Source organism: Euprymna scolopes, chromosome 4 (genome assembly GCF_053919585.1).
Source record: "Euprymna scolopes isolate OS-2025 chromosome 4, ASM5391958v1, whole genome shotgun sequence".
Taxonomy (NCBI): Eukaryota; Metazoa; Mollusca; class Cephalopoda; order Sepiida; family Sepiolidae; genus Euprymna; species Euprymna scolopes.
Window position 1 is genome coordinate 185,534 of NC_136485.1, and position 72,089 is coordinate 257,622.

The 72,089-nt window shown below is 38.3% G+C and overlaps 1 protein-coding gene and 2 long non-coding RNA genes across 3 annotated transcripts; 2 read left to right on the top strand and 1 right to left on the bottom strand.

Annotated features, from left to right (window-relative positions):
* The first annotated feature begins 16,703 nt into the window (after positions 1–16,703).
* Positions 16,704–45,090, top strand: LOC145266400 (uncharacterized). The gene is made up of 3 exons (XR_013864715.1): positions 16,704–16,950; positions 25,196–25,297; positions 44,877–45,090. It is a non-coding gene; the product is annotated as an uncharacterized LOC145266400 (long non-coding RNA).
* Positions 32,814–35,273, bottom strand: LOC145266396 (uncharacterized). Its single transcript, XR_013864714.1, has 2 exons — positions 34,748–35,273; positions 32,814–34,701 (listed from the first exon to the last, which is right to left on the bottom strand). It is a non-coding gene; the product is annotated as an uncharacterized LOC145266396 (long non-coding RNA).
* Positions 45,091–54,153: 9,063 nt separating the features above from the next.
* Positions 54,154–54,942, top strand: LOC145273252 (uncharacterized). Its single transcript, XM_080127066.1, has one exon. It carries the CDS (start codon positions 54,154–54,156, stop codon positions 54,940–54,942), a length of 789 nt encoding a protein of 262 aa, XP_079983192.1.
* Positions 54,943–72,089: the final 17,147 nt, after the last annotated feature.

Genomic DNA, 72,089 nt, shown 5'->3' on the forward strand with positions numbered 1-72,089 from the left:
CTTTCTTACCACGAGACACTAAACCTTTGCACTGTCTCTACTATCGGATGCACACTCCTACATACGTAAACACACTGAAGTCTTTGCCCTTTCGTTTTCCTTTAATTGGCTTCCTTTGTTCCGGCGACTACTAGCTATAAACATGTGTGGACTGAGCTATTCTCTCCTCAACAAGCTGGCAATAGATTAATTCTATCTTTTCTCTCTCTTGTACAAAGATAACAAATAAAGTTTGTTTATTAATATAGAATGAAACTCTATTTCGTTGTCCCTTATTCTATAGATGTCTTTATTTGTACATAAAAATGGATCGATGTGGCACTGACATTTCATCTTGGCCAGACTTTGGTGCCATGTTATATCGAAATACTGCCTCTTGGGGCGAAATTTGACTTCTTGCTGTCACAGCTTTGATAGTACAATGGTGCTTTTCTATAATCCCATTGCCACTTGGCCGGTACACACTTTGAAAATATTGCTTAACATTCCACTTTGCATATAGCTCTCTAAAAACTTTTAAGTAAAAGGACATACCATTATCAACTAGCAATTCTTCTACCGGTCCCTTTTCTATAAACACCTCTTCAACAATTTTCTTAACTTCTGCTATTTCCATTCTCATTCTTCACCATATTGCTGACCACCCTGGCCCACAGTCAATCATAATCAGATATGGTTTGTGTCAATAATGAGTGATGTCAATGGTCAGTCGCCTCCAATTTTCTGCCACATGTAATTCCCTTTTATGTGTTTAGTCAGTGCAGGGTCAATGGATTGACATTCGCTACATTGCCCCACCACTTCCCGGACATCTTCTATTGTGATGTACAGATTCATCTTTTTCGCTAAGTATAAAGTGCGTTCTTTTCTAAAGTGATGCATCTTATGCAGGTCATTTAGCTGTTCTACATACAGCACACTGGAGCCACAGCCTTCTTTTTCTTTAGCAAAGCCTTCTTCACTCTCCTCAATCCATCTGCCTTATTCTTCTGTGTTGGAACCAAGATAACAGCTACCTTCAGTCCAAATTCTTGGATTAGGTCTCTAAGTACGCCATGTCGACACTTTATAAGCATCTCTACTGCCCCTTTTGTCTTGATCCGCTTATCCTCAGACACCTCCGATCTAACCCATGATGCTATTGTTGCTGAGTCTGTTGTAACATCCACAACCTGTAGCGCCTATTTTAAAGCCAGATTGATGCCCTTCATCAGAGCATCGAGCTCCGCAACATTGAGATGGACACTATCATTGTTTTTGCATAACCAAGCATCTTCAGCAGTTGCACCTCCTATCTCTAATAGTACCCCTAATGCCACGTTGCTAGCGTCATTCAATATCACCCTTTCACAGCTGTTTACATGCCATTCTCCCCTTTACCGGGTCCATGTTCTTCACTTCTTCAATGACTTCTTGTATCATGACCAGCTCTTCTTGGCCAACCGTATCTTCCCATTGGTCCATACCCGTCTGCCTCTTAATAAAGCTGCTTGCTGCTGGCAACCATCCGACTATGAGGTAATGGCCAACTAACTTTCTGCATATTGAGAAAAGCTCTCTCTTGATCAGGCTCTCCCTAGCTTCAGGAATCTCATTTCCTCACCTAAACATCAACTTCTGCTGTATTCTCAATTCCAAAGTTGTTCCATTTTCCAATGATTTGGATGGTTTAGCCATCAGTCCGTATAGTTTTACATGATTCCTCACCCTTTCTGCAGACACCACGTTCTTGTCTACCAGTACATCATCAATGTAGGAGCAGGTGGCTCTCTTAACAGCATTATTTTTGGCCAGTACAGTCTTAAGAATTGCTGTCATGATCTTTGGTGCAAAATTCAATCCAAATCCTAGTCTGGTCAAACAATAAATTCAAATTTTATACTCGACCAATTGATACCGCCATAGTTTTTCATCCACATGGATTTTTATAGTAGGCTGACTTGATTTTAGTTGATTGTCCCATTCTCCTCCACTCTCTCCTAACTTCTTCACACACGTCAATTCCATCTTTTGTGTGACGAGCCACACATTTGTTTAATTCTCGGAAATCCAAGTCTGGCCTGACTTTTTTCTTGGTAGGGTGAACCACAGCCATGAGTGGCAGAGCTCCTTCAACCTTCCCCGGCCATGATACCAGAATTGTTTTGTTGATCCACCTCTCCACTTCCTATTCAAACTGCAATTCTATTTCCCCTTTCAATGTGCTTTTGTAGCATTTAACTTATTTTGTTAACACAGGTAGGTCTACAGACCATTGCCACTCTACCACTTGTCACTTGTGCACTTGTCACCATTGAAATGGGCTCGAAAATCCTTATCCTCAATCTGACATGGCCTGGGTTTTTAAATAAAGTGCCTGATTGATAACTTCAAACAACAGAAACACGGAAAAGGTGTAATATACAACAAATAAATGTGAGCAAAGGCAAGATAAGTGAAAAGAAGCAATTCAGAGAAGTAAAGTTTAGAATTAAATTTTTTTAATTCAACACTTCAAAGATTTAGAATTTTTTTGTTCAACAGTCAAAGAATTAGAAATTTTTAATTCAACAGTTCGCTTTCGCTTTTCAGTATAAAACAAACAAAAACTGGCTAGCAGCCGCATCATGTTTCAAAGTCAAACATCACGCGACTTAAGGTTCTCGCACTTGTTAATTTTATTTTATAAAAGTTAAATTAAAATGTTTTTCATTCCTCTTCTCTCGTGGCTGAGATGGCTAGGTCCCAGGGTTTTTTTTTCCATTTCATTTCCATCTCCACATGAAAGGTTCGGGGTTCAAGCCTACTTTCCTACTAAAACTTTTTGTTTTTTCTTTACACCTCCAAACACCTGGCCAACTTTTTTTTTAAAAACAGGGTTTCATCCACGCATCTATAACACGATGGGTTAAGTGACAGCATTGTTATCTAAAGATTTCAGGTTCAATCCCAGTTATCAGGCATACTTTTTTTCTCGATTTTTAAACATTTAATATTGAAATGAGGTTATTTATACCATTTTTTTTTCGCTTTTCGCTGTTTTCTTTTGTTTTTTTTGTTTGTTTTTTTTTCCTTTTTTGGGGGGTTTTGTTTATCCGATTGCTTTAAAGAAGTTTTACGTCCATTCGCTGCTTTATTTGTTTTGTTTTTTCCGATTTTTTAAAAAAGTTTAAACAGGGTTATAAATTCACTTATTCTTTGCCCCCCCCCCTATATACACACCTCCAAACACCCAGGCAACGCCGTCCTTTTTTGGGGGGAGGGAGTTTGTTTTTCCGATTATTTTAAAGAAGTTTTACGTTCGTTGTTTTTTTTTGTTTGGGTTTTTCTGATTTTTTAAGAAGTTCTTTACCCCCTCCCCCAGTACTTTCATAAATCAGAGTCCATTTTCTGTAGGCTGTTTTTGAACCCAGTCAACGATGGGTACTTTTGCTAATCCAAAATAAAAAAGCCATAATAAATAAGAAAAACTAGGTGCTCCGTAAGTCAAACTGTGTACAACATTGGCGCCACTGCGTGTTTCATTATCTTTGCATGCAGATTCCCATTAATGAAAACAACCAAACGCTTACACTTGGTTTACTGGCATCTTATTTTATTCTCGCGCCATTATCTGTATAATACTAAAACTCTGTCGTTCTTGGTTGTTCGCTTGCTTGCTTGCACAATATCCTCCTCCTCCTCCTCCTCCTCCTCCTACTACTACTACTACTACTACTACGCCTCCTCTTCTTGCTACTACTATTACTTCTCCTCTTTACAACTACTACTACGCCTCCTCTTCCTTATCCTACTATTACTACTACTGGTTGACATGTATTTTCCCTACTACTACTCTAAACAGAATGACTCATAGAAATCTATTTATATATTTTTTTCATTTTAATATACTTTCATAGAAATGTTTCTGTTATGTCACAAAAAAACTATTTTCTTTACGTCACAAGTGTCATGTTCATACATCAATTCCATAGCTAATATAACATACTGACCCCTTAGGGGATGTTTTGAAACTATTCTATATTACAACTATACTGTCGCAATTTTCTCACAAATAAATCAACTTTGACCTGTTGACAACATATTTTTTTTTTACTGTGTACGTTTTCAGCGGCCTAATTTTTTTTTTTTTTTTTTTTTGCGTTTTAAATAATCCAAATAAACAATTGTTAATACTTTCTGCATTTTTTTACATCGTTCATTTCCGTATTACGTTTAAGTTATTTTAACGCAACTTATAATTCAATGGCTGTAAGTTTTTTTTTTTTTTTTTTTTTCAAAAATAAACAATTATAAACAGAATGACTCATAGAAATCTATCTATATTATATTCTTTTTTCATTTTATTATACTTTCATAGAAAAGTTTCTGTTATGTCACAAAAAAACTATTTTCTTTACGTCACAAGTGTCATGCTCATACATTAATTCCATAGCTAATATAACATACTGACCCTTTAAGGGATGTTTTGCAACTATTCTATATTACAACTATACTGTCGCAATTTTCTCACAAATAAATCAACTTTAACCTGTTGAAAACATTTTTTTTTTTTTTTACTATGTACGTTTTCAGTGGCCTAATTTTTTTTTTTTTTTTTGCGTTTTAAATTATCCAAATAAACAATTGTTAATACTTTCTGCATTTTTTTTTGCATCGTTTATTTCCATATTACGTTTAAGTTATTTTAATGCATTTTTCTTACAAATAAATCTACTATTTTACAATGTATTGTTTTACTGTGTACGTTTTCAGTGACCCAATTTTTTTTTCCACGTTTAAATTAATAGATTTTCAAAATTTGAATTTAACTTTAAGTATTATGGTATCTGTTCAGTACACATTTACCTATAAGTATGGCAAACCACTTATAATTCAATGGCTGTAAGTTCTTTTTTCAAGATTAAACAATTATAAACAGAACGACTCATAGAAATCTATCTATATTCTTTTTTCATTTTAATATACTTTCATAGAAATGTTTCTGTTATGTAACAAAAAACTATTTTCTTTACGTCACAAGTGTTACGCTCATACATGAATTCTATAGCTAATATAACACACTGACCTAACGGGTCATGGGTAGTCTAGTATACAATACAAGTCTGTCACTGCCAAGGGACGTTACTCTAGCGGTGTAACCTGAGATTTGTTCCTCCTGCAACATCTCCCCCCTTTTAAGAACAACAACAAAGAAAAATGATCCACTAACAAAAACACAAAATAACTAAAATACAAAAACAAAACAATACTTTGTCCTTGTGACCTAGGCCTTCACCGGGCTGACTACTCTCCGGCCTAACCAGGATTATTCTGTCTTTTTTACTTGGACTCAATTAGTTTGTATAGTCTTTGAATCTAGCCAGATTCCTTACTAGTCTCCCTGAACGTGTCATCCTCAGTCCTTTAGTATTTTGGTTTGCTGGGGATGGTGTCGCCGGCCTCATTCCTTCTCTTCTATTATTTTCGAGCCGAGGTGTTTGCGAATTACAAACCCCTTCTGTATTTGGCAGTTCAGTTATTGGTGCCTCCTTGCTAGGCCTTTGGTATGACTGAGGGATCAATGATGATGATGAGAGTGCTTCTGCTGTTCTTTTAAAATTCACCCTATTAAGTTGGAGCAACTCCCCATCAACTTTGACATGATATAACCTGTCATCCAGTCTCTGCCACACAACTGCCTTCTTCCACTCTCGCTGACCTTTTATGTGTGATTTAATACGTACCATATCTCCATGTTGCACTGGCTGAAGTGGTTTTACTTTCTGGTTGAAATAATGTTTTTGCTTTCTGTTGTCCAACTTAACTGTTTTGCTTAGATTTTTGTGTAGTTCTGGTCTGAGTAGGTCCTCTCTGGTTGGAAGAAGTGTCTTTGTTCTTCTTGACATTAACTTCTGTGCAGGTGATAAGTGACCCTTGGCTGGTGTATTCCTGTGATCCAGCATCGCTAAGTTTGGATCAGCTTTATCTTCCATTGATTTCCGGAAAAGGTTCTTTGCCATCTTTACAGCAGATTCTACTTTTCCATTTGCCTTGCTATTGTAAGGACTGACAGGTGTATGTACAAAACACCACTTTCTTGCAAAGGTGGAGAATTCTTACTACTAAATTGTGGTCAATTATCAGTGACCACCTGATCCCATGTTGTGCAAAATGGTGCTTAAGCTTAGTGATCACCGTTCTAGCTTGTGTAGTCGGGAGATGATCAATTTTCCAGAAATTATTCATATAATCAATGATGCAGAGATAGTCTCTATCTGCAAAGCTAAAGAGATCTACTTCTACTTTTGCCCAGAGTCTTTCCGGAATTTCATGAACCATTAAAGACTCTGCAGGATTAGCTACCTCATATTTCCTGCACGTTGGGCATTTTGAGACAAAGTCTCTGATGTCACTATTCATATTTGGTCAGTACAAGCATTCTCTTGCTCTTCTGCAGCATCCTTCGATCCCTAGGTGTGTGGAATGCAATTTTTCTTTTAACACTGCTCGCTGTGTTGTTGGTACTACTACTTGGTTTCCTCTGAATATTAATCCATCTTGTACCGTCATTTCATTCTGCATGCTGAAATATGGTCTCACCTTTAAGGTCAAGATGTACTTTGTCTTCTGGCAATCCTTCCACAATTACTTGCTGTAACATCTGCATACATCTGTCTTCTTTTGTGGCTGAGCGCAATTCGAGCAACCTTCCCTCTGTTACTGAAATATATTCTGTTTCCTGGACATTATCATCATCATCATCATCATTATTGTTATAATAAATTACTGTAACTCTTCAGGAAATGAATCATAGTTATTCCCCTTGGCCGGAACTAAGGATTCTGCCATATTGATTTTGCCAAACACATGTATATATTTTAAGCTGATAAAACCTTTACGAAAGGCATTCTTATTCATTCTTCTTTTATCATTTCAATTTTATCAGCTTAAAATAAAAAAAATAAAAAAATGGACAAATTACTGTGGCCAGACAGATTTAACACAGAACCAACTGCTCCGAATTCGGAAAAAATATACAAACATTGGAAGTCAACATTCGAATACTATCTACGCACGTTAAATAACGGCCAAATCGAAAACAGTGCGCAAAATCTTTTCGCTTTGATCAATTCTGTCTCCGCGACAATTTTCGAAATTATAAGCGACACCACGGATTACAACGGCGCCATAGAAACGCTAGACGCTATTTATATGAAACCATCAAACATTGTATTTAACAGACATCAACTCCTGACAAGTAAACAGAAACCGACACAAACCATCAACGAGTTCATGCAACAATTGGAAGTATTCGCTAAATCTTGCGAATTTCAAGCGGTAAGTGCCGAGGAAAACAAAAAACAATATATACGGGACGCGTTCATTAGCGGCATCTTGTCTTCGTCTACCCATCAGCGCCTACTTGAAAAACCTTTCTCGACGCTACAAGAGATATTTACAGTGGCTAGGTCCCTAGAACAAGCGGAGAAGCATACAGCCAGCTTCGATTACCACCCGAGCGTAACAGCTACCGTAGTTCAACCAGAAGAAACTCCCTTAGCCGCTGTAAAAGGAAATACATTACAAAAAGGAATTTGTTTCTTCTGTGGGAACACACGGCATGCATGGGCGATGTGTCCTGCGCATAAGGCCGAGTGTAGAAAATGTAAAAAAAATGGCCATTGGGCTAAGGTAGATCATCCTCCTCTCCTGCTGCTGTGTTGTACGACCCGGACTCCCCCCCCCACCCAATCTCTCCTGACTAGGAACGGGTGCCAAAGACATCACCTACACCAAATGCGAAATAAATGGGCAGGTAGTGAATGCTATGGTAGACTCTGGCAGCGTGGGGACGTTCATTAGCAAAAATACAGCAAGAAAGCTGAAACTTTTTGTTATCCCCAAACTGAAAACCGTAGCATTGGCGGGCCCGAATCATCATGCTAAAATCATTGGCGAAACTGTTGTTGACATCTCTCTAAACGGTAAAAACCACCACGCCATGACGGTGGAAGTAATTAAGGACCTGTTCACGGATATGATTGTCGGAAAAGACCTTCTAAAACAATATAAAACTGTGACGTTGAAATTCGACAGTCCCAGGGAAGAACTTGTTATTGGAGCGATGGGTAAGAGTAACAGTTTTCCATGTATCAAAATTTCTCCTCCTCCCCTCTTCTCTCATCTTTCTACTCGGACGACCCCTATTGCCACCAAATCTCATCGTCACTCATTCACTGACAACATTTTTATTAAAGAGGAAACTGTCAGAATGCTGAGGGAAGGCATAATAGAGCCCTCTATATCTCCTTGGCGAGCCCAAGTTTTAGTGACCTCTAACGAGAATCAAAAAAAAAGAATGGTGGTCGACTACAGCGACACCATAAATAGATTTACAGAACTAGATGCCTATCCCATGCCTAACATTACTAAAATGATTGATGACATAGCTCGATACAACGTTTTTACAACACTTGACCTGAAGTCTGCTTACCATCAAATCCCAATTAGTCACGCCGATCGGAAATACACAGCATTCGAAGTAAATGGAAAACTTTACCAATTTACCCGTATTCCTTTTGGAGTCACTAACGGAGTGAGTGCCTTTCAAAGATGCATCGATGGCATTGTAGAAAGAGAAAAATTAACAGATACTTTTGTGTATGTAGACAATGTCACGATATGTGGAAAGGATCAACAAGAACATGATTACAACCTTCAAAGGTTTTATAATGTAGCAAAAAAATGCAACATCACACTCAACCAAAGTAAGAGCATCATTTCACTACTTCTATCACACTTCTTGGGTACACAATCCAGAACAACCAAATTACTCCTGATTACCTGAGGCTAAAACCACTCCTTGAAATGCCACCGCCTCTAAATTTACAGTCGCAAAAACGAATAATTGGTATGTTCCCTTACTATAGTAAATTCATTTGAAATTTTTCTGATAAGATACTGCCGCTGAACCATAACAGGGAGTTTCCACTACCCCCCGTCTATTCTAAATTCTTTTCAGACATTGAAGACCGACTTAAGTAATGCCACCCTTATAACTGTTGACCCGGACAAAGAATTTGTAGTGGAAACTGATGCCAGTAAATACTGCATTGCTGCTACGCTGAACCAACAGGGTAGACCCGTTGCATTCTTTTCTCGGACACTAAGCCCGAACGAGATTAGACATCACGCGGTCGAAAAAGAAGCTGCTGCGATTGTCAAAGCTCTTCGAAAGTGGCAACATTTCTTACTCGGGAGACATTTCAAAGTTATTACAGATCAAAAGAGCGTCAGTTTTATGTTCGATAATAAGAGAAAATCAAAAATTAAAAATGATAAGATATGTCGTTGGCGGATCGAACTATCACAATTCAAATTCAGCATTACTTACCATCCAGGAACGGAAAATACAGCTGCTGATACGTTTTCTCACATCTCTGCATTAACGCACACTTTGCAAGACCTCCGCGACTTGCATGCTACACTATGCCATCCTGGAGTCACGCGACTCAGCCACTTCATCCGGACAAGAAACCTTCCCTTCTCTTTAGAACAAATTAAAACCATAACAGACTCGTGCCCCTCCTGTCAGTACTTGAAACCTAAATTTGCCAGTTGTAACAAAGGAACACTCATACAGGCTATACTACCTTTCCAGCGACTAAACATCGACTTTAAAGGCCCTTTGCCTACTTCTGTACGTGGTAACAAATACTTACTCACCATAATTGATGAATATACTCGCTTTCCCTTTGCCTTCCCCTGTAAGGATATGACTAGTAAAACTGTGATCCATTGCCTAAACCAACTATTTGCTATTTTTGGCATGCCCGATATGATACACACTGACCGGGCTGCCGACTTCCTTGCAGGAGAAATCAAAGATTACTTACGTGGCAAAGGTATCGCCACCTCTAAAACAAGTAGGTATCACCCTGAGGGTAACGGGCAAGTTGAGAAGCTCAATGGAACTTTATGGAAGGCCATCCAAACGACCTTACACTCTAGCAACATGAAACTGCCTCATTGGGAAGATATACTACCAAATGCTCTCCATTCAATCCGGTCGTTACTATGCACTGCCACCAATACGACTCCTCATGAGAGAATGTTCAAATATAGTCGTAGATCTTCCTCCGGAACTTCTGTTCCCACTTGGGCGAAACCAGGCCCAGTATATGTCAGAAACCATACTAAGTCTAGTAAGCTCGACCCTCCAGTAACCCCTGCTACCTTATTAGACATCAACCCCTACTATGTTCATGTACGACTACCCTCTGGTGCGGAAACTACTGTCAATGTGCGAGACCTGGCCCCTAACTCCTCAAACCAAGAAGACGAACACGATGAAAACAATACTGCAAGCCCTGAAGCCCGTAAAGAACCGCCACCTGACGAAAACAATATTGACGTGGAGGAGAAGAATCTCTTACCTGATCCTGAACATATCCATACTAGCCATGATGTGGATGCTGAGAACAAAAATCCCTGTGAGTCAGTGCGGAGATCGTCCAGAATGCGGCGATTTCCAAGTAAATATAAGGACTTTCTAACCTAGTACTGAACAGACTAAATTTAACTTCTGTAATTCCATACTTAATTATTGTTGAAGGGGAAAATGTTATAATAAATTACTGTAACTCTTCAGGAAATGAATCATAGTTATTCCCCTTGGCCGGAACTAAGGATTCCGCCATATTGATTTTGCCAAACACGTGTATATATTTTAAGCTAATAAAACCTTTACGAAAGGCATTCTTATTCATTCTTCTTTTATCATTTCAATCATCATCATCATCATCATCATCGATACATTCATTGCTCACTCCATGAATGTTTGCCCTTGATAATGTGTCTGCTAGGAACATCATCTTACCAGGATGGTATAGAGCAATCACATTGTAAACTTGCAACTGTATTAACATATTTTGCAGTCGCTTTGGGCATTTCCCCAATTCCTTTTTCATTATTACTACTAATGGTTTATGATCAGTCAGTACTGTAACCTGTTGATCAAATGTGTATTGGTGAAAATGTTCACAGGCATAAACCACTGCCAATAGTTCTTTCCCAATCTGTGCGTATCGGGTTTCTGTGTCTGTAAGTGCTCGGCTAATATATGCTAAGGGTTGACCTTCTTGTAGCAATGCAGCCCCATTCCTTTCTCACTTGCATCACATTGAACGACCAATGGTTTGTTGGGGTCATAGTATCTCAAAACTGGTGCTTCACTCACCAACTTTTTGATTTTCTCAAAAGCTTCTTCATGGATCTGAGACCACGTCCATGGCACATCCGCCTTTGTTAAGTTGTAAATTGAAGCCATCACATCAGAGATGTGGGGCAGAAACTTTGCCAAATAATTCATGAATCTTCCCAATCGTTGCACTCCCTTAATGTCTGTTAGCTGTGGCATATCTTTTATGGCTTTTATTTTCTCAGGATCTGGAAGTAAACCCTCACTGGTTATCATGTGACCTAGGAATGATACAGATGTTTGCCGTAAATTCATTTTCTCAGCATTCAATTGCATCCCACGATCATGACATCTTTGCAACAGCCTTCTGAGTTTTCTATCATGGTTCTCTGTTGCTTCTTCCATCGTTTTACCAATCCCGACCACCAGAAGATCGTCTGCTTTGTTGATGATTCCTTTCAAATCGGCCACATTATTATATAGTTCTCTTTGAAATATTTCCGGGGCTGGAGCAATTCCAAATAGTAAACCCTTCCATCGAAACCGACCATATGGAGTGGCAAAAGTGGTCAAGCAACTGCTGGCTTCATCTAACTTCAGGTGCCAAAAACCATCCCTTAGATCAAGAGCTGAGAAAACTTTGCTATTAGCAAGTTCTGGGAGGAGATTGTCCAGTACCGGTAACTGGAAATGCTCCTGTTTAAGAGCCTTATTTAATGGTCTGGGTCAGGGTCAATACATATCTGTAATTTTCCATTTTTTTGATTAACAGTACAGTGATAAGGCACTTACCCATGGTGTTGGCTCGTTCACTGGTTCAATTACCTTCTTTTTGACCAGTCTTTCTAATTCAGCTTTCACTTTTACCTTGATAGCCACTGGTATTCTTCGAGCCGCTGCAACATGTGGTGTTACATTGGAGTTCACCTCCAGATGAACCTCTCCAGGTAACGTACCAAATTCTTCCTGGAATACATCCTGAAATTCGGATATGATGCTCTCTGGGTGCTGGCTGTTGTCTTTTTGAGATATGTTTGCAACCCTCTTAAATTTGTCATTGTTCACACTAATGAGTGCCATTTGCTGGATGGCATTCGCTCCAAGTAGTGGATGAAAGTCTTCCTTTACAATGACAAACTTTACTGCATACTTAAGTCCGGTTTTTGGGTTTATCATTTTTATTCAACGTTCTCCTAATGGTTTCATTTGTGACCTGTTCCACATGACAAAGGTCTTATTGGACTGCTCAAGTGTTTTCCCGCCACATGTTTCTCGTTCAGGATGTTCACTGAAGCTCCACTATCTAGGTGAAAACCAACCAGCTTTCCTTTGACCATCATTTCTGCCTTTATCACTTCAGGTTTGATGGAATTGATTTCTTCCTTCATGGTCACACTGTCCACGTATCCATAGTCTGAACCATCACTACTGCTATCGCTATCATCTTGTTTTCCAACAAACCGAATATTCTTTTTTCTTGATTTGCATCTTTTTGCAAAGTGATGCTTTCCATTGCATTTGAAACACGTCTTCCCAAAAGCTGGACAAAACTCTTTTCCAGGTTCATGTCGCAATGCACACGCCCTACACCCTCTGTTACTTTCTGTGGTTGTTGGCCTTCCCTTAGGTTTCAAGTCCACTCTGTTAACTGCCTCGGGTCTCAGAATTCTACACTGTAGCGTTGCATTTTCTGATAGTTTGCATATGTCTATGCATCTCTGTAAGCTCAACTGTATCATTTTAAGCAGTTCTGCTTGGGTGTGGGGGTTGTGTACTCCAAGAATTATCTGGTCTCGTAGTATGGAAGAGATACAATTCTCACAGAAATTGCATGTCTTTAACAATGTACAGAGTGCCGTGATAAATGCTTCCACTGTTTCACCTTCTCCCTGTTTTCTTGTGTGGAAGATATATCGTTCGTATGTCTCATTAATTTCTCCAATGGCATACTTATAAAACACTTGGAGAATTTCATTGGGTGTTCTCTCTTCTTCCGGAGTCAGAAATTGAAACCCATAATATACTTTTAACGTTTCGTCTCCAAGTGTATGCAACAGCATCGCCGTTTGGTATGATACTGGCTGTCTCGCTAGATACGTGATGATAGCATAATTATTCCATCTTAATTTAAACAACTTCCAGTTCGCTGACAGATTATTTCCCCTACACAGGAGTTGTGGGGGTCGTATCCCCGCCACTGGTCTATTTATCTCTTCCATGTTAAGTTTGGACACTTTTTTTTTCAATACAATCTTGTGTTTTACGGCCGATTAAATTGGTTTAAACTTCTTTTTTCATATTATTTAAACGCAAATAGATCACGATGACCAGATAAAGCAAAACAAACTTTTGTGTGTGTGTGTGTGTGTGTGTGTGTGTGCGATGTAACACAATAAATCAAACATTACTTATCTTCATTTATTTTTCTTACAATAAATTTTCCATTTTGTATTCTTCCTTGGAACTCTGTTCATCCGACCACTGCCAACATGTTTCATTATCTTTGCATGCGGATTCCCATTAATGAAAACAACACAACGCATACACTTGGTTTATTGGCATCTTATTTTATTCTCGCACCATTATCTACAATACAAGTCTGTCACCGCGAAGGGACATTACTCTAGCGGTGTAACCTAAGATTAGTTCCTCATGCAACAATGCGTATTTCACTAGAGGGGTAGCAGTCATGTCGTGTACATCCGTCCTGCTCTGTTTTGAACGGATAATTATGCAATTTAGATGCATAAATTATTTGACTTGCATAAAACCATAAAAAGTTTGTTATTTTTAATATAAAACAAATTATTAAACATAAAGACTTAAATAAAAACCACAAAAAGCTTCATTTTTATAATTATTTTATAATTTTTATTAGATTCAATTTATAACAGTAAAACGTTACATCCAAGTGCAACCATTTTTTTTCTCTAATTTAAAACTAATTTTGGTACTTGTACAGTTTAATCAAGACATTAAAAAATGAAAATATCGAAAAAAGTTATATTGTACATATCTGTTTTGAACTGAAGATGCTCAAAAAAAAATTAATTTGATCAAGTAGTTTTTTTGGGTTTTTTTACAGTGGAAAAACATGTTTTTATGAGAGCGCGTTGAAGGAGTGCGCATGCCTCTCGCCACCTGCTACTATGCATGGAACAAGAGCCAACAGACAGTATGTACACTTTATACACTTTCTATCTCCATGAACTGGATTGACAAGTTCGCGTCCACAGCTAGTGGCCTGAAGACATTTCCACTTGGACAAGTACCAACATTTGCGCGCAGCTTTACTGATGTCAATCCTCAATCTTTGTCTACATGCTGGACTGCCATTTCTCGTTCCACTACATTACTCACTCCTCTTTCCACGTATGGACATGAACACGAGTTACACCTAAAACATTCATTTTTCAACAGAAAATAAACGACTTGTTTATTTTATCCAGCAATTGAGTTTTGTTTCCTTCTTTCCATTCGTTTCATTATTTTCTTTTGTAGCGAGTTAGGATATTTATATCCTGGTCCGCAACAATGCTAATGGAGTAAGTTGTGCCACTAGCTCAACTTGCCCCATATGTCTTTTTACATGTTTTCAAGAAGCAGATGAATGTGCAACCACATCAGTAGACCTGTTATAGAGTGAATTCAAAATGCATGTTGTGTAAGTTACATGCTCTACTTGTATAAGAATTAGATCTATGGGTTACTTGGTAAATGTTTAAGATTTTATTATTATTATTATTATTATTATTACTACTACTACTATTATTATTACTACTATCATTATTATTATTTTTAACATTATTATTATTATCATTATTATATTTGATAATTAAAATGAGAATTGTCGGATTTATTGTGTAAACTGCATTTTTCTTTTTTGTGTGTTTCACAGAAAAAAAGCCCACCAGACATGCACAACTATATGTGAAAGACAAATCGTGGACAAACTCCTACAGATGTTATGGAATGGGCTGTTGCCACTGTTACTGGAGGGCAGAGTGTGAGGAGTGCTGCAAAGGACTTTAACATTGATCGAATGACACTCACGCGGTACATGGACAAACAAGGCAGTCAACCAGCAAAGACTGCTTACACACCTGTTTCCTTATGGCAATTGGTTTTTAGTCCTGAAATGGAAAGGGATTTGGCTGACTACGTGAAACAATTGTCAGACATGTTTCATGGTTTGTCTTTGAGAAGATGTCACACACTGGCATATGAGTTTGCTAAAAACACTGTCTCAATGTGCCACCAAGTTGGGATCGTGAGAAAAAAGCAGGACATGATTGGTGACTAGGCTTCAAGAAGCGCCAGAACCTGGCAATTAGAGTGACAGAATCAACAGCTTTTGGGCATGCCACAGCCTTCAACCACCCAGTTGATAATTTTTTGAGCAACTTGAGTCAGATAATGGACAAGTACAAGTTCTCATCAAGTGACATTTACAACGCTGATGAGACTGGGTGTACCACCGTTCAAAACCCTGGAGCTGTTGTCACAGAAAAAAGAAAGAAACAAGTTGGTTCAATCACCTCCGCTGAACGTGGGGAATTGGTAACGGTGGTGTACACTGTGAGTGCAGTTGAATCAGTCGTGCCTCCTCTGTTCATCTTTCCCAGAGTCCACTACAGAGATCACTTCATCAGAGGTGGACCAACACAGCGCATAGGGAGGGCAACACGAAGTGGCTGGATGAATGAAGAGGTGTTTGTGGAATATTTAAATCACATCATCAAGCACACAAGATGCTCACCAGAAAAGAAAATCCTCTTAATCCTCGACAACCATGACACACACATTTCTTTGAATGTTGTGAACACAGCAAGATCGCATGGCATTGTCTTACTGACTATTCCACGACACACGACCGGTCAGTGTATGGACCCTTCAAAACAGCATACAACAGAGCCATGGATGGATGGCTACGATCCAATCCAGGGAAAACAGTAACAATATATGAAATCCCAGCTCTAGTGAACCAAGCCCAGATGATTGCCATGACACCATTGAACATTGCTGCTGGATTCCAAGCCTCGGGCATTCATCCATTTAACCGGGACATCTTTAGTGAAATTGACTTTTCCCCTTTTCTTCCAACTGACCGTGAGCAAAATGTGGCTGAAAAAAGCCTTGAGGCAAATTCTACTGTGGAAGATGCAGGACCATCAGGTGAGGTTCCTGAAGCAGTCTTGCCCAAATAAAAGAATTGAAAATAATACAATCATCTTTGCAAAATAATTAGTCGTTTGGGTTCTGAACAGCCAAAATGGAAAATTGGCTCAACTTACCCCGCCTTCCCCTATAATATTTTGTCGATATTTTCATTTTTTAATGTCTTGATTAAACTGTACAAGTACCGAAGATTTTTATGGTTTTATTTACGTCTTTTGGTCTGGTAATGTATTTTATAAAAAATATAACTTTTTATCGTTTTATATACAAATCGTTTCCTTTTACACATAATGAATGAACGGGTTTTTTTTTTTTTTTTTCACACAAAGAACATAATAACGATTTACACCGATTAATGATTACCTCCCCTGTGTATCAATGTCAACATTGTCTTTTAAACATTTCATATTTTAATCGTGGGTTTACTTCTTTTAATTTTCTTTTCAAACTGTTATTGTTTAATGAATTGAAAGAGGGGTTGTGGCGATAAAACAAAAATTCACAACCGACAGACAACTTTTCTTTATTCAAAAAAAAAAAAAAATTGTCCCGTTTTTTTTTTATTTTGCTTTCTTTTTTATTACTTCATATCCAGTTTTCTCGAATGAAAGGTAAGATTTTCGCACTTTTTCTTATGACCTTTTTTTTTTTAATATTTAAAACGCAAATATTTTAATTTTTATTTCGATCCAATATGTTTTAAAATAAAATTTATTTTTTGCTCTGCACCTAAAAAAAAATTAAATAACACCGTTTCACCATGTTAAATGTACATGTAGATCATTAAATTCATCCTTGTTTTGTATTGTTTTTTGCTTTGTTGTGTTTTTACGATTTCTTAACTGTGAACTTTTCTGTACTTTTACGGATTTTTTTTTCTTCAAAATATACATGTATAAGTATAGAAGCAGGAAACTAGACACCCCGCAATAAATAATTAGAAACATCGATTTTATTTTCCTGAAAATAGAATCAATTTGTTAAATATTTATTTTAAAATAATAGGAGGATAGGTTTAACTTTTATTTAAAACTAAAGGTGAGAGAATCTAGCTTAGAAAAAAAGGATTGAATTTGCTTGAAAAAAAAAAAATGATTTTTTTTTTTTTTTTTTTTTTTTTTTTTTTTTTTTTTTTACTTTTGTTGCGGTAGGCGGTCGACGGTCTGGGAGGACAATCGACCCTACCAGCAAACTAAAGGATAGACACGGGCAATGAACAAAACGACACAAAGGCAAAGAAGAAATGACAAACACAAAGGGTTCAGTTTAAAGACGTGAACACGCCTTTTATTAAAAATCAAAAAGATACTGTAAAAAAAAAAATATATAAAGATAAGAATATGTCGGCTGACTGGCGTAGATGACGTACCAGAAGGTGACAGCAAAAGGGAACTGGTGCAGCAGCAGGTCAAAAGCAGACCAGCGAAAGACAGGTACTGGCGACTGGGGTAGGTTGCAAACTGTTAGAATTATTTGTACTCAAACTTTGTAAGGTAATTTGCATAAAGCCACTTATGCAAATTACCCACTATTACTTGGAGTTGCTTGCAACAATAAAAAAGAAAAAAAAGATTAACAGTGAGCACTTCTCAGAAATTACTCTCTTTTTCTGCAACAAACAGAAACTCCTCCAGAACAACTGTTTTGGAAACTTTAACCTTTACTTGTAAATATACGTTATTTTAAATACAAGAATTTTATTGTGTTATTCTTTCTCAAAATTAACCAAGTTGTTCGGATAACAAGGAACCAAGAAAAGAGAGGCGCGTTAGAAATAAAAAATAAATTTCTAACATATTTCCAAAACAGTTAACATCGTGGTATTCGCGTCCATAACATTTAATATGGATAACCAACAAGGAATGAACCTTCTCCAAGTGATGTTACCTCAAGTTACCTCAAGGATGGATACTCCACAAGAGAGAAATTATTATTCTGGATCCAAACTAACGGTATACTATGACATATTCAAAAAACTTTTATGGAACATACTTACTCGAGTTTTATAAAACGTGAATTTGGGATGCTCAAAACGTACAAAAACTCTACCCGCGTGGATATTAAAAACAAAGTTATTTCATTGCACTTGTAAAAAAAAAAGTGTTTTGACGAAACTCTACCCGCGTGGATTAAAAACAAAGTTATTTCATTGCACTTGTAAAAAAAAAAAGGTGTTTTGACAAAACTCTACCCGCATGGATTAAAAACAAAATTATTTTATTGCACTTGTATTCAAATTTCGGTACTTATTCATACCTACTAAAATAAATGGCTATTAAGGAAGACGTCACCATGGAGGGAACTCTTAAAAACCTTCTGGGAGAAGAAAAACCCGAGGATATGAATATTGAAATGATACGAGAAAAATTACTCTTTTAAACAAAACCGGGCTACACATAAAAGAAAAGTAACAATGTACTTTAATAGCCTGGAGACCATGTATGACAATTCTACCCTGAATACTTCCCTGTGTAAAAAACAGTTAAAAGCCATTGATGATGAAGTGTCCAAAATCAATTATTGGAATAAGGTAATTGATACCTTTTCACAAAGGGTTGATTATAGTATTAAAGACGAGGAAGCCTTGAATAATGAATTAGATAGTCAAGCTGAATATAATGTTTCTATCTTAGTGAGTACAGACAAATACGAGGACTATATAACCAGTAAAGATGACAAGACTCCTTCAACGTTGTCTATTGAAGAAACTTTAAGTGAGGGAAAACCTCCTCCTTTGAATTGCAGCACTTTTTCGGGAAATGAAAAGGACAAGTTCGCCTTTCACAATTTTTTACTTCAATTTAACAATGGGATTGATTCTAGAAGGAAATTGTCAGACTCAGCTAAACTGTCTTATTTGGTCGGTTACTTGAAGGATTATGCCTTAAAACAAATAAGACATTTTTCAATAACCGATACGAATTATAAAATTGCTTTAGATTTATTGAAAGAAGAGTTTTTAGATAAAGCATATATTATCGACGAAACATTAAAAAACATATTAAAAGCTAAACCTGGTGAGGAATATAGTCCAGAATATTTGAATGTTAAATATTATATATCAGAAATAAGAGCCTACTTATATGAGCTAAAACAATATGAAATTGATTTTTTAGAAGAGGGTTCTTCTGGAAATATTCTAATTAGTCACATTATTATGACTAAACTTCCCAAAGTAGTTGTTAAAGAATTAATTAATAAAGTTAATAATAATTATCCCAACTTAAAGCAAATATTTGATAACTATAGGGATATTTTAAAAACTCTAACTCGGACTTTAACTGTAAAAAATATTGCTAAGGAAAAAAAAAATTTCAGTAGCTATGACTTTAAACGTAGTTTTAAAATAAACCCAAAAGATAAAGTACCAACGGTACAAAATTTCAAAGTACAAGCTATAAAAAAATCCATGTGTAAGCTATGTTCCTCGGAAGGACACTACTTCGGAAAGGGTGAAACTTATCCTAATTATGAGGCTAAACTAGCAAGAATCTTAGAACTGTCCTTGTACACCAGATGCTGGTTCAGGTCACAATGAATCAGAATGCTATGGAAAAAAGGGGTTCTTAAAGTTTCCGTGTCTCACATGTAAAAAAAAAAGAACATGTAACTTCTTTGTGTCCTACTCAAAAGGCTGTTCAAACAAACTTGTGTTACGCCTTGAAAAATACAGACACTTGTAATATGTTACCTACTATGACCCTAAATTTAAAATGTGGTCATAAGCAAAGACAAGTTAGGTGCTTAATAGATTGTGGCAGCCAAAGATCTTTTATAACAAAAGAAGCTGCTCTAGCATTATCTCCAAATTATAATGAGTTGTTCTTGTCAGAGCATGAGATACATAGTTATTTAGGACGGCAAGTTAAGAAATTTAAACAAATGTCTACTGGTGTAAAATTAAAGAATAGAATGTTTTTTGTTCCGCTATTGGTAGACAAAAGCATGAATATAAATTACACGATTCACGGAATGAAAGATGTAATTAATAAATTAAAATTACAGGGTGTAAATCTGCTTGATGAGTCCTTTTACTTAAATAAAGAACATGACACTATTGAAATAGATATGCTCATGGGGATAGACATAATTCAATATCTTTCCTTTTCCATAAAAAAGATAGGGGGTGGTTATAACTTTATCATAGATGATAGGGTAGCTCCTATTGGAAAAATTTTCAATTTTATCAGTTCAGCCGAGAGAAATGACTTGCTTAACACTCAATTAAAACCAATAAAAAAAAATAATAAAACAGTAATTAACCTAATAATGGATCCCCTTAAATCGTATTTCAATCCCTTAGAGAATATTTTATCCGACAGTGAAGTAGACAACGGCTTAGAAAATCTCTTTAGTCTTGAATCTATGGGAATAAGGCCCAATGATCAAAAATCTATTTCCTTTGACAACAAGCAAATAAGTAAATTTAGGGAAGGAATAAAACAGATCGATGGGCATTATTATATAGAATTGCCCTGGTATCCTGATAGGATCGAAAAAGTTCCATCAAACTATTTCATAGCTCTCAAGGTGTTAGACCGAACAATGAACTTTTTAAATAAAAGAGGATTAACTAAAAAATATGATGCAATCTTCAGCAAACAACTAGAAGATGGAATCATCGAACAAATAGAAGTTAATCCTTCAAATTACTATAAATATACGTGCATTCCCCACAGGCCCGTTTTAAAAACTGCGGAACAAGTGACAACGAAAATAAGGCCCGTCTTTAATTGTTCGTTAAAGACAAACAAGGAATTACCTTCAATTAATGATAGGGGAATATCTTACGATACACAAATAATTGCAAATCTCGCAAATAATTTAATGTGGTACCTATTCCCATGTGTTGCACCTTAGCATGGCAATATTTAAGAAATAGAAAATTATGGTTGGGAGGACCAAGTTGGCTTACCAACGAATTTAAAGATTGGCCTAAATACCCTTTAATGAGTATTTCACCATAAGGGAGCAGTAAATGTTAATTGTAATCAAATAATTAAAACAAAAACTGCCATTTTGGACATTGAAAAATATTCTGATTACAATAAATTATTGAGAATAACAAGTTTATTGTTCAAACCGTTTTGTAAGAAAAAAAATAGTGTTAATCCATTGAAGAAAGCAAAAATGTACTGGATAAGGTTAATACAGAATGAGCATTTCTTCAAGGAGATTGACTTTTTGAAATCACAGGACAAAAGTAATAAAAATGTCCCCACTTTGGTTTCAAATTTAAATTTATTCATAGACTCTGATGGAATTTTGAGATCTCAAGGGAGGATAAGCAAATGCCTATATTTCAACTATGAAGTATATAACCCTAAAAGGAATAAATTTACGTCCTTATTCATTAACTATTGCCATGCTAAGGTGCAACACATGGGAATAGGTACCACATTAAATTATTTGCGAGAGCAAGGTGTGTGGATTCCCCAAGGTTTGACTGTTGTAAAGGCAGAAATAAATAATTGTTCAACCTGCAAAAAGTATAATGCTTTGGCTTATAAATATCCTAAAGTTGTGGATATGCCGAGGCATCATGTCAATTTAGTGAAACCTTTCAATCATGTGGGAATCGACTACACAGGTCATTTGTGGGTAAATAATAAAGTGGGTGGAAGTACAGTAAAAAATGTTTGTTTTAATATTTACTTGCCTTAACGTAAGGGCAGTCCACTTTGAACTGTTACCCGATATGTCCACCCGAAATTTTATGCTGGCCTTTCAGAGATTTTGCAACATGTATTCTGTACCTCAATTTTTATACAGTGATAACGCTAAAACCTTTAAAAAGGCAGGTTGTATTCTTGAAAGTTCTCTACAGTCAAAGACGTTTCAGGAAGAACTAGAGAAATTGGATATCCGACATCAAAATCCCTTTATATTCTGCGTGGGTTGGTTCGGCTTGGGAGAGATTGATAAGAGTTCTTAAGGGTTGTCTATTCAAGGTCATAGGAAGATCTAGACTTAGCTATTTTGAACTTTTAACAACATTGTCAAATATTAAGTTGGCTATAAATTCTAGACCTTTAACTTATAGATTAAGCTCTCCTAATCTTGAAATTATAACTCCTAATTCCTTTTTGAGAATATATGGGAATTCCTCTTTAGTTCTAAAATCTGAAGAGGAAGAGGTTTGGCAGAAAGAACCTGACTCAAACTCATTAAATAAAACTTTAAATTTTCAAGAAGAAATAATATTAAAATTTAAATTATTATGGTATGAAAGCTATTTGCTAAGTTTAAGAGAACATGGCAGGAATATTTACCAAAATAAATGGGAAAATAGAATAAAAGTAGGGGATGTTGTATTGATCAAATCCACGACTAAATCGAGACCCTTCTGGATGCTGGGCAAAGTTTTAGAAAATGTAATAGGGTTTGACAATAAAATACGAGTTGTTAAACTGAAGCAAGGTAATGGGGCAATAGAGTATCACTCCATTTCTAACCTATACCCTATGGAAATATCATGTCCCCAAGGTAATACTCGAATGGAAGAACCTATCAGTAAGCCTTTCCAAAATGATTCTAGTGAAGGACTTAATGATAAAACACTGCAATTAGGGAATAGTAATAGTAATGAAGAGGTGTCCAATCAACTCAGGACTAGACCCAAACGCAAAGCCTCTGCCAAATTCTATCAAATGATGAAAGATAATATTGATTATCTGTAATAATTAAACAAATTCAACTTTCCTATTTAAAAAATAAATAAATAAATAAAAAATTGTTCTTGGCATTGAATGACCTAAAAAGGTTGATACCAAAAAAAAAAAAAAAATCAACCATCCAACAATTTAAAAAAAAATGAAAAACAAAGATATAGAAAAATAAAACGGCAAATTATTTTATAAATTCTTTATATATATTTCAGAGACATCTCTCCTTCTGTTTTTATTGCAATAAACGTATTGCAATCTTCTTGGAGGGAGTGTGTTAGAATTATTTGTACTCAAACTTTGTAAGGTAATTTGCATGAAGCCACTTATGCAAATTACCCACTATTACTTGGAGTTGCTTGCAACAATAAAAAAGAAAAAAAAGATTAACAGCGAGCACTTCTCAGAAATTACTCTCTTTTTCTGCAACAAACAGAAACTCCTCCAGAACAACTGTTTTGGAAACTTTAACCTTTACTTGTAAATATACGTTATTTTAAATACAAGAATTTTATTGTGTTATTCTTTCTCAAAATTAACCAAGTTGTTCGGATAACAAGGAACCAAGAAAAGAGAGGCGCGTTAGAAATAAAAAAAAATTTCTAACAAGACAGGGAGTCCTGGAGACCGCAGAAGGAAACAGTGAACTGTAAGCACTGGAGGCTGCAGTGGGAAAAAGGTTAGGTTCGTGGAAGATTTGAATGTTTGTTGGAAAAACTTAGGTGGCCCTGAAAAGGGCCGTTTGGAAAACACAGTGGTGTGCTGAAAGTCTGGAACCTGGAGACTGCTGAAAGGCCGCAGGAGAAAAGTCAGGAACCTGGAGAAGCTGGAGGCCGCAGGATGAAAGTCAGGAACCTGGAGAAACTGGAGGCCGCAGGCTAAAAAATCAGGAACCTGGAGGAACTGGAGGCCGCAGGATGAAAGTCAGGAACCTGGAGAAAATGGAGGCCGCAGGATGAAAGTCAGGAACCCAGAGAAGGCTGCAGGAACCTCGAGAAGGCCGCAGGATGAAAGTCAGGAACCCAGAGAAACTGGAGGCTGCAGGATGAAAGTCAGGAACCTGGAGAAACTGGAGGCCGCAGGATGAAAGTCAGGAACCCGGAGAAGGCAAAGTTTTTTTTTTGTGTAGTTTGTGAAAAAAACTTAGGTGGCCCCGAAAAGGGCCGTTTGGACGGCTGCCGTTGTTCTTGTTGCTGTTGCTGCTTGCTGTGGCTGCTGCTGCTGCTGCAAGGGGAGGGACCTCTGCCAAAGGTGCTGTCGACTGAGTTGAGGTTCGGGAGTTCCCTGCCCCCAGACGGGTAAAAGAAAACTGGCAAAAATGTGCCGTATACGTGACAACAGAGACGCATGCGCATGACTGTCGCCGGTGCTGTCAAACACAAATGTAACTTAAGAAAAATGTAGCAGGCCTACGATGTGATGAGAGTTCTTTTGGCCGGTGACTGAAACTATTAGTAAGAGTTTCGTATGAGAGGTTTTGTTAATTATTTAAAGTAACTGATAAAAATTTAAGTAGAATGCCATTTCTGTAGGGTTTTGAGAAGCTACGAATTTGCAAGGGTTGTCTGGGCATGCGCAGACGTTAGTTTTCTCGCTGTCCCTTAAGTGAAGGAAAGAAGAAAGGAAAACGACAGGGACGAATTCTCGTCAACAGCAGTGGAGGCGGTGGATTTTTCCACACTGCGACACTTTCATTGCCACTCAACATTCACAGTTAAATTAACGATTTTCTGGTATGCTGAAAACGAACATCATATTTTAATTTGGGACAAAGAAATAGTTTTATTTTTTCGTTATTGAGACCTTTATGTAATACCAATGTAATATCTTATGTTTTCACTGGCAGCCATGTCTTTTCACGACTGAACAAGTACTAATGTTAAGAATTATGACGGCCACTGAAATTCATTAAGTAATACATTGGAAACATGTCTTAATATCCCAAAAACTACTTGTTTACCCCAAATTTGTATGTGATAGGCGTTTACAGCAAATTCGGAAACCTACAAAAGTCGTCATTTTAAAGGTGAGTGTTGAGTTGCAATTAAAGTAAAAATTTACTAATTTTAAAATATGTGAAGGGAAGACTATCTCTTACAAAAATAATATAAAGGAATGGAGCCTAACCATTGGGCCAATTTTGCTATATAAATTTACTGAGCAGCTTTACATTCATTTTTTATTATTCTAGCCTTGAAAATGGACAAAAATGCTCAAAAACTGATGGCCAATCGTACAAAGCGGTTCCTTTTATATGAAACTAATGAATGGATGTTTTCACACACGGAAAAACGTAATGATTTACACCGATTCATGATTATCTCCTCTTTATATTAGTGGCAATTTTATTTTTTAAACACTTTCACATTTAAATGGTGTTTTTACTTCGTTTTTCTTCTCAATCTCCAAAAGGAGAGATATTGTGTTGATTTAAGATAAAGAATCCCATCAAAATTACCAGTTTCCCTTTAAAACAACAAAAACATCATTTTTTTTTTGCTTTATTCTTTACTTCAAATAAAAGGTAAAAAATTTTCATTTTTTTATGATCGTTTTTACAATATTGAAAATACAAATAATTTCCTTTTTATTTCGAATAAAAATGTCAATTTAACTATTCTATCTGATGTGATTTAAAAAAGAAATATTAATTTCTGATTTCAAAAATTTACCCCTAAACAAATATTTTGATTTAAGAAAAACAGTTTATTTATTGAAGTAAAATTTATATGATTTAGGATATAATATTTTCAATCTTCAAATAAATGCAAAATTATTTAAAGTTGGGCTAAGCATTAGATTAACTTACATGTAATAATAGATATTGTGATGATTGATAAAATAAGATGGAAAGAAGGAAACTATGGAAAATCAAATGGACAACAAAATACTTTTGATATTCTTGAAAATTGCAGCATAAATTTAAAAAGAATAGTGAAGCTTGTATTTAAACTTTAGCTCTCACCCATTTAAAAAATATTGATTAAATTTACTTGAGAAAAAGAAAGCAAAGTAGATACTTATGTAAAAATATTAATCTCATATAGGAGTGAGGAGGAGTTATGACCTTCACCTTCACCAAGGTGCACAACTTGACACACAAAAAAAACTTCTTAATCAACTGCTAACACACGCGTCACTGTAATGTCCAATGAAAACAACAACCTTCTCACTCGACCTGCCTTTTATACCACTCTCTCAATCCCTCCTCTTGCGCATGCGCCCGGAGATTCCTGACAACCTCGAGACTTCCGCTTATAAAAACCCAAGTTTTGTTGTCGTGCATGCCTTCACAAGGCACAAACACATGGACGTTTGTTTTGCTGGTAGGTACTACACTCCCCCCTGATCTGATGATCACATAGAGTGCACTCCAGTGGTGGCCTCTTAGTTTGCTGGTTTCTGCGAAGGGTGGTATTTACAATCTCGGATTCAGGTTCTGGTTCTGATCCTGCCTGATCACACGAACTACAACTACCACTCTCTTGCTCGGTGACCTCACTTATCAGCAGCTCATCATCTGATGATTCATCACTCTCTGTAGTTGTGGGATGTACTTCACTAGCTGGGCGAAGATCGCGCACATGGCATGGGGTTCCATCAACAAAGACCGACTGCTGGCTGACCACTCCAGATATTCGTCCTCGCATGAACTTGGTGGTGCACCGGTTTCCAGGGGGTCTTACCCAAACTGGATCCCCTACCTTGTATTTGTCATGACTCTCCTCGTCGATTGGCTGGACAGTGTCAATGCCCTTTATTCTAACACAGTATGTGTGTATGGCATTGGCCGGTGCTGTTGTTAGTGTCTTCCCATCCTTTGGTGTGATGTTATACCAATACGTGGCCTCCGTAATGGTGCATTGCTTTCTGGCAGCAATTCTCTTGATGCTGCGATAGCTCCTCTCAGCAATGCCATTCCCTGATGGCACATGAACACGGCGCAGTCGTAGTCGGACACCCCACTCATTTAACAACTGCCGAACTTGGTGGCTACAAAAAGCAACATCGTTGTCTGTCAATATCTCTTCCGGCACACCTCTCTCAGAAAAGATAGATGACAGTTGGTGGACAACATTCGCTGAGTCCTGCCTCGTCATTTGCCGCCACACCGCAAAACGAGTGGGTCCACAGTCGATAAGGGTTAGAAAGGGCTTACCACTGTAATGGGTAATATCCATCGCTACTCGTTGCCACACATGCTCAACCTCCAATCGCCCCTTCTGCCGTTGCTCCGGTGCAGGATCGATAGACTGGCATGCCTCATAGTGCTTGATGATCTGCCTGACATCTGCCCTTGTCACTGCCAGGTTCACACGCCTCGCAAAATACAGAGTTCTTTTGATACCTGGATGTCCACTCTGCACATGAATTCTTTGTATTTGGCATGAGCTAATCGCGCCAACTGCGCAAGATCGAGCAGCAAACTCCACGCCTGTCTTCACAGCTTCATACCATTTGTGAGGCACACGGGTTAGTTGGTCTGCACGATTACAGTGTGATGCCATGAGCGTTACACTCACCGACAGGTCATACTCCGATACCAGACTCTTCAGGGTGTTTAGCCTCCGCCGGATTAACATCTCACTGGCTGCCTTAGTGCGGACTCTCGTTCGTCCCGAAAGAGTGTCAGACACCCAGTGGTAGACGCAGAGAGAATCTGTGTAAAAGTGCAACTTCTTTGACTGGCATTGCAGTGCCAGATTTAAATCCTTCACAACAGCATCCAGTTCCGCCAGGTTGATGTGTTGAGCATCATTCACGGGTCGCAGCCAGCATGCATCTTCAATTATGTTTCCACGTTGCTCCAATAACACTCCCAATGCCAAAGAACTAGCGTCAACCCACACATTCACAGTGTTCCCATCGACACACCATTCTCCATGGGCAGGGTCCTCCTTGTCAACTCTCTCTAGAGTTTCCGTTGTTATCAGAATTAGAAGAGCATCATCAGATACATCATCCCAACCTGTAGTTACTAAACTTGCCCTGCGTTTGATGACGCCCACAGCTGCTCGGAGCCAACCACACGCTGGTTAGTGACCAATATGTTTCCCACACAAGGAAAAAATAGTCCGCCGCGTAATAACATCAGGGATGTTTGGAATCTCACTGCCACGCCTCCATCGTAAAGTACCATCTTTTCCGCAGACATCCAATCCTAATACCCGTGCTCCATCCCTCAGACATTCGGGATCTTTGCACTCCAACCCAAAGTGAGCTAACTTTTCTCTGACATGCGACGCAGATTGTATATCTTCATTGACGTACACATCGTCAATATAGGTCGATGTTGCGTCCTCAGTAGTCTTTTCCTGGGACAACACTGCATTTACAATGGTCTTCATGATTTGCGGTGCCACATTCAGCCCAAAGCCAAGTCGAGTATGGCAGTATCTCTGACCCCGGAACCACACTGTCTGGAACGGCCACAATGTCTCATCCACTCGCACCTGCAAATAAGCCTTCCGCAAGTCTACTATAGACACATTGGAGCCCTTCTGGTGCCATTCTCTCAGCTTGCTGACGCACACGTCAGCATCAGCAGTGTACATCTCAATGTATCTATTGAGTTCATGATAGTCCAGCACCAGACAAACTTTTGATTTGTTATGCTGGACTACCGCCATTAAGGGAATCAGACCCTTGGGTGGTCCCAGATTGTTGGGGTAGGGGATCAACCATCCATCCTGGATCCATGCCTCAAGCTCCTTCTCGTATTCATTACGGGCCTTGTTGGGTATTGAGTACTATGCAATGCTATTCTTGAGTTCGGTTGGCGCCCTTCCTCTGTCCACTTCTACGATGCAGTCCATGCTTTTTGGTGATGGTCGTAGTCCACCTTAAAATCAGGCTGATCAATGTGAACTGCAGCACACACTGGGGTTTCCAAAAACCGCACAGTCCCATCTCTTCCGATAACAACTCCCCCCAGTGCCTTAATAGCATCATATCCCAACAGTACATCGAATCCCAGCAAATCCCCTTGCATCACCAGCACATTAATGTCTGCGGCCACACCAGAGTCTGCGTGGACTTTGACAGTTCCGGCTCCACAGCAAGCTTGCGTATTGCCACCTATTGTGGTTACTTTGATGTTCTGCTTTGTCCAGTTTCGATACAACTTGGCACTCATGATGGTGTGTGAGCACCCGGAGTCGAGAAGAGCTGAATAAGGCACTTGGTCCACGTACACATTTATTGTCGGTTGCGCCTCAATTAAATCTTGTCCGGGGAACAGGGCGGCACTGACGTCCTGCCCCCTGATGCATTTCCCACACAATTTTTGGATAAATGTCCATAACTACCACATTGGAAACAGCGCCCCCCCCCTGCCCCTTGTTAGTACAATTTCTTGCGAAATGGCCTCGCTGGCCGCAGTAGAAACATCTCCCATTGGTCGTGGGTCTCAAACTGGGACTCATTTCAGCATTAGTCTTGGCTGCCTGCGCCATCATTACAACCGGTTCCCTCAGGTCCTCCTCATCTCTGATAATGGCTCGAGCGCGTTCCAACAAATGTTCCATGGGCGTTACAGATACGCTGGTGGAAGCCCTCAACAGTTGCTTAACATGAGTGGGAAGGCCGGCCACAAATGCATACGCCAGTGTCTGCTCTGACACTCCATTGCTAAATAGAACTTCTTCAGCTCTGCGAAGAAGATGTCCATGGTTTCTCCTGGCATGAGCTTCCTAGAGGCAAATGTTTCATAGGCCATGCAGGGATCCATGGTAAATGCCTTGTATAAAGCATTTTTTATAGAGGTAACATCAGCCTTCTCCACTAAGTTGCTGATACACACTCAGGGTGCCTCCAGCCAATCTCAGGGGAATCATGGTATGCACCCCCTTTACTTCACAGAGGTTGCAGGTCAGCTCAACCCTTTCGACCCAGTCGACAACAGAAGTGGATCCGTTGAATTCGGGTATCAGTTTTAAATCAAACTTTGCCCCAGCCATAGTTGTCCAGGAAAAGAGACAAAAAGAAATCACCGAAATAGCTTATGACCTTCACCTTCACCGAGGTGCACGACGACACAAAAAAAAAACTTCTTAATCAACTGCTAACGCATGCGTCACTGTAACGTCCAATGACAGCAACAACAACCTTCTCACTCGACCTGCCTTTTATACCACTCTCTCAATTCCTCCTCTTGCGCATGCGCCCGGAGATTCCTGACAACCTCGAGACTTCCGCTTATAAAAACCCAAGTTTTGTTGTCGCGCATGCCTTCACAAGGCACAAACACGTGGGCGTTTGTTTTGTTGGTAAGTACTACAGGAGTTCCTATTTTGGCTGGCAGGATTATAAAATATATGAATGTTCAATTTTAAAAAATCTTTTCTCCAAATTCACTTTATTTTTTCCTTCCATTTCCACATTATGTTTGCAATAATTTTGATAAAATAGGAATATCCATCTAACACGTATTGTTGACTATATTTTGACCTTGAAGTAGTATTTTTCTATTTTAGATCCTTGCATCAAGTGGCTTCATGCATTGTATGGAGCGATTTCCATAAAACAAATAAGATTCATTGTTAGAATCAGATTGCATAGACAGAATTCACAACTCTTTAACTGAGAAAAAGAATGAACTGGCAAGGCCCTCCAAAACCAGCAAACTATTGAAAAACTATCAGCACATGCTAAGTATAGCTAGAGCACCTGTTTCAGCTGTTCAAATAGGCTCATGGGAGAAACATCTTCGCACTGTCTCAGCTTGCCTGCCTGAAGTACATTAGATGTTCCACTCTAGGTTTCACATAATCTGATGCAGCAGCCAATACTGGGCTGTTCTTGTCTTCAATCTTGTGATCGAGTTGACACTAATGTGCTCACTCAAAAGCCAAGGCAAAATGATGTGAGAAAGTGGGATGTCCGAGCACCAGAGAACAGTTTGGGCCATGCCAGTCACTGTGTCATCCTTTTATAACTTCGCTGTACAAGATCTTACCGAAAGAAGTTACATAACAAGTGAATAACATAAGGAGTAGTCTGCTTCTCAGTTGAAAAGAGATGAGATAGATCTCGAAAAAGTTGTGGAAAAACTAGACAGTGTTATACTGTTTTCAGCTGATGAATCCTTAAGAAATATCATCACAGGAATTGATGCCAATGAATATGTCAATGTGCAGGCAGGACCTCTTCAAAGTTGGAAGAAACATTGTACAAGAAATGGATGGACAATCAATGTTCTCCTACTCTCACAAATGGAGTTGAAAGGCAAAGATCCAACAAGGATGTGAACATATCTGCAGACTGTAGAGTTGAATGTAATAATCAAAGAGGAAAGCGCCCCCATGTGTGTGTGTGTGTCGTGCGGTCATACAACTTACTTTTGGATGGAATCTGAGAAAAAGAGAAATTAAAGATGGCAGCCATGGATTTATAAGGTGTAGTCTCGTGGAATCTCACAAGATCTTATCTTCCACTGCACATGTATGCAAATGGAATGGGGTCAGTTTTTTGATAAAATGTCTGTTGGCAGAGGCAGTAGGGCGAGACATGCTGGAAGTTGGGAGAGAAAGTTGTCAGTGACGGATTCTAGCTGGAATTTTGCGTATTGTATTTGGTTTATTTTGTTTTGCTGTTTACCAGCCCATTTAACATCACAGACCAAATCATTAGCCCAGTACTCCTATTTCAAAGGTTTCTTGTAGTCTTTCAAACAGGAAATCTTTGGCTAGATTATGTCATGTCTTATGAACTGTCTATACCCAATGTCTTTGTTTGAAAGAAAAGGCCTATTACATCAGGTAGACAAACCACAACAAAATTAAACAGTAGTATGCAGCAAACAGTCTGAAATGGAAGGAGGGGAGCACCTACAATTCGATTGCAAACGAGTATGCCTAATTTACTGTTAAAAACTATGGAAGAGCAACTGTTGTATTCGATGGCTATGAGGTTGAACCAAGTATAAAGGACTGTAAATCAGAGGTAAAGTTGAAAGTTGAATGTAAACAAGATGACCATTACTGAGGCAACTAAATTTTCTAGGAAAAATGACTTCTTGCTGAATGTGACAAACAAGCAGGCACTGATCCAGCTGATCATTGAACAAATGAAACAAAAAGAATGTGGTATTATTCAAGCAGAAAGAGATGCTTTTGTTGAGATTGCAAAGATAGGCATCAGTATGTCTGCTTTCAGACCGACAAGCCTTTAGGAGGAGGACATAGATCTTGGTTTGTAATGATCTATTGTTTTCGCATGCTTTTACAGGATGTGATTGAATGTCCAGAGTGTTCACAATTGAAAAGAAATTGGTTCCAACAAATCATCAAAAAAAAGAAAAGACAATGAAACACCGTTCAAAAGCATTCTCTCATCCAAAGGAAACGCAAGATATTGTGGAAACTAATGCTTCTAAAGCAATGATAGCACTGTTCAGTAGAGATCAGAAAGACTCATTGGCATCAATTAGATACAATATGCTCTGCAAGAAAGTTGCAAGGGCAAAGATGTTCATCATGTCAGAAGGACTTTTTCCAACTGCCTCTGCCTGTAGATTTCATTTTCTGCAGAGGAGAAAGTGTGAACAACTTTGAAAAACCATTATGACTTATGTGAATCAGGGTGGAGATGGGGTAATCATAGCTATGGGAATATGAGTGATTCAATGTCATTGGCAATCATTTTATGTGAAAGATTGACTCTGAAAACATGGGTAAAAATGCAAGATTTATTGATTTATCATGAAAACTGAAAGAGTTAGTGTGTAGGGGACTAGGATATATAAATACCCCAATCCCGTTACAAAATAATAATGAAACGAATGGGAATTGAAGGAAACAAAGACACAATTAATGGATAAGATAAATGTCGTTTATTTGCTGTTAAAAGAAATGAACATTTTAGTTATAACATGTCCGCGCGTGGGAAGAGAAATAAATGTTGTAGGAAAATTGAGAATGGTAGTCCAGCGTGTAGACAAAGGAGAGGATATCAGAGTTGTCATCAGTTAGTAGTCAGCGACGCGAAGGTGTTCTTAGTGGCCAGTAGTAGGTGGAAAGAGAAAGGGTGAGAATGTATACATACAGTCGTTAGCTCGTGCCCCATACATAGTAGGAAGTGGGCATGAGGTGCGCGCGCCGAAACGGCGCGCGGCTTGTTCGCCCAACCTCTCTCGTTGAGAGTTGGTTCTAAAGAGAAAGAAACAGCTTATCACCTTGTTTTTATACTCGTTTCCAGAGTGTATTTTGCGCATGTGTATTTCCTTAGAAAGCGGAAGTGACGTCGTCCATGTGCGTGATCGTGTTCGCGTGTGTGAGTACATGTGTGTACGTAAGTGTGTGTGTGTATATATACGTGAATGTGAGTGTATGTACGCGAACGTGAATAAGTGTACATGTGTGGACGTGGGCGCGTATGTTTGTGTGCGCGTATGTATATGACAGCTTGAAATATGAATGTGTGTTTTGTGTGAGACTTGAAAAAGGCTCGTACAAATACTCCCCTTCCTAGGAAAAAAAAAATACATGCAGTGTATATATTTATGTATATATATATATTTTTTTTTTTGTGAGTAATGTTTTCGGCAGTTGATTTTTTTGTTCTGTTTTTTTTTTTTTTTTTTTTTTTGCTGTTGGTGTGGTTGTTTGAAAAAAACGTCACAAAGGAACGGAATGTCAAAAACGGAGTTTGTTCGTAAAAAAAAAGTATTTACTTACGCGTGGAAAATGCGTTTACTCTTTTTTTTGGCTGACATTTGTTGGTTTGGTTTCTGTTGTGTGCTGACATGTGCAAAGAGTTGCTTGGACAGAGAAGTGAATTGTTCCGTTTGGAAGGAAAATTTTTTTTTTTCGTGTTGACGGTGTCGTATGTGTGTCCAGTTGACGGTAGCTTCGCATGGTTCTGCGGTAATGTGTGCATCGTTTGGACGGGCGCTAGTCGCGCGTTTGTTCTTGTTGAACGGGGTCTGGTTACTGTTGTCTTCGCAAGTGCGTTTGCGGTAATGTGTGTACATTGTCTGTACGGGCGTTTGTTGTGTAGTCGTTCGTGGTTGCCGGTTGTCAACGAAACTTCCAAGTTTTGAGTTTATCCGCGTGCGTCGTGCATCTCAACTCGTATTGTTGATTCAACTTCTTCCTATGTGTTGATAGGGATGTCCTGTTTCTTTATTGCTGCGTCTGCTGTGCGGGAGGGAATTGCATAGGCCTATGTGATTTTGCTCCTCGCGTTTGTTGCAGGGTAATGTCAGGAAACCGTGAAAATGTTTGTCAAGCTCGAATTTGTTTTGAAATTCGATATGAAAGTCGACAGCTCCATGTTCGGTTTTTTTTTTTTTTTGAGTCTGACGAGGGTTCGTCATTGTAGTTGGTAGTAGTTATTCCTGTGGGTAGTGGTTTGCTTGGTTTTCTTTGTTGAGAAGTTCGTTTTTTTCTTTATCAAATAAAACGTGCGTCTCGCTCAAAACAATTAATCTCAAAACGGTAGGGTCGCCATGCTTGTTCGTTCCAAGTCAGTCGGGCGCCAGTTTGTTGTGGACTTGTGGCATAGGAGGAAATGCGTGCTCCTCTCGCGTTCCGAGGGAAAATGAATTGTCTCGAGGAAGAAACGAACGACATGTTAAATTGAATTAAACGAACAGGAATGTCTTTGGTGAAAGAAACAAGTAAAAGAAAGGGTACCACACGTGGTTAGTTTTGCGTGCGTCTTTCGCTGTAAGCTGGTGAGAAAGAAAGTTTATAGCTTGGCGTGCGTCTCTCGTTAAGTGGTGAAGAGGAAAAGTTTATACCTTGGCGTGCGTCTCTCGTTAAGTGGTGAAGAGGGAAAGTTTATCTTTGTAGAGAAAGAGTCTGTGTGTGTATGAGTGCTTCATTCAACCTCATCCATTTCATTTAAATAACGGGGTCACCAAATTTGTAGGGGACTAGGATATATAAATACCCCAATCCCGTTACAAAATAATAATGAAACGAATGGGAATTGAAGGAAACAAAGACACAATTAATGGATAAGATAAATGTCGTTTATTTGCTGTTAAAAGAAATGAACATTTTAGTTATAACATGTCCGCGCGTGGGAAGAGAAATAAATGTTGTAGGAAAATTGAGAATGGTAGTCCAGCGTGTAGACAAAGGAGAGGATATCAGAGTTGTCATCAGTTAGTAGTCAGCGACGCGAAGGTGTTCTTAGTGGCCAGTAGTAGGTGGAAAGAGAAAGGGTGAGAATGTATACATACAGTCGTTAGCTCGTGCCCCATACATAGTAGGAAGTGGGCATGAGGTGCGCGCGCCGAAACGGCACGCGGCTTGTTCGCCCAACCTCTCTCGTTGAGAGTTGGTTCTAAAGAGAAAGAAACAGCTTATCACCTTGTTTTTATACTCGTTTCCAGAGTGTATTTTGCGCATGTGTATTTCCTTAGAAAGCGGAAGTGACGTCGTCCATGTGCGTGATCGTGTTCGCGTGTGTGAGTACATGTGTGTACGTAAGTGTGTGTGTGTATATATACGTGAATGTGAGTGTATGTACGCGAACGTGAATAAGTGTACATGTGTGGACGTGGGCGCGTATGTTTGTGTGCGCGTATGTATATGACAGCTTGAAATATGAATGTGTGTTTTGTGTGAGACTTGAAAAAGGCTCGTACAAGTGTTTTAAAATGCAATGCAAAATGACTTGTAAGTCGAAATTTTGAAACTTTTCCATGCTTAAATCTTGTCTAACATTTAGCATGATGTAGAGTAGATCCAACCTGACATAAAACCATGAAAAACAAAGTGTTGAAAGTTTTTATGCCAGTTGATGCATTAACCTCCCTATAATCATCTGAGTTATGCCAATGCAAATTATCAACAGGCTTAAAAAAAAATGATCTCAGTTTTAAAAAAAGACTATCGAGATTTCAAGATATCATGGCTTTTTTTAGAGTTCTTATGCGGATCTTGGTAGTTTCATCAGCAGGACTGCAGATATGTTGGAGTAATTGGCCAGTTCACTTGATTGGGACTTCTCTAAGGATTACTTGACAGGTTCGTGATTAATGGCCAAAATTCTTTTCATAAATTTCCAAGAGAGTTCAAGAGATAGCTGATTCAATTATGTGTAACTAGAATTCCATCTCAATCTATGGGTAACTGTTTCAAAATCTAGAGGAGCCTCCACAGGTAGAGATACCTAGTCTTAGCTTTCCAACCTCCCTCTGAATACTCTAGTAATTACCTCCTGTCATTTGCATAACCTTTATTTGACAAAGGACTGGTTCAATGAATTGCCTGCTGGATACTGGCAGTGGCCAAATTTATTTGTTTGGTGATATTTTGTACTCCTTGGGTTTTGATGGTTTGGATTATCATTTGAAGTTCAGGTGGTGGTACTGGACATTTATTTGGAATCTGGCCATACTGGGCACTTTCTGGTACTGGTTTCTAACATGTTGGATCTATCTCTACATTTGAAAAATTGGTGCTTACTGTTGGAAGAGTTCAAATGAACTGGACATTCTCTGGCTGGGCAATTTTAGTTGGGTACAGATTTGGTTAGATTTGCAATTCCACATGGTATTCCGAAGTCAGTTCTTAGTGACAATGCAAAAACATTTGAGGAAGGTCGTCAGGAAGATCTCAGATACTATTCCAGAACCGGTTCAAAGGATTGTAGATTTCATCAAGAGCCCTCTGAAATCATGACCTTTTCGGATGTTGGGTACTATTCTTGAGGTTTTGTTTGGTCAAAATGGAGTGGTGAGAATAATTCTTGTCAAATAGGTGATAGTCTCATGAAGGTACATTTGCTAAAAAATTTATCTTCAATAGAAATTTCTCAATCTGATGATGATCATAATGAGAGGAAACCTAATCATGCTGGTGCATCCTTGTCTGTCGCTTCAGACAGCAGCCAAAAACTGGGACTTTCAAGCTTATCTCAGGAAGGAGAAGGCACAATTTGCTTATGCACTTCCTGTAATAGACTTTCAGGAAGCAAAGATCTGGTATTCTGCAATTCTTGTGATGAATGAAACCATTTTAAGTGTGTTGGTAGTGATTTGTCTTTGCCCACAAGACAAATAGCATTGCAGTGATTGTGCAGGCGGAGACTACTAATCTACTACCTGCTCAATAAGAATAGTCGTGGGTAAGACAATAAACTACAACTGATAGCAAAGCCTTGGCTAAGAGACAGAATAAGAGTACCCAGAACCAATGTTATCTCCAAGTGGTCCCTGATAGTGGCCTAGCACCTTTTCATCTCTCTGCAGAGTCACACAAATTTAAACCATTTTTCTTCACATTTTATATATTTATTTTATCTATCTATCTATATCTATCTATCTATCTATCTAATGTTTCCTTTTTGGGGAGAGTGTAGTAAATAATGGGCTAACTTACCAAAGTGTAGCTGCCAGGGCTGAAGAAGCTCTTCTAATGTCCAAGATGAATGATAGCTTTGTGCATATTTATACTAACAGGGGAAGGTTCATTTGTTATGGAAAATTTTCTTCATTAGTAGAGAGCAACTATCTTCTTTGTTACCTGCAGTTAAGAGGCCTGAGAAGAGGGTTGCAAAAGAAGTTTGTATTTTTTTCGTAACCTTGTTTCAGGCCAGCTATTCATGGTGTAATCGGATTTTTTTTCAACAATGTGTATATCATTTCTTCAAATTGAGAAAATTATGCTTGTATTAAATCCTAAAAAATTAATGATCATTTTTATATGCATATGTACTTATATAGATTTTGTTTAAGTATTATTGAAAACGTTTAATGACATATTTGATCATACTTATATTGATTTTGTTTACTATTGAATGAAATTATCAATAAATAAACAAAACTAATCAAATGGCTTCTATTATAATGATTCATGATGAAGAAAATAACACAAGGGAGTGCTTGATGTGCCACATATATTCATACGATAAGACTGGGCCACTCTTGTCTGACAGCTTTGAGGGTATTCGTTTGTCTGCTTGTTTGACTGATGTATTCCTACTGACGGTACAGAAACCCCAACTCTGACAGTCCAAGCAAAAAATATGAACAAACCAAATGCACACTCAAACAAAACCATTTTGCCTCCTTTGAAGATTGCATTCAAAAATATCCGTTTACTAGAACTTAAACGATGTACAATCATTTTTCCTAGCAAACTCCCCAGATATCTTAGCACTAAGTGAAACTACACTCCTCCATTCCCTTTAATCACTTTAACATGTCTGGTTATCTCCCACTTTATTATAAGGACTCAGACAGACACATGCATGGACTTAGATTCTATATTTGTAACACTCTGTCCTTGACTAGAGAATGAAAGCTAGAATCAGACGACCAGGCTATCATGTGCATTAGACTATACTTGCAATATAGCTATAGTTACTTAAATTTTCTCTACTGTTTCCTCTAGGTCTAGTACTGTATCCTAATCAACCATGTTTCTGACAGTATGGATTCAGTACTCTCGCTAGATAATAGTGCTCAAGTACATGTATTTGGTGACTTTAATGTATATTATAGTAAATATCTTGTTTTCCCTATTTACACTACCACAGTTGGTAGTATCACATGTAGCTTTTCTGTATCCCATTTGACACAAACTGTCAAGTTCCCGATCCATCTCCCAGATCATAAGGATCCGCATGCCTCATTTTTAGACCTACTTCTGACTAATATTCCCAAGGATTTTGTAACAAATGGCTGTAGCTAACTCAGGAATGCTGATCTCGACCCCAAGTTGGAGAGCCATTTCTAAAAGTGACAACATACTTTGTAAAGGCTAACCGGAAATCGATTAGGAATCACATCAGAGATAACCCATGAAGCAGTATCTTTTCTCTTGTGGAGAAATGCGTGACTTACCTGGATAGACCACGTGCGGGTCGGTCACCAAAAATAAATAAAAAGAAAGAAAAGAAATGGTCAAGACTCTTATTTATAGAGTAGTGATCACGTGAGTTAGAAGAATATGCAAATAGAGGTGAACGATTTTGCGATATAAAAAGCCTGTGTTGTTAAGAGGAGGGGCAGACTGTTGGCAGAAGTCAGTGCTGTCAGACGTGCTTTAGAGTTTTGTTATTATATGCTGTGTTCGATTGTTGGGAGAGAGAAAAGAGAAGAGGAGGAACCAAGAAGACATTCTGCAGATACTTGACTTTGTGTTGGTTTTTAAGCTATTTCGGCGCTTGGTGTGCGGTTACTAACAATGGACAGATTCGACATTCGCTTAATACCCGAGTTCGACGGATCTACCACTGGACCGGCTGTCGTTGAATGGATTGAAAAGGCAGAGAAAATCTGTAAACTGTGCAAAATTAAAGAACCAGCCACAGTTATCCCTTTGAGGCTAACCGGAGGGGCCTATGCAGTCTACCAACAACTCGGGGATGAACCAGACTGGGATGAAATCAAGCAGAGCCTGTATACAGCGTTTGGTACAGATCCATTTGTTGCGTGGCAACAGTTCACGAGCCGGACACTTCAACCCAAGGAAACAGTCGACGTGTACCTAGCCGACCTGCGAAAATTATCTGTACCGTTTGGTGGGGTCAACGATAAAATATTAAGCTGTGCTTTTTTGGTAGGCCTACCCGAGGAGGTCAGTAAACTGTTGCGGGCATCATCAAGAATCGATGAATTGTCAACTGATGAGTTATTGGCCCGAGCTCGAAACATCTGTAAGGAACAGGAACCAATTGCAGCAGCAGCTCGTTTTCGACATGGAGGCAATGTGGACTCTCTTCCAGATAGTAATAAGCATGCCACCCCAGTGTGCTATAAATGTGGGGAGGCCAATCATTTTGCTAAAGAGTGCCGGAGTGATAGGAGAGGTGTATATCCACAATCAAAGAGACCAGTGCAATGCTATCGCTGCAATAAGTTTGGGCACATATCTCGCAACTGTTCGGGAAACGAAGTTGGGGGCAAGGTACTATCGCTACCCTTGCCCCCTGCCAACCAATAAACACAGGATTGCCTGTCATTAGCGTTAAACTTGATGATGTGCAGTGTTCAGCACTTATAGACACGGGGTGTTCCCGGTCTATAGTTAGTGCCCATTGCTGTCCGGTGTGGCGGAGGAACCCAGTTGGCGTTATGACCATCAATGGCTTATCACGGGTATGTTGTGGTGAAGGGACAGTCACAATCTGCACTGAGAAGGGTGACACAGCTAAAGTTGACGTTCTGGTGATGCAGGAGAAACCCCTTGGCTACGACATGTTGCTTGGAATTGATGCAATACAAGCACTAGGAGGCGTTACAATCACAGCAGCTAGAGGTATCAGGCTTGGAGAAGGGAAAGACGTCTGTGCAGCCATGTCGATTGAAGAAAAGGACTTCTGTGCTACATTTGATGACAACGAAAGGGTGTGGACTGCAAAGTGGAAATGGGCCATGGGCCAGGAACCAGATCGGCTGTGCAACACGATTCCAGAGTATGCAGTTTCTACCAAGAATAGGGCCGCATATGAAGAAGAACTTCAGATGTGGATTGACAACGGTTGGTTAATACCATACCCACAGGAACGTCTGGGACCACCCAAGGGATTAATTCCGCTCATGGCTGTTGAACAACCTACCAAAGAAAAAATTCGTCCCGTAATGGATTACCGAGAGTTGAATCGGCATGTTGATGCGTTTACCGGAAACGCAGATGTGTGCGCTGCTAAACTGAGAGAGTGACGTCAAAAAGGGAGCAATGTAGCACTTCTGGATCTAAAGAGGGCCTACCTGCAGATACGTGTCCATGAGTCATTATGGCCGTTTCAGACAGTACTACTCAAGGGAAAACTATATTGTTTGACACGTTTGGGTTTTGGCCTAAACGTAGCACCCTTGATTATGACAACCATTATTAAAACTGTTTTGATGCAGGATGAGACCACAGCAAAAGCTGCTTCAGCCTACATAGATGACATCTATGTTAATGAGGACATAATGTCTGCGGATGCAGTTCGAATAAAACTGAAAGCGTTTGGGTTAATAAGCAAAGACCCTAAGCGCCTAAAGGATGGAGTGCCCGTGCTAGGCCTCGAGGTCTGGGAGGAGGGCAATACGTTGCGATGGAAACGAGGGAGCCCACTTCCAAAGTTACCCAATGTATTAACAAGACGTACTGTGTTTTCTATCTGTGGTAAATTGGTAGGACATCTACCTGTCTGTGGATGGCTCCGATCGGCAACAGGAGTGGTGAAAAGACGAGTGACTACAGTAACAAAAGGATGGGACGATGTTGCGGATGATGATTCTCTCCAACAAATGATGGCTGAAATGTTGTCCAGAGTGCATAGGAATGACCCTGCCCGGGGTGAGTGGCAAGTGTCTGGAAACGAACTAAATGCATGGGTTGACGCAAGTTCGTTGGCTACAGGTGTCGTGTTGGAGCAACTAGGTGTTGTTGTGGAAGATGCATGCTGGCTTCGTCCGAAAAATGATGCCCAACATATAAATTTGGCAGAACTTGATGCCACGTTAAAAGGTCTTAATCTCGCATTGCAATGGCAGACTAATGTTGTGCATCTCCACACTGACTCATTGTGTGTTTACCATTGGTTAACCGACACCTTGACTGGAAAGGCTCGAGTTAAGACTAGAGCTGCAAGTGAAATGCTAGTACGAAGGAGACTAGCAATAATTAAGCGTCTAGTTGACGAATACAGCTTGCAGGTAGACATTACGTTAGTCTCGTCGATGCAGAATTTGGCTGATAGCTTGACTCGAGTACCAAAGAGGTGGATCGATGCAATGAGGCAGGGATCCGATCTTCAACAACAAACATGCGCGACTGTAACGGATCAATTAACACCTGACCAGATCCGTATGATACACCAGCAGATTGGACATCCTGGAATTCAGAGGACTGCATATTTTGTCCGAAGAGTATGCCCTGCAACTACAAAAGCATCAGTGAAAGCAGCCATACGTTCATGTGAAGAGTGTCAGAGAATTGATCCGGCACCATCCCAATGGCAAAAAGGGAAGCTCGAGGTGGAGGGCAACTGGCAGCGAGTAGGGATGGACATAACACATTATGGGGGCAAACATTTTTTGACCATGATGGATTGTGGCCCGACGCGTTTCACAATATGGCGCCTGTTGACACGACAGGATGCAGCCAGCATTATACAACAGTTGAGAGCCGTCTTTTTTGAACGTGGTGCCCCGATTGAAATTCTGACTGATAATGCCGCCACATTTCGATGTCAAGAATTTCAGAAATTCGTGCACGAATGGGGGATTAAAATGCATTATCGGTGTGCATATTATCCCGAGGGTAATGGTATAGCAGAACGGTGTCACTGCACCATCAAAAGAATTGCAGCCAGGACGCAGTGCTCTATTCCAGAAGCTGTGTACTGGTATAATATAACACCCAAGGACAATGCAACACCAGCAACTGCACCAGCCAATGGGATTTACCAATATGAACAGCGTGTGAAAGGAGTTGATGCCATACCATCAGTGGTGAGTGTTGTCAATACACCATATCAGGTGGGAGACCTTGTTTGGATAAAACCCCCAAATGCTGGGTGCACTACGAAATTTTTCCGGGGAAAAATAGATGAAATCATAAGTCCTCAGACCATGTTGATTGGTGGCATACCACGTCACGTAAAAGATATCCGCCCTTGTTATACCTCTTCTGATTCTGAGGACGATGAGGAGGATCACACACCGTTCAGAGATGATCCTGATCACTTACTGCCCCTTCAGGTGAGCATAGAAACACCACCAACAGAACCAGATGAGGGAATGATGGGACATACTGATGACAATAGTGAGGAGAGCGATGGACACAAGGATGTAATGCCTCATCGAAATACTCGACAGAGACGAATACTGCCCACCCCCCGTGATTGCGAAACCCAGCGAGAAGGGATGATGGAGCATACCGAGGAGATGACGCCTCCGATTCTTCGGAGAAGTACCCGACAAAGACGGATACTGCCCCCCTGCCCTGATTGTGAGACACCGCCTATGGAACCACGAGACGGGATAATGGAACAGACTGGTAGTAATGATGGTGGTAATGAAGAAAACAGCAATGAGGAAGTGCTTCTTCGAAGGAGTACCCGCCAACGACGATTGCCCGCATGTCCTGTTTGTGATCATGAGATCAGGGGGGAGTGTGGAGAAATGCGTGACTTACCTGGATAGACCACGTGCGGGTCGGTCACCAAAAATAAATAAAAAGAAAGAAAAGAAATGGTCAAGACTCTTATTTATAGAGTAGTGATCACGTGAGTTAGAAGAATATGCAAATAGAGGTGAACGATTTTGCGATATAAAAAGCCTGTGTTGTTAAGAGGAGGGGCAGACTGTTGGCAGAAGTCAGTGCTGTCAGACGTGCTTTAGAGTTTTGTTATTATATGCTGTGTTCGATTGTTGGGAGAGAGAAAAGAGAAGAGGAGGAACCAAGAAGACATTCTGCAGATACTTGACTTTGTGTTGGTTTTATCTCTTTCTTTGAAAGTGTGCGAATGAGGCTACTGAATGATTCAATACAGCAATTGAAGTACATGTTCCCACACAGAAATTCTATAGCAAACCATATTCTCCCTAATGGTTCACTTCTACTTGAGTAGCTGCTATTGCTCAAAGGTAACATGCATTCCAGATTTATTCGACAGAAATAATTGTAAAAGTTAAATAGCCAAGAGAAGACATATTGAAATAACCAGAAAACACACTGAGTTTCAGAAAATATGAATTTGCAATTTCTGGAAAATTTAGAAGTGTAGTGTGAACAATTTTCTCCCTATCTAATGTCCATGAATTTGCTTGCTGGACAACTGAGAAGGTGAAACTGCTTGTTTGGCAGTTTGTCTCCAACTCCACGTAAGACCAAACCTTCCTTTGTAAATAAAAGCCATACTCAAAGATCTGAAAATCAAATATTTGTAATATCATAAACAACCTAAACACCTGAAGGGTTGTGGGCCTGATTTCATCCATGCTATACTATTAAAAAATGCTCTGCTAAGGTTGCCCAGTTTCTTTATTCTTCAATAGATTTCTTACCAAATCTTGCTATACTGATTGCTAGAAAATTGCTTCTTTGGTACCAGTTTTCAAAAATTCTGGCAAAAGAACTAACCCGCTCAATTCTAACCTCCTTAGCTTCTTTTATATATTTTATTTCTTTATCCATTTAAACAATTTTCTTGATTTTCAAACTAAATTTACTGAGTGCTTTTAATGTCAATCTAACAAAAATGATTATGTATGATTATCATGAGTCACATCTTCTGCTTGGTGTGGATTACAAAACCCATGTGACTTATTTTTTGCCATTGCTTCCGATCCAGGGCAAGTTGGTTGATGGATACCCAACTGTTAAGAGACGTCGACTCAAAAACATTTTCTCTCTACCTTCTTGACTTTCTTCTGCCCCTTTTGCCTTCTAACATACCCTCATAACATGTTTGAGATGCCAGTGGTTGATCATTGGACATGGCAAAAATGTTTGATCCGTAATTAAATGTGTAATGAAATGCATCATGTGATTTTGAAACATCTCAATGCAATTAGCTAGTTGTTTAGTCCATGTGATACAATCAAGGTCATATACAACTACTGAGAGAACATAAACTTTTACTTTAACAGCTATCAGCACCCTTTTTCCATTTTAGAATGGTGTTGTGTTTTTGGAAAGCCACCCAACTCAGTCCAGTTCTGTGTTTCAATGTCATCTTGTGATCACTGGAGAAAGTCAGTTTATGCCCTAGATAAACGAATTGAGTGACCTGTTTGATGTGTTTACTGTGAATAGTCATTTTTAAGTTAAACTGTGATTTAGCTGTAAATATACATTCTGTTTTCTTTATGTTTATTTCTAACGCTATCTCATTTGTATTCTTTGCTAATACATTGACAAAAACAATGTAAAGTGTTAATAATGAAATTTAATTTTTATTTATTTTTTTTACAGATATTCCTTAATGCATCATTTTCTGGCAAAATGTACTGGAAGAAATTATAAAAAGTACAATGGCTGAAACATTACGAATATAGCAACAACCAGGAATTATATAAAAAAATCTAATGTAAAGAATGAAAAGAAAAACTGCTGACAAATGTGATTATTGTCACTGGACTCCATTGACAAAATAAAAACTGCATAAAAATCATATGTAAGCACACAACGATTTTCTTATTCAATTGAAATATTATTTAAATTGATTAATTATAAAAAAGGAAACTGAAAGAATCCATCTTGATAGAAATCAATTTGTTAGAATACTTTTTTCAGTAATCTTTTAAGAAAAAATAGAGAAAAGTATTTTAGTATGAGAATGAATTTCTATAAAAATATCTATTTAATGCAATATTAATATAATTAAATTTTCTATTGTTAGCCATCTTACCTATGGATCAGGTTTAAGAATATATGAATACTATATAGAAAGATATTTTTACAGGTGATCTTTTAACAAATCTATGAAATAAATCAGTTTTTATTATTTATGTCATCACATATTTTAACACATGAAATGTTGAAAAAAATCGTATATGTTGAATGAAAGAATTTTTAAAGTTAGAAAAAGTTTTGCATGGACCTTATTTTCTTCATATCATTTTTGGTGATAAGTTAAAATGAGAAAGAACTCACAATAATCTTTTGTACAAACATATCCCTTTTACATATGTATTATTATCAACTTGTGAACACAAATATATTATCTCTTAAGTAAAGTAAAAGAATTCACATGAATTCAAAACATGAGAGAATGCACAAAAAGGATTAAAAATTTGGAGTGTAAATAAAAACAAATTTGTGATTAATGATTTTCAAATAGGCCAGGGAAATAGAAAACAATGGTAAAGGAATTAGATTCTTGAAAAATATTGTAACTTGTCAATAAAATAAAAATCATCTTGGGCAGAACACATGGAAAAAGAGACTGGAGAAAAGCCATATTCTTGTAGAGTGTGTGGTAATTATTTTAATCAGAAAGCTTATTTGCTAAAACATATGCGAATACACAGTGGAGAGAAGCCATATCCTTGTGAAGTATGTGGCTCTTCTTTTCTTCAAAAAACACATTTGGTCCAACATATGCGGACACACACAGGAGAAAAACCATACTCTTGTGAAGTGTGTTGCTCTTCTTTTAACCGGAGAGAAATATTAGTTAAACATGTGCGAACACACACTGGTGAAAAGCCATATTCGTGTACAGTCTGCGAAAGTTCTTTTATTCAGAAGACACATTTGCGTGAACATATGCGAACACATACTGGTGAAAAGCCATATTGCTGTACAATTTGTGGTTCTACATTTACTCAGAAGAATCCTTTACTTGTACATATGCGAAAACACACTGGAGAAAAACCATATTCATGTACAGAGTGTTCCTCTTCTTTTGCACAGAAATCACATTTGTTGGAACATAGGCGGACGCATACTGGAGAAAAGCCATATTCTTGCATGATCTGTAACAGTTCTTTTAGTCAGAAAAATGTATTAGTTACACATATGAGAACACACTCTGGGGAAAAGCCATATTCTTGTGAAGTGTGTGGAGTTTCATTTAGTCGGAGAGATAAATTAGTTCAGCATATTCGAACACACACTGGAGAAAAGCCATATACTTGTGAAGTGTGTTGCTTAAGTTTTTCACAAAAATCAAATTTAACGGTACACATGCGAAAACACACATAATTCCTACTAGATACCAACCTCGGGTCTCTTTAGTTTATCTGTCAGAAATTTTTACATGAGGATACTTTAAATTTTAAGTAAACTCTGACCAAATACTAAAACTAAAATGCAAAGAAATTAAAAATTCACAAACTGGCAGGATGTCACCCAAAATAAAAAAAATCCCCTCAGCGTGGCTATACACTGGGTCATATGAGGAAAAAAATAGTGGACTTTCTAGTGATGTTACCACAAGTAACAATATTAAGCTGGATACTCCACCAGAGCAGACCACATCTAGTTCTGGAATTTGGCAAAATTAACCAACAAGAAACTATAATCCAGTAAAGTGTTCTGTTGAGGAGAAAAAAAATTATTTTTCAAAGTTTTGCTTACTCAATGAGAAATGGGGAAGAAAGAAAAATAATATATTCAAGGTTCAAATAAGATCTTTCTGACCAAAGTAAAAACAGAAACATTTTTTGCGCTCATTATCACTGTCCCAAATGACTCTGGCTTTGATAGAGCTGCAGAAGAAAAAGTAACATTTAAAAATGATATGGTCCCTTAAAGAAATCAACATTATACCAGTTGTGATAGGAGCAACTGACCCAAAGAAAAAAATCTTAAGAAATACTTGGAAACAATTCCTGGAAGTCCAAGATGGCATGAAATACAGATAGCAGCCATAAAGGGAACAGTGTCTATTCTTAAAAGAACTCTCAGATCTAAATTTAAATTATAATGGAGTCAAGTGTTAGCTCCAGGACTTTTGATCTCTTAAAACTAACGAAAATAAAATAAAAAACAGAAAAACCATATTCATGTTCAGAGAAGAAATAAATGAGGACTAAAGAAAAATAATGTATTTGAGGCTCAAATAAGATCTCTCTTATCAAAGCAAAGACGGAAATATTTTTTCAAAATTTATGTTATACACAGAAATCAAAAAGAAAAAAGAGCCTTCAGATATGAACTTAAAACATAATGGAATCAAGAGGGAGCCCCATGATCATTTGAAACTAACTGAAGTAAAATAAAAATGAAGAAAAACATTTTTTGAAAAATATTTGAATTTTTATACTTAAAAATCAAGTTCATTAGAATATATTTGAAGTTATGCTGGCGATAGACCATACACTCTTCAAATATGTCTTCTTTATTTCATTAAAATCAAGCTTAACTGTTTATGTGAGAATATACATTCATAAAAAATGCTCAGTGTATAGCCAAATTCTTCTTGTAGTGTGTAACCCTAATTTTACATGCAATAAGCCATATTCGAAGACAGGCAGTAATATGGCCTGTTTTATGTGATTGAAGTCTTGATGAAATATGGACTGACATTCACACATTAAAGATAAGTTACTGTTATATATGACTCAACCTCAATGTTTAATATGTGAACATTCTAAAACGAACATTTTTTCAATATATGTGAGTTTTCATTCTTATGAATCAAATATAATAATACAATCAGGTCAGGTTTTTGTCTAGGTTTTACAAATGTGAAATGTTAGCATAGAAAGTTGTGAATTACTATAAGTTCTGGCACAGAAAATAGACTCTTCACCTAATTAGTTGAGGAAAAACCATCAAAAGTCGTTTACAAAAATGAAAGAAATTCTTGTTTTTGCAATATTTAGCATAGAATTTGTTTTGATAGATTAATAACTTCATTATTTAAATGGGAAATGTTTGCTATCTTTTAATATTACAAGTAAAATAAAGACAATTTTACTAGGATAGAAAATATTACCCACATCACCAGTGCCGTTTCTGATATACTGTTTATTAAATATAATTAATATGCAGAAACAGACATGAAAATGGTATACTGTTTCTTAAATGGAACCAGTATGAAAGCATAATCTTTTAAAATAACAAAAATGCTAATTTGTATCATAAATGAAACCAGAAAAAAAAACAATCAACATAGCTAGGCTCCATTTCATTTATAAACCACAACTGAATACTTTTAAAATGAGAATGAAAACTTTACATACTTTCTGTTTTAATTATAAGTTTAAAAATACATATTGCACAATAACATGCCCACACATACACACGATAATTGCTGAATATTTAGAGAATGACATCCAGTCTTATATAAAACTAGCAGTACCTGTTAACATGCATTGCCTGGTGAAAGCATGAACACCCCTCCCACTCGTAAAATTAAGCTACTGTTGTTGGTGGTAGCCAACGCTCCTCTATTGAGCTAGAAAGCTTGTTGCCCTTGAGAGTATTCTATATGAATATATATTCATTATTTGCACATGCATGGAGTTGCAATATTTTGACTATATTACATTAACCACTAACTTCATCCTATAAAAGAAGGTGCAGAATTAAGTCTAAACTAATAGGTCCTGCACTGTTTACCAAGCTCCATCCCCTGTTCCATATTTAAATGGTTCATCCGGGTTTGTTTTATAAATACTTTCATGGATTGTGATCTGACAAAATTACTGTACTTCTACCCTTACCGTAAATACCTTCAACAAATACAAAGCTCCGCCACGGTATATCAGGTTACACACCTGCAGAAAAAGTTTTCACTTCAATAATGTTAAGAACGACTTGCAGAATAAACACATTTTTTTAGGGGATTGTAAAAATATTTACCCTAAATTTTACCTTAATAATCATGTTGCTTGAAGAGAAGTAGATTTGTTTATCATGTGTGAGTAGAAACCTGGTGGCCATTGAAATACACTGCATAATGCAGGTCTTTATATCTCAAAAACTACTTGTCTCTGCTAAATTTTAATAAGATTTTTTTAATCAGCATTGTCAAAAACCTATAAAAGTTGTTATTTTAAGGAAAATTGTGGAGGTTGACCAAATGTAAAAATTTACACCCACCCCCTAAAAACAAAAACAAAGTTAATTTCTGTGCATTGTCGATAATGAGTCCAGGAAAGAAAATTAAATAAAATCTTCACAGAAAGTATAGTAGGTGAAAAAAAAAAACCAAATAAATAACTTAAGTGTTAATGTAGGCAACAAAATTTACTTTAAAACCTACCCGTGTTATATACTGGCATGTTAACTTAGTTGTAAACGTTTATTGAGTTATAAAAAGAAATTGTGAACGCCATAAGTAACAAGATTGGAGCTTAGGTAATCTGCAGAGAATATAAAAGTAATTTATGTAGTAGAGAATTAGAAGGCTATCACAATGCAAGGAATGAGATATAGTCTTTGTTGTTGGAAGAAAACGAAGACAAGTGGCGATTTACAAATCAATAAATACATACATATATATATTCAGTTGCATTGAATACAAATGTCTTACTTGTTATGTCTGTGACAATATCCATTAATAATTTTATAAAAAATTCCCTTTTCAAATGGTAGACGTGACAGATCGATTCAAAGCATGCTAGATGATGGAGCGAAAATTGCATAGCTGTGTGGAGCCTCGGAGCAAATGTAAGGAGGGGGTTTAACATATTTTTTTGTTCCTTTTTCTTTATAAAAAAAATTTTTTTGTATATATATATATATATTTTTTTTTTAGTTTATAACTTGTTGCTTTAGCGTAAGCTTTATTTAATTTTGCATATTCTCTGTCTATTTTGTTGTCTAATAATTATTTTTTCTGCTGCTCTGTATTATTCATTTATTTGTTTAATTTATTAACATCCTAGCATATTCAGTGGGATGACTTGGTGTATCTAGGTCACATTCGTCGCTAGTAGGCTGGTACTGGTTAGCTTTTGGAGGAGAGAGGTGGAAGGGGAATGTGAGAGATAAGGGGAGGGGGTGCGGGATGGGGCACTCTCAGTCGGCTGTTGGGGTGTTTAGGTTAGGGGTATGGTTGTCAGGAATAGAAAGATAGCTGGGAAGGGGGGCGCTGGATTGACATTCCTTGGGAATTGTTAATTTATTTATTTTAATAAGACTAAGTGGTTACAGATGTAACATTCTTTTTCTATTTAATTCTTTATTATTATTTGTTTATTAATTTATTTGTGTTTGTTGTTTGTGTTTATTTCGGTTTGAATAAGTGGGTTAGCTTAAATTAAACGTTACTTTTAATTGGTTTATGTTATTTCAGCTAGCTATTTTTTTATTATTTTTATATATATTCCTGTTATTTACTTATTTATTTAATTTCTTTTATTTTTAATATATAATTTATATGGGCGGGGGTGGGGCTTGTGGTAAGGCCCTGTCTGGACTGTGAGTTAGTGTATGGGTGGTGTGCAGTGGTGTACCTGTTCTAATGGGTGAAGGTTGTAATGGTAACTCTTTGGTGGGAGCCGATGTAAAGTTATATAATCAATGATGATCTGAGCTCCAGTCTGTTGTTGAGTTATGGCCGTAATTTGGATATTAGTAATGATTCCTTTATGCGAAGATCCCCAATATTGCATTCTGTGGTTAAAATATCGACTTTAATAGATATATTAGTTTTTCTGCAGGTGTTGAGGTGTTTGTGGAATGATGATGCTTGTGTTTGTGTGTGCTGCCCACATAGAATTTTCCGCACGCAGAGCATTCTAGTTTGTAGACTACATGTGTACGGTGGCATATGGTTGCGGGATATACTGGCCAATTTATCAGTGTGCATGGTGGTGGGTCCTTGTTGTGCTTGCATTTAGAAAGCTACTTCTAAGGGATGGTCCAGAGTGAGCTAGTTGCATATTGAGACCCTCCCTTCTGATGGCTCTACAGATAGCCATTGTGATCTTATTGCTGAGATGGGGCATTTTAAGGAAGCAGGTATTGGTGGGGAAGCTTCTTACACGTTTTCTTGTGTTCCAGAGGTGTTTAATGATGGTGCTTGGGTATCCGTTTGTCTCTAGGACTTGGTGGCACTGTTTTGTGCATTCTGTCTTGCCCTTAGGCTTACTGCACTTGTTTTGAATGCGGATGATCTCATTCAGCATATCTGATAATGGTCCTAGTAGGGAGGGCTGACTTGTAGTGTACTTTGGCTGGCTGATTTTTGGTAGAATTTAGTAGTGACCGTCCCCTCGTCTGTTATTTTGAGGTTGAAATCTAGGAGTGATAGGCAGTAGCGGCTCGTGCCTGAGATTAGTGGGGGTGCTGCTTCAAAAATTTTACGTATTTTTTTAATATCGTGTAAAGGAATTCGAATATATATATAAATATTTAATCAAATAATAAACAAACATTAAATAAATATTCAAATATATAACAAAGACAAATAATCAATCAGAAATGGATAATACGCAAAAACTTTTTTATTAAAAAGATTTTTTTAAATTATGTACACTTTACAGAATAAAAATAATATATATATTTATTCCTTTTCAGATTAAATAAAAGTTTGCGGGGTTTTTTGTTTTTGTTTTTTTTTTTTGCAAACAAACGAAAAACATTTTTTAAAATAATTTATTTTTTATAAAAACAAAAAAGAAAAACTTTGAAATTTATCTGCCTCCCTACGAGTGTTAATTTAGGAGTTTACTATTTGAAAATAGCGTTTTATTTAATAACAGTTTTATTTACAAAATTTATTTTTAAAGATGTATTTATAACAAAAAGTATTTGTAAATAAAATGCAAAATAAAAAAGTTTACATTTTTATATATTGAGCAAACAAACAAAAATATTTAAAGATACAAAATTTTATTTACAAATCTTTTAACAACTTGCTTTTTATATAAAAAGAACAAATTTGGCTATTTACTGACCTTCCCATGCCGGTAAAGATCGACATAAAGTGGATAGTTATTATAAGAAAATAGGATGTCATATATAAGCATTATAAAACATCGAATTTTAATGTAGCTTTCTTCCCCAAAAAACAAAAAATTAAAATTGCCTCAGTCCAGAAGGATTTCTAATTACTTTTTTTTAATGCGTATTATCTGACCCATCTACTAACAAATTCGGGGTTGTATTACTGTACACATAGATTCGAAAAAGTTGTCAAAAAACAAATATATAACAAATAAATGTTATCAAAGGCAAGATAAATTACTTTTCTACCAAACTGGATATAATTTTCGTGTTTTTATTCAATTTAACATGTTTATTTAGCTCGAAAAGCATACAGTGTTTACCGATGTATTGGAAAATTCAAAATGGCGGCCGACTCTCTTTAACACGGTAAATTCGGGAAAAGGTGTTATAAATAATAAACTAGACAAAATACTATTAAAAAACCACCGAATATATGTCAAGTTATGTTACGGTAACATATATTGAGCAAATTTCTAACAGTATTTTGTCTAGTTTATTATTTATTACATCTTTTTCCGAACTTACCGTGTTAAAGAGAGAGTCGGTCGCAATTTTAAATTTTCCAATACATCGGTAAACACTGTATGCTTTTCGAGCTGAATAAACATGTTAAATTGAATAAAAACACGAAAATTATATCCAGTTTGGTAGAAAAGTAATTTATCTTGCTTTTGATAACATTTATTTGTTATATATTTGTTTTTTGACAACTTTTTCGAATCTATGTGTACAGTAATACAAACCCACAAATTCAATGTAAAGTTTAAAAATGCATAATTATTTTAAAAAAACTGTGTTTTTTTTTACTTACAAACACATTTTAATTAAAAAATCTTGTATAAAAAAATCCATTTTTCAAAGTGTAAAACCTCTAACATTGTCCTTGTCGGAGGCAAATAAATGCTAATTTTTTTTATATCTAAAACATACACGCTAAAAAGATTTCTAACTAAAATATATTTTCAACATAAACTGTTTCTTCGCTTTTTTGCTTCTAGGAAAAAATGTAAACAGTTGTTTTTGTAAAGTTTAGTTGTTGCAAAATAAATAGCATTTAAAACTACTTTAAAGAAACAAACAAAAAGGCAGGTAGATGGAAATGTCCAAACTTGTTTTCCACACGCACGCACGTATATACACAACTACGTATATACACCCCAGGCACGCACGCAAGCACACATACGCATTAACCACACATACGTACACACATACGAGCGTGAGGTCACTTCCTTTTTTTTCTCCAAACGCATGCGCAGAAAACCAAGGTCCCACGCGCAGCCCCTTTTTCTTCCTCTTTCATCGGGTGGCTTTTGAGCTGACCAGTCGCACCAGATTTCGCCTCCCGACTACCAGTGGTCACTCCTCGTCAAAACATGTGCGCGGACGGTTAGCGACCTGCATACGTTCGCCCTTTCTTTCTCCCCCGTTTTCATAAAGCAGCAGTCGCTTTATGTGTGCCTTTTCATTTCCTCCTCACGTTTGGATTTTTCATCTTTTGAAATGAACATTAGCTTTTTATTTTTCTACGAAAAATAAACGTGTTCAAATTTATTCAACAAGCGTTTTCATTCCTTCATTTTCTGTTTGTTTCATTGTATATTTTTTGCAGCGGTTTGGTGTATTATTATATACTAACCCGTTACAAATTTGGTGACCCCCGAACTTTAAAATGAAATGAACGTTTTTGAAGGAACCACGTGTTGAACTTTAACACAAATATTTACAAAACACACGGAAAATAACCGGACAACCACGTGGAAGAATAACGTCAAACCGCGAACAAAAGACGAGTAAAATAATAATAATGTCACTACAACCCACGGAAACCCAGCATGAAACAATGACATTGAACATTCCACCCTTCAACCCGGCGAACACAAAAATATGGTTCGTCCAAATACAAGCTTTATTTGACGCCAAACGAATTACCTCACAACGAGCGCGTTATTGCTATCTCGTCGAGAAACTGCCTTTGGAGATAGTGGAAGAGGTTATAGATGTACTTGACAATGTGCCTGAAGAAAACCCATACGACACACTCAAGCAAGCCATTCTACAGCGAACCGGCGTTTCTAATGAAGCCATGCTGCGAAACCTGTTCACACAAGTTGAATTGGGAGACCGCACACCGTCGCAGTTACTACGACACATGAAATCCTTGTTAGGAGAAAATAAAATGTCTGACAGCATTATGCGTAGCTTGTGGATGAATAAGCTACCCGCGACAGCAAAACAAATCCTCGCGCCAATGTCTGAAGAGACGACGTTAGAAAAACTCGCCGACATAGCTGACCGGATACTCGAAAGTTCCCGAAGCCGACAAGTGTACGCACAACAACAGCAACCAGTGCAAACCCGAGACGAGGAGCTAGCGGAATTAAAGTCCACAGTGGAAAAGCTGTCACAACAATTAGCCGACGTTCTCCAAGTATGTCGACGTTACCCCAGTAACTACAACAACACGCGACAAAGGACCAGGCGAAGAAGCTCCAGCAGCAGGCGACACGGTTCACGTGATAGACAAAACATATGCTTCTATCACAGAAAATTCGGCGCGGACGCTCGACGATGCACTACACCCTGTGCGTTCAAAAAAACAGCACAGGGAAACGAATTTTCCAGCCAGTAACGACGACAACTGTAGCTGGAATACACAAAAAAGGTCGTCTGTTTTATATCCATGACAAAATTCACGGATATAACTTCTTAATAGACACCGGAGCTGAAATCAGCGTCATACCGACACCGCATGGCCATCCAACGGGGACACATTTTCTCACTCTGCAAGCTGCTAACGGGACTAAAATACCCACTTTTGGAGAGAAAATGTTAAACTTAAACCTGGGAATGCGAAGGAATTTTGCTTGGAATTTCACCATAGCCAGCGTGACCACTCCGATATTAGGGGCAGACTTTTTAGCCCATTTTAACCTGTCTGTCGACATGACAAACCATTCGTTAACAGACAACGAAACGAAGATTTCGGTGAGAGGAACCACTTCAAAATTTTTAACCACCGGAATCAGCGCTGCCTTACCTGAAGATGCACACGTCCGCCAGCTACTCCAAAAATATCCTCAACTCTCCCAGCCGTTTAAAAATACGGACCCTATCAAGCATAGCGCTAAGCACTACATCAAAACCACAGGACCGCCCGTCTATTCAACCCCCAGACGCTTGAAACCGGATAGATACAAATTGGCAAAATCCGAGTTTCAAGACCTACTCCAGATGGAAATAATACGGCCCTCGAAAAGTGCTTGGTCGTCACAACTCCACATGGTACAGAAAGCTGATAACACCACATGGCGCCCGTGCGGAGATTTCAGGCGTTTAAACGCAAAAACAATCCCAGATAGATACCCTATCCCCCACATCCATGACTTCGCCAACGGACTTCAAGGCGCCACAATTTTTTCAAAGCTGGACCTCGTAAAAGCCTATTTTCAAATTCCAGTCGCAGAAGAAGATATACATAAAACTGCACTAACAACACCATTCGGCCTTTACGAGTTCCTTAGGATGCCTTTTGGGCTTAGAAACGCCTGCCAAACTTTTCAACGTTTGATTGACGAAGTTTTCAGAGGTCTGCCTTTCATATTCGCTTATGTGGACGATGTTTTGATTGCCAGCAGAAACCTCGACGAACACAGACAACACCTTGAGCAAACCTTTAAAAGACTATCACATTTCGGCCTGAAAATAAACACCGATAAATGTGTTTTCGGCCAACAAGAAGTTAAATTTCTCGGACACTTGATTGACAAGGATGGAATTTCACCTCTACCCGAAAAAGTAAGCGCTATTTCTGATTTTCCTGTACCGACATCTGTCAGACAGGTACGCCGTTTTGTAGGCATAATCAATTATTACCGACGTTTTTTGCCTAACTGCTCTACGTTACTCGCGCCTTTAACGGACATGTTAAAAAATCGGACAAAAAACCAACAGTTAGTTTTGGAGGGACCTGCACTCCAAGCCTTTGAAAAATCGAAAACTGCCTTGGAAAACTTCACCAAACTAACTTACGTCCAAGAGAGCGATACAACGAAACTCACACTAACAACGGATGCATCTGAAATAGCAGTAGGTGCAGTCATTCACCAGATTTCCGACAACAAAATGACCCCTATTTCATTCTTCTCGGCAAAGCTAAACAAGGCGCAGAGTAAATACAGCACTTTTTCGAGAGAGCTACTCGCGATTTACCTTGCAATAAAACATTTTAAACATCTGCTCGAGGGTAGAAATTTTTCCATCTATACGGATCACAAACCCTTAACATTTGCTCTACACACACAGGTCGACAAATACGGCCCTCGAGAAATTCGACATCTCGATTTTATTGCCCAATATTCTACCGATATACGGTACATAAAAGGACACGAGAACATTGTAGCTGACGCTTTATCTCGCGCAACGATTGCTTCTTTAAATTCCGCTCCACTAAGTATGGAATTAATAGCACAAGAGCAATCAGCCGATACCACGCTTCCAGCTATAATGGAAAAGACTTCACTGAAGCTGGAAGAAATGCCGACACCATTCGGAACAACAAACTTCTACTGCGATGTATCGCAAAAACAACCTCGCCCGTATATTTCACCGAGCCTCAGACGACAAGTTTTTAATCACTTTCACAATTTGTCCCACCCAGGAAAACGCGCCACTGTGAAATTAATAGCGGAACGTTTTGTTTGGCCAAATATGAATACGGACATCCGTAGTTGGACCAAAACTTGCGTTCCGTGCCAAAAAAACAAAATACACAGGCACACCAAATCCCCTGCAGGAACTTTCAGTGTACCTGATGCCAGGTTCACCCATGTGCATATTGACTTAGTTGGACCCTTGCCCACTTCAAAAGGGCACACCCATATCCTTACTATAGTCGATAGATTTAGTAGATGGCCGACAGCAATAGCAGTCAGAGACACATCAGCCTCAACGATAGCCAGAGTATTCCTACAGGATTGGATAGCTATTTTCGGAGTACCCTCCGTAGTCACAACAGACAGGGGCGCACAGTTCCAATCAACTCTTTTCGCGGAATTTAATAATTTGTTAAGAACCAGACACATAAAGACTACTGCGTACCATCCGTGCGCAAATGGCATGGTCGAGCGCTTCCACAGACAATTGAAAGCGTCTTTAGCGATGAATGAAAACAGCGCGGACTGGGCAGACAATTTGCCGCTCATACTTTTAGCAATTCGCAACACTGTGAAGGAAGATTTGCAGAGCACGCCCGCAGAATTAGTTTTCGGATCAGCTTTAATTTTACCCGGACAATTCTGCGAAAACAATGCGAATATTGCCCCAACGACAACCTTCGTGACCGAATTAAAACGTAAAATGTCACAATTAAAATTCACTCCCACCAAAAAGACAGACACGAACATTTTCGTTCCAAGGGACGTTCACACCTGTAAATACGTGTTTATCAGGAACGACGCGGTCAAAAAACCACTCTGTCCAAATTATTCTGGACCCTATCTAGTTCTCGACAGAAGTGAAAAATATTTCACTATTTTAAAAAGAGACAAAAGAGACACTATAGCAATTGACAGAATCAAACCGGCATTTATAGACGAACAATTGCACTTGTCCCCTAGTCCAATACAAGAAAGTACACACTCACAAATGGACGAAGAGACTACGAGAAACAATACACCAGAAACAACAACAAAAACTGGGCGAAAAGTTCATTGGCCCAAACATTTCAAACAATATATTACTTATTAAAAACACACATAAAAAAATAAATATAAAAAAAAAAAATACATTTCTATACACATATATATCTTTTTTTTCTTTCCCCAGGAGGGAGAGTATTGTCCAAACTTGTTTTCCACACGCACGCACGTATATACACAACTACGTATATACACCCCAGGCACGCACGCAAGCACACATACGCATTAACCACACATACGTACACACATACGAGCGTGAGGTCACTTCCTTTTTTTTCTCCAAACGCATGCGCAGAAAACCAAGGTCCCACGCGCAGCCCCTTTTTCTTCCTCTTTCATCGGGTGGCTTTTGAGCTGACCAGTCGCACCAGATTTCGCCTCCCGACTACCAGTGGTCACTCCTCGTCAAAACATGTGCGCGGACGGTTAGCGACCTGCATACGTTCGCCCTTTCTTTCTCCCCCGTTTTCATAAAGCAGCAGTCGCTTTATGTGTGCCTTTTCATTTCCTCCTCACGTTTGGATTTTTCATCTTTTGAAATGAACATTAGCTTTTTATTTTTCTACGAAAAATAAACGTGTTCAAATTTATTCAACAAGCGTTTTCATTCCTTCATTTTCTGTTTGTTTCATTGTATATTTTTTGCAGCGGTTTGGTGTATTATTATATACTAACCCGTTACAGAAAAGTAACTTTATTTTTATGGTAAAATTTATTTATTGTATATTTGGTTTTTACTCTTGGCCGTGTGTTAGCTTCAAGCTTCTTCACTGCTAAATTCCCGAATACTTTTAATAAATAAAAATAAACAGTTTCTGCATATTATATATTTCCGTCTGCTACCAACTTAAATCCCAACGCTAAAAGTGTGCGTATTTAAAAAAAAAATAGCACAATATTTTATGTACAAGAACACGTTATGTGCAGATTTTAATAATAATTTTAAAAAATATAAGTAAACCTCCTTTTTTTTTTCTTTTTTTTTTTTTCAATAACAATGTTATCATATTTATACAGGCGCACACTCTAAGCAAACAACAAATTTCACGACACGGAACTGCGCCAAGCGACAGTTCTTCAAGCAGCTTTCCTCGGCTGCCTAAAGCGTCTAATCCGCGCATGCGTACAAGAGAATTTCATTAAGAAAGTGTAACTGTGAATTTAACAGCTCCAAGCAAGTTTTATTTTTGTTATTATATGAATTTGGAGATACCGACATTAAAGTTAATGATTTTATAATGTACACATAGAAAAAATAAAATAATAATAATAATAATAATAATAAACAAATGTATTATTTTTAATTTTATCATTAATATTGTGTAGAAATAACTTGGGGGTGCTGCAGTACCACAGTTCCATGCACGAGCCGCCACTGGTGATAGGGATCCGTCATCACTAGGGTGTTTGATGAATTCTATGTGTGGGTCAGTATCAGAAAATATGGTGTAGATGTTCTCAGCATCGGTATACCATTACAACCTTAACCCAAACCCTAACCTAAACACCCTAACAGCCGACTGAGAGTGCCCCATCCTGCACCCCATCACCTTCTCTCTCACATTCCCCTTCCACCTCTCTCCTCCAAAAGCTAACCAGTACCAGCTTACTAGCGACTTATGTGACCTAGATACACCAAGTCATCCCACTAAATATGCTAGGATGTTAATAAATTAAACAAATAAATGAATAATACAGAGCAGCAGAAAAAAAATAATTAGACAACAAAATAGACAGAGAATATACAAAATTAAATAAAGCTTACGCTAAAGCAACAAGTTATAAACTAAAAAAAATAAATAAAATATATATATATACAAAAAATTTTTTTTATAAAGAAAAAGGAATAAAAAATATGTTAAACCCCCTCCTTACATTTGCTCCGAGGCTCCACACAACCATCCAATTTTCGCTTCATCATCTAGCATGCTTTGAATCGATCTGTCATGTCTACCATTTGAAAAGGGAATTTTTTCCGAAGTTTATAATGGCTATTGTCGCAGACATAACAAGTAAGACATTTGTATTCAATGCAACTGAATAAATATATGTATATATAGACATATATGTATGTATTTATTGATTTGTAAATCGCCACTTGTCTTCGTTTTCTTCCAACAACAACGACGACTATATCTCATTCCTTGCATTGTGATAGCCTTCGAATTCTCTACTACATACCTATCCCACACAATGCTTCAAGCAAACTACATATCAATTCTAAAAGTAATTTAAATTGTCCACTCTAATAGTAAATGGAAAAAAAACAAAAAACAACAAAAAAATAAAGATTAACAAAAAAATAGCATCCTTTAAGGCTCAATAAGCTGCTGCAAAATTAAAAAAATAAATAAAGATACCATACATGTTTTTTTTAGTGGCGTATAAGTATTTCGTTCATATGTAAGTGTAAGATTACCAGTATTTAAATTCCTGATCATGAGCGGTTAGTATGTGTTTGTTTTTGTTTTCAGCACAATTGGCTACTGTGGTGAGCAATGTCATATTATACAATTTCTGGAGCATTCGTTCATGTAATGAAAGTGTGGATTCCACAATATGTGAATAGTCAGGTCTCAGTCAATCAGAATGGACGGATTTTGGGAAGGGAGAATTATTTTTGAATCAAGAAATGGAAAGATTATGTTATGTGTATGTAGCTACGAGGGGCGTGCAATAAGTAATGCCCCTGACCTACTTCCCATAGCAGTAGAGCAATGAAACTTGGCACAGTTATTAGTCTTTCTCTACATAGGAACCACCCAGAGTTATGCATTGTCCTGCATGAGGAGGGTACCTTTGCTTATCTTCCCCGCCTCTTGATTTTGATAGCTTCCCTTAATTTCCTCAAAAGTGAAGCATAATAGGCTCCTGTAATTGTGGTACCCTTTGCCAGGAAATCTGTCATCACTACTCCATCCTGGTCCCAGAAGACTGTGAGCATGACCTTGCCAGCGGAAGGCTGCACCCTTGCCTTCTTTGGAGGTGGTGAGTCCAAGTGCTTCCACTGCATTGACTGGGCTTTGGTCTCTGGATCATAGAGATGGACCCAGGTTTCATCCTGTGTAATTAGTCTTTTGAAAAACTTTGACTCATCTTCTTGGCACATCTCCAAATTCATCCTCAAGCACTCAACGCGTTCTCGCTTCTGGAATGGTGTGAGCAACCTAGGAATCCATCGGGCAAACACCTTATGCATATGCAAATGGTCATGAATTATAGTTTCCACAGACCCTGTACTAATCTTGACATCTTGGGCTATTTAGTGAATAGTAATGTGCTGATCTTACAAAATGGCAGCCTCAACTTGATGGATAGATGCCTCATCAATGGCAGAAGAGAGCAACCAGGTCTGGGAGCTGTTTCCACAGACTTCCGGCCATGTTTGAATTCACGATGCCAGCGTTTTACAAGGTCATATGATGGGGCATTATCACCATAAGTTTCTCTTATTTCATCAAAAGTCTCCTGTGGTGTGCGTCCTTTCAAATACAAAAAACGGATCACTGCTCGACATTCAACAGGCTCCATTTCACACCTGACTCAGTTCAAACACATATAAAACAGAAACCACAATTAGTTCAGAGCTGTAATTTGCCACATTACATGCAAAATTTCAGCTAGATCAGACAACTGGAAGTGGGCCAGGGGCATTACTTATTGCACGCCCCTCTTAATAACCAGTTATAATGGGTTCCATGAAAGTATCGTAAGCAAATGTAAAATTGTTCCGTGTGTCAACTGGTAGCAGTGGGAGGACTAAATATTTATAGGGAAAAATATGGACTTCTTCCTCTATAGAGGTTTTGATTGTGACAGTGTTGCTTCTAGGATGCAATGTAGCATTTTATTATAACAACTTAATGTGTCTAAAATTGTGTTTGAAAATTACATAAGATAGTGGCTTATAGCCTAGATGTAATGAATTAGTATGTTGCGTTTGTTATTGTAAACCTACGATACTTTGGTCCAAAAGGGGAATTTCTGCAGTCAAAATATATATGGAAGATGGTATAATGTTCAAAAGTATTCCCCCCGGCTCGCAGGTGTGGATGCAATAGACAATGGATGAACTGGAATAGGTCTTAACTGCTCGACATCAGTATGTGAACTGACTCGTTAGCTGTTTATTTACATTTATATACAGACAAGGGGAAGTAACTCCTTTGTGAGTTATCTCGCCTTGGTCATGGATATTACATCTCTCCCTTTCTTGATATTATAGATTGTTATTTTTATTTGTTTTAGAAAATTATCAAAGTTATTTATATACTACAACTGAGATTTAAAACTAAGAATTAAAACATGCATTTTGCATGTTCAAGGAAATATATTAAGGAAAAAAGTTGATTATAAAGTCTTTCAGTTTGACTGGGGGTTGTCTTTTCCGTGATGAGTTTCGTCTTGAAAGTTGATCAGCCATTTGGGTTGCGGGTATTCCGTGGTGTTGTTTTTGCAAGTATGGGGTGTACTCACTCTCAGAGTTGGACTCTTCTTCATGGGTTGCGTTCGGATTTACTCGTTTGAACAGAGAAGAGTTTCTGGTGACCTGGTGGTTTCTTCTCTGAGCTGTTATCATGCTGCCCTTTTTTTGTGTGACTGTATGGTTTAGGGTTGTACGGTGGGGCAGCTTGTTCTGTTTCCTTTACCTGATGAAGACTTTGTCTTCTAGGCAAAGGGGTATTGGCTTTGTATTTTTGTTTTTGTCTGCATACCCTTTCATTTTCTCCTTCCCTTCGAGTCATTTTTCATTATGTTGTCATGTACTGGCCCTCGTGCTGGTCTTGCAATGGCATTAGGTAAACCGATATTCATTTTCCTGCCAGTACAGGCTTCGAAAGGAGATATTTTTGTGGTGGTATGAGGAGTAGCTCTGTATTGCCGAAGAAAGTGAGGTAATTGAGTTTTCCAGTCGTTGCTTTCCACTGCGGTAGCAAGTATAAATTTTTTTAAAGTACGCATAAAGTGCTCTACTTCCCCATTTGCTTCAGGCCATAGAGGTGTGATTTTCCTGTACCTAAAGCCTGACTGAATTGCAAAGTCTCTGAAGTCTTGTCCCTGAAATGGAGTTCCATTATCAGACTTTAGAACAGTTGAGTATCCCTGTCTGGCAAAAATTATGTTCAGGTGGGGAATGATTGTACTTGCTGACAGTAAGGGAATTATTTCTACCTCAGGAAAGCGACTATAGTCGTCGATTGTGACTAGTAGATAGCCTCTGGATGGGAATGGGCCTGCAAAATCAACCGAAATTTCAGTCCATGGGGCAGTTGGGAGAGGGCTGGAGTGTATCAGTTCACGGTGTGTGTGTTTCAGGTTTGAGGCTTGGCAGGGAATGCAGTCACGGTTTCTTCCACCAATTTGTCAATTCCAGGGAACCACACCTTTTCCCTTAATAATTGTTTTGTTTTGACGATGCTTTGGTGTGTATGGTGGGCTATTTCGATCACTCAATTTAGAGGGGATTATCAGACGGTGACCACAAAGAATTAAACCATTGTGTATCGACAGTTCGTCCTTAAATGGGGAGAAACTCGATAACTGGGGGTCATTCCATCTCCTACTCATAATTGAAGTTTTCACCTTCTGCAACAGGGGTCTTCCTCTGTTGCGTGCTTAACCTCTTCATTGGTGATGAATTTGGGTATTGTGTTTTGAACCACATACCTTATGTAAGCTTCTGCTGCATTATCTCTTGCTGGTATTGTCTGTGGGTGGCGACTGAGATAGTCTGCAGGGTTCAGACTGTCTTTTCCAGGTTGGTAAATTAGATTATACCGATAAGGCATGAGTCGTAGATGCCAGCGCTCGATTCTGATCATTGTTGGCTTGAGGCTCTTCACGATCCTAAGAAGTGGTCTGTGGTCGGTGGTGATAGTGAATTTCGCTCCATATATGTATAGATGGAAATGCTCAGCTGCATACACAACAGTCAACATCTCTCTTTCGGTCTGAGAGTATCGTTGTTCCACATCCGTGAGTGCACAATTGGCATAGCAAAGCACTTTCCCATTCTGTGTCAGAACTGCACCTAATCCGACAGGGCTTGCATCTACCATAATGTTGGTATCTTTATTGGGGTCGAAATATGCCATGACTTCAGCTCCTGTTAGAATTTTCTTCAGCTTGTTTAACGCTGACTCTTCCATTTCTGACCATCTCCATTCTGTGTCTTTCTTTGTTAGTTGTCGAAGTGGTTCGGTAATTGTGGCATAGTGTGGGATGAATCTTGCCACATATTGGGTCATGCCCAGGAATGACCGAACTTCACTAACATTATTAGGTGATTTGCACTTAGTTATAGCTGATATCTTTTCCGGGTCGGGTGATATTCCTCTTTTGCTGAAAACATGTCCAAAAATGTTTAGTTCTCGCATGGAGAAGAGACATTTTTCTTTCTTCAGCTTGGCTCCTGCACTTTGTAGACGTTCCAGTGTGGCTCTCAGGCTAATATCATGTGATGTCTGGTTGCATCCATGAACTATGATATCGTCCGATATATTTTTTACTCCTCGAATATCTCTAAGTAGATCGGCAATTGCCTTTTGAAATAATTCAGAAGCTGCATTTACTCCCAAAACTAAGCATTTGTAGCGAAATAGTCCTACATGTGTGGCAAATGCTGTTATATATCTACTAGATTCTCCAAGCTCTAGTTGGTGGTATGCATTAGAGAGATCTAGCTTCCTGAATACTGTGGAGACATTTAGGTCTGTAATTAAGTTATCCACGGTAGGCATTGGGTGTTTTACTCCTTGGATGGCTTCATTTGCCTTCCTTATGTCAATGCAAATGCGTACACCCCCATTTTTTTTTTTGGAACCACTACAATAGGGCTTACCCATGGAGTAGGTCTAGTGGCCTCTTCAATTATGTCCAGTTCATGGAGACGCTGTAATTCTGTCTCAACACCCTTCCTCACGGGGAATGGTATTCTACGGTGTTGTTGTGCTACAGGGGTTACCGAGGAGTCGATATGGAGATTGATGGTGCCCCCAGAGATTTTCCCCATCTTGCTGTCGAACAGTGAAGGGAACTCGTCAGGAATAGGGACCGTTAGATGAAATGAGAAGTGAAAGGTGATCATACCTAGTGTTTCAGCACAGTGGGCACTAAGTAAGTTCTGTAGTCCAAATAGGGAACTTTCGCTGTCAATAACAAATATTTTGGCTTTGCAAGCCTTGTCTCGGAATCTGATAGTGGCATTAATGAACCCTCAGATAAGCAGTGCTTGTCTGGATCTGTATGCAAATATGTGGGTTGTCATGTTGCGTAGGGGAGGCTTATGTTTTAAACTATCATACACTCGTCCAGAAATTATATTTACACTAGCACCAGTGTCTAACACAAAATTTACGGGGAAATTGTTCACAAGAGTAGTGACTGTTGGTGTTGTAGAGGGCGTCAGGAATTCGACTGGGAGTACCGATTTGTCACTGGATGTGATGTGGATGGAGATATAGGAGAATAAGTGAGACGAGTCTCTCTTACCATTTTGGCGTTGCATGCTCTCACAAAATGGCCCATTTTGTGGCAGCTTTTACATTCTTTCCCTCGTGCTGGGCAAGTCGGGTGCACTGAGGAGTACCCACAATAATGGCAAGTCTGTTGTGTGCCATCTTCTTTTCCACCACTTGTCTGGGTGTCATGGTATTTGCTTTGCTGTGGGTATTTAGGTCAGTTGGTAACTTGAGTGTTATGGCGTCTGCGATTTTGGCTGCTATTGAGTGCATGCACTTCTTTCCCTTCTATGTCTATAGCACGTGTGTGTGCTAATTCACTTGCTCTAGCCTCGTCCAACATTTGCTTCAGTGACGAATTATCTCTAATGCTTTTCCTCTAATCTTAGAAGATAGGCACCCTTGTATAATTTGAGCAAGAATCTCTTTGTCAATGTTTTCAAATTCACACATGGAAGCCAAAGTCCTGTTCGAACATGCTTTTTCTTCACATATACACACCCACACGTATGCACACACATATGCACACACACGCACGCATATACACAGCCTCATACACACACTCACATTCATGCGCATACACACACCTGAGCTGTGACGTCACTTCCTTTTAAGTGAAAACCAGACATGTGCACCCAGAATACTAACTCCAGTATAAAAGTCAACAAAACCTGTCAAGTTCCCTTTTTCGTCCGGACCAGCATTCGACCTGTTGAGTCGACGAACCAACCGCGTGCCCTAACGTCACTTTCCCTGCTACTGTAATGTGGGATAAGCGCACGCACACTTTATACGCTTCTCTCTCCATGAACTGGATTGACTTTCGCACTCTATCTCCCCTTCGGCTTTGGTCCATCAAAATAGACATGTGCGCGACGCTCTACTGAGCTTAACCCTCTCTTTCTATAGGCCGGCTTGCCACTTCGTGTTTCTCTATTGCATTCCCCTTTCCTTACACGTACGTAGTCGTCAACGGTGGAATGAACACGTGTCCACCCAAGACTTTCATTTCTCAAGAGAAAATAAACGACATGTTTATATTATTCCAGAATTTCAGTTTTTGTTCCTCTACTCCATTTCCTTTTCTTGCCACACGCAACATGAAATGGTGACCCCTTTATTTAAAATGAAATGAATGAGAGTGAACGAAACACGCGGTGTAAGCTAAACCCTTCCACACACATTCACAGCACGCACGAAAAATAATTTTTCTCTGACAAACAAACAAACTTGTCGACCATGAGGAGGAACATTTTCAAACCGTGCACAAGAAATTGAAATATAAAAATTTACACACAAAACAAAATGGAACTTCAACAGACAGACTCCTACAACAAAACCATGGCATTAAATATTCCACCCTTCAACCCGACAAATACAAAAATATGGTTCATCCAATTACAAGCCATATTTGACGCTAAACGGGTAATGTCACAACGAGCACGTTACTGTTATCTAATGGAAAAACTGCCGTTAGAGGTGGTAGAGGAAGTTACGGATTTTCTCAAAAATGTACCAGAGGAAAGACCGTACGACATGCTGAAGCAAGCAATCCTGCAACGAACCAGTGTTTCTAACGAAGCCATGCTTCGTAACTTGTTCACACAAGTTGAGTTAGGAGACCGTACGCCTTCTCAACTAGTCCGCCACATGAAAGCCAAGCCTTGCTGGGAGACAACAAAATGTTGGACAGCATTATGAAGAGTCTATGGTTGGGTAAATTACCCCCAACTACCAAACAAATCCTCGCTCCGATGCCGGAGGAGACAGCAACAGAAAAACTCGCCGACATAGCCGACAGAATTCACGAAAGTTCCCGGAGCCGACAAGTATACGCCCACCAACGGCAACCTGACCAAAACCGAGATGAGGAATTAGTAGAATTAAAGTCTGCCGTTGAAAAGCTTTTGAAGCAGCTAGTCGACGTACTTCAAATACGTCAACATTATCCCGTAAATAACAATAACACATGGCGAAGAAGTTCAAGCAGGAACCGATCCACGTCAGAACATAAACAAAATGTTTGTTTCTACCACAAGAGATTTGGCGTCGACGCAAAAAACTGCACTACACCCTACGCGTTCAAAAAACCGGCACAGAGAAATGAACCTTCCAGCCAGTAATGACGACGACTGTGGCTGGAGCACAAAAAAAAGATCGTCTGTTTTATATCCGTGACAAAATTCATGGATATAACTTTTTAATAGAGACCGGAGTGGAAATCAGCGTCATACCGACACAACATGGCCATCCAACAGGGACCCAATTTTTCAACTTACAAGCCGCCAACGGTACAAAAATACCCACTTTTGGCGAAAAAACTTTAAATTTAAAGCTTGGAATGCGGAAGAATTTTTTATAGAATTTCACCATAGCCAGCGTGACCACTCCAATTTTGGGGGCGGACTTTTTAGCCCATTTCAACCTGTCTGTCGACATGACTCATCACACATTGACAGACAACGAAACGAAGATTTCAGTGAGAGGAATTACCTCGAAATTTTTAACCACCGGAATCAGCACTGCCTTACCCGAAGATTTACACGTCCGCCGGTTACTCCAAAAGTTTCCTCAACTTTTCCAGCTTTTTAAAAACACGGACCCCATCAAACACAGCACTAAGCACTATATTAAGACAACAGGACCGCCTGTCTATTCAATCCCCAGACGCTTGAAACCGGATAAATACAAATTGGCAAAATCCGAGTTTCAAAATCTACTCCACATGGGAATAATATGGCCCTCGAAAAGTGCTTGGTCATCACCAATATATATTTTTTGTCCATTGGAGGGTAATTGTAAAGCTGAATCCCTTGTCTATGAGGCCACAGTAACGGAACAATCCACAAATATACCGGTAATATATATAGGTATGACAAAAGGCCAATTTAAACAAAGATATTATGCACATATGAGCTCCTTTAGAGCTAAAACAAGGATGAATACAGCATTAGCTACCCGCGTGTGGGAGCTTAAAGAAAAAAATACACCCTTTTCCATAAAATGGAGAAAAATAGAGCATAGACCAGCATACGTCCCGGAATTAAGTCAATGCTCACTCTGTAACGCAGAGAAATACTACATCCTCCGGTCCATTCATGACCCAAAAATAAAATGTTTAAATGTGAGGAGTGAAGCTTTGAAAAGTTGCATACATAGAAGGAAGGGTCTCCTAATAAATTGGATCAATGAAAAGAACAACACTTAGATGTTGTTTTTATATATATATATATAAGGAAAAAAAATTGTAAATACATAAATAATTAGTCGGTAAACTTGGATTTTAATCGCAATTATATTATAGATTTTTAATTAATGTCATATATATATATATATATATATATATATATATATAAAATTATATTTTATAAATGTAATTTATAATCTATTTCGAATTTAAAACTATAGAAAAATATAATAATGTTAATAAACTAGGGAAATCACTTAGGATAGATAAATACTCACTTCCCAACCTTGAAAGATTTGGGTTTTTAAAAAATAATTTTTAAACGTATTTCGAAATTTTTAAACGTGATTCGATATAATTAAAAATATATTTTTTAAAACTTTAAACGTATTTTTGGAAATTTTTAAATGTTCGATATAATTAAACGAATTTTTAAGTTTTTAACCGATACCAATACAGATTTTAAAGTTTTTATACATAAGGAAAGAGATTTTAAAATTAAATGAGGTTCAAATTAAAATCGATTCATATAAAAAAAACATTTTTTCGAAATTAGATCTTAAATTTAAATAATTCAAAGTTGAAAATTAGGTATTACATTACCCGATATATATATATATATATATATATATATATATATATATATATATATATATATATATAGATATATATATATATAGATAGATAAAAAAAAAAAAAAAAAAAAAAGGGGGGGGATTAAACAAAACGAGATTTGAACGTGGATTCGCGAGGTATATATACTTCACACTTCCGGTTATAAGATAGACGAATATTGGCTGAAGAGAGCTCGATAAGGATACCTTAAACGGGCCTTATTATCGGGCTTGAAACCGACGGTACCAATGACCTGTCTCAACTAACAACTTTCTGTACACAAAATATAAGTACGCTCTTAAAATTTGGATTTTCCTTTTAATTGAGCACTCTGCTGGAATTCTTTTTCCAAAAAAACTAATCATATATATATATATATATATATATTTATTATTATTATTATTAATATGATATATTATCACATAGAAAGGAAAAAATAAACGTATTATTTTTACCGTGTATCGATAATATTGAGTAGAAATGATTGGGGGTGCTGCACTCTGCAGTTCCACAGCTCCAGGCATGAGCCGCCACTGGTCAGGAACTTAATGAGCCATTAATGGTTCGGCTGGATTGGCTACTTCGTATTTTCTGCATGTGGGGCATTTTGAAACAGTCTCTGATCTCACTATTCCTGTTTGGCCAATACAAACATTCTCTTGCCCTTCTGCAACATCCTTCTATTCCTAGGTGTGTAGAATGCAGCTTCTCCTTCAGTATAGCCCGCTGGGTAATTGGAACCACTACACGATTACCCCTGAAAATTAACCCATCTTGTACAGTCATTTCATTTCGTATACTAAAAAACGGTCTCACCTCTGGGTCAAGATGTATTTTTTCGTCTGGCCATCCCTCCACAATTACTTGCTGCAACTGCTGCATGCTTCGGTCTTCTTTTGTGGCTGAGCGCAGTTCAAGCAGCCTCCTCTCTGTTACAGGAATGTATTCAGCTTCCTTGACATTATCTTCATTGTCCATATCTTCGCTGTTCACTCCGTGGATATATGCTCTTGATAGCGTGTCTGCAAGGAACATCTTCCTACCTGGATGGTACAGAATGGTAGTATCGTAAGCCTGTAATCGCATCAGCATGTTTTGCAGTCGTTTGGGGCATTTTCCCAACTCTTTTTTCATGATAGCTTCTAATGGCCTATGAATGGTCAGTACCGTTATCTGTCGACCAAACGTATATTGATGAAACCGTTCGGTAGCATAGACTAGCAGTTCTTTTTCAATTTGCGCATATCGGGTTTCTGTGTCAGTCAGCACACGGCTGATATAGGCTAGAGGTTGACCTTCCTGCAGTAGTGCAGCCCCCATACCCTTCTCACTTGCATCACATTGAATGAACAAAGGTTTGTTGGGTTCATAGTATCTCAATACTGGTGCCTCACTCACTAACCTTTTAATTTTTTCAAAAGCTCTTTCATATATTTGGGACCACGTCCATGGCACATCTGCCTTCACTAAATTCCGAATTGGGGCCATCATGTCGGAAATATGTGGCAGAAACTTTGCCAAGTAGTTCACAAATCCAGCCAATCTTTGCACGCCTTTAACATCTGTTGGGCATGGCATCTCTTTTATAGCTTTTACCTTCCCAGGGTCAGGAAGTAACCCATCACTGGTTATCGTGTGACCTACGAAAGATATAGATGTTTGTCGTAGGTCCAATTTTCCAGCATTCAATCGAATCCCACGATCACGGCATCTCTGCAACAGTTTTCTCAGTTTTTTGTCATGATCAGCTGTTGCTTCCTCCATTGTTTTACCTTTCCCAATGACCAGAAGATCATCTGCTTTGTTGATCACACCCTCTAAATCCCATACATTGTTAAAGAGGGCCTTTTGAAATATCTCTGGAGCTGGAGTAATCCCAAATGGTAAAACCTTCCACTGAAACCGACCAAATGGCATGGTAAATATAGTCAAACGACTACTGACTTCATCCAATTTCAAATGCCAAAATCCATCTCGTAAATTCAGGGTGGAAAATACTTTGCTGTCAGCCAGTTCTGGCAGCAAATCATCCAATGTAGGTAGTTGGAAATGTTCCTTTTTCAAAGCCTTATTTAGTGGTCTTGGGTCTATGCAAATCCTTAGATTTCTATTTTTCTTTATCACCAATGCCAATGCACTTACTGGTTCAATAACTTTCTTTTTAACCAGTTTCTCCAATTCAACTTTTAATTTGTCTTTCAGTGCGACTGGCACTCTTCGTGCTACAGCTACATTTGGTGTTACTGCTGTATCCACCTCCAAACTGACCCAATTCCTCCTAAAATACATCTCTGAACTCGTTTATAATGCTGTCAGAGTTCTGGCTGCTGGATTCATCCACTTGGGAAATTTTGGCTATCATTTTGAACTGGTCCTGGTTGATTGCGATGAGTGCCATCTTCTGAATTGCATTTGCTCCCAGTAAAGGATGGAAATGCTCTTTTACAGTGACAAACTTAACTGCATATTTTTGTCCAGTTTTGGGGTTTATCATTTTGACTCGACACTCTCCCAATGGCTTCACCTCTGTTCCATTCCACATGACCAGTGTCTTATGTGAAGGCTCTAGTGTTTTCCCCAGGACATGCTTCTCATTCAGTATGTTTACTGATGCTCCACTGTCAAGCTGAAAAATAATTGGCTTTCCTTTCACCATCATTTCCGCTTTTATCACCTCATGATTCACAGCGTTAACTTTTTCTTTTATTGTTACACTGTCTATCTGCCCATACTCTGAAGAACTACTACTGTCATCTTGATCCTCGTATTGTTGCGTTTTGACAGTCTGCACCTTCTTTTTCCTTGCTAGTCTGCATTT

What these genes read in the sequence shown, in the direction of transcription:
- LOC145273252 (XM_080127066.1), top strand. Translation starts at nt 54,154, where the DNA reads ATGACATTGAACATTCCACCCTTCAACCCGGCGAACACAAAAATATGG.